At 34.2% G+C, this 69,228-nt stretch overlaps 2 protein-coding genes across 2 annotated transcripts; one reads left to right on the plus strand and one right to left on the minus strand.

Moving 5' to 3' along the window:
- Positions 1–2,502: 2,502 nt before the first annotated feature.
- LOC127093783 (uncharacterized mitochondrial protein AtMg00810-like) lies at positions 2,503–2,925 on the minus strand. Its single transcript, XM_051032685.1, has one exon. It carries the CDS (start codon positions 2,923–2,925, stop codon positions 2,503–2,505), a length of 423 nt encoding a protein of 140 aa, XP_050888642.1.
- A 19,855-nt stretch (positions 2,926–22,780) lies between these two features.
- On the plus strand, positions 22,781–28,029 carry LOC127091166 (uncharacterized). Its single transcript, XM_051029724.1, has 5 exons — positions 22,781–23,136; positions 23,226–23,379; positions 24,321–24,418; positions 24,806–24,871; positions 27,731–28,029. Exons 1-5 carry the CDS (start codon positions 22,957–22,959, stop codon positions 27,767–27,769), a joined length of 537 nt encoding a protein of 178 aa, XP_050885681.1. The 5' UTR covers positions 22,781–22,956; the 3' UTR covers positions 27,770–28,029.
- Positions 28,030–69,228: the final 41,199 nt, after the last annotated feature.

Here is a 69,228-nt window from a genome sequence, read left to right on the forward strand (position 1 = left end):
TCCTTTAAGTACAACTTTTTATAGTTTCATCCAAAGTCTTACAGGTGTCTTTCAGCTCAGTAAGGATGCGTGTTCTGTTAGTGGATCTTGAAGGAGTCTGTCCAGATGTCATGACAATGTCTGGGATATGTTTCCTAGTAAACAACCTATAATGCAATGAGAGAGGAGGGTCCCCTTTTTTATGTACTATCAAAATTGATCAATATACTGGGGTGTCGACTCAGGATAACCCTACAGATCAAAGAGGGAAAAGCTATTGGCATTTTCACAGCATAACATGCAACATGTTTCATAGTCTGATAAAAAACATAGGAACAAAAATCAAAATTTGACTTGGTCCCAACAATATAGACGAACTTACATAGACCATTAGCTATATTGGAGGTGTGATTGGTTGGCACCCAATTAGCAGCTCCAATTATGTGGAGAACAACATACTTGACACTCAAGGCACTAATATACAATTTTCCTTTCCTTGGCCATTCCTTTAATTGCTTAACATTGATCTTTCTGCAGGTGACATTGTCAAGACTTCAATTTCAGCTTGTTCTTCTTCATTTCTTCCCAAGAACATGTTGATTATTTTAGGAGAAAAATCCATACATCTTCCTCTAACATACACTTTTCTGAATTCCTTGCTCCTTTTGTTGTCACACTCCCTGGAGATGTTTATAATAAACTTTTTGACAAGCATTTCATAGCACTTGCCAAAGCCTGTTACAATTTTCATTAAACCAGCTTCTTGAATCAGACTTAGAACCTTTTTAAATTTAAACGCATCCTTCCTCAATTATCTTTCCAGTGCTAACCTTCTTTGATGAACATATTTCCATTTTTCAACATTTTAAACAAAGTGGAAAAAGATGTTGTCAAGTGGAACTTCAAGAATATTGGCTGGTATTTTCTTCCCAGAGGCTTGCTTTTTGGAAGTAGAGATGATGTCCTGAACATTGTGTTCGATATCATGATCAGATTCACTAGATTCAGAGGCAACTTATTCCCCTTTCAATGACTTCTTCTTAAACATATGAGTAACCACCTTGCTCTATCTTTTAGTGGGACCAACATTAGCTTTCTTCCTGACAGATTTGGAGGGAGTGTTGGAGGACCCAACAACTTGGCCTTCCCCGTTCTTCAACCTTTTAGCTATGCCAGGAGTCAGTCTTTGCCCAATAGGAACATCATCAGAGTCCAATTCCTCGATATTAACAATGTCAGTGGGTTGATCAATGAGGTTTTTATCTTTGTTACCCAGTTCATTAGTTATATCTTTTGACCTTTCTTGTCTTGAGATTTATCATGAGAGGGAGTAGGTGCACGCATATCAGGATTATCTTTGGGGTTCTCGATATTGATATCTGATTGGGCCAAGGATGTGGAGACACCCGACATAACATTTATCTTGGGGTCAATCCTCAAAACTTGAGAGATCAGCACACAAATATTCTTATCAACATCGTCTCTGTCAGCAACGATCACACTAGATTTACTCAAGGTAGTAACAGATCTAGGTTTGTTGCTGGTTCCAGAAGCTTCAACATTTTCCATAACATTTGTCGCAGCAGAATAATCTTCAGTCATATCAGCATTAGGTTCAATGTTGATGGGATCGAGATACAAACTAGTCATGGACATGGGTTTCTTCACACCAGTTAAGGTTCAGGATCATTCATATTTCTCGCAGTTATGAAGGGAGTGGAAAAGGTACGTACTTTAGTAGGCTTTCCTTTTATAGAATCTAAAGTTCTGACCTTTCTTATGGGATTTGCATGGATAGGAACGATCAAGAGGGGAACAACATCAGTGATGACATTATAGAGATCTATCTCAGTGCCAATATTTTTAGGGTTTGCTTTCTCTTTGGAGGATTTGCTTGGAGTCGAGACAAAAGGTTGTGAAATTTTGGACGATTTTGGTGGAGAGAGGATGGAGAGATGAAGATGTTTAAGAATGTGTTTGAGAGAGATAATGCAAAGGTTAGCGTGAAGGTGGCTAGGGTGCAGTGTTGGGAAAATAAGAAAATGTGTAATGATGGACTTTGAGTTTTTTGCACAGTTAAGTGGAGGGAAGAGAAAAAATGATTTCTTTTCTCTTCTTCAGTAATTGATATAATTCTTGAAGTATACAAATGCCCAATTCTACCCTTAGTTTTTCCAATTTATTTGCATCTAAAGCTTTTGTAAAAATGTTTGCCAGTTTCCTTTTAGTAGTTACATGCTCAAGAGTGACAATTTTGTCTTCCACCAGATCCATAATGAAGTGATGTCGGATATCAATGTGCTTAGTTATGCTGTGTTGAATAGGGTTCTTGGAGATGTTAATAGCACTTAGATTGTTATAATATAATGTCAGGACATCTTGTTGGACATTGTATTCTTCTAACATTTGTTTCATCCCAATCAATTGAGAGTAACTACTTCCTACAACAATATATTCAGCCTCAGTTGTGGATAAGGACACACTATTTTGCTTCTTATTGAACCAAGATATTAGATTATTTCCCTAAAATAAACACCCTCCAAAAGTTCTTTTTCTATCATCAACATTGTCTGCCCAACCAACATCACAATATCTTGTTAGTAAGGAATTTGCACTGTGAGAATACAACATTCCATATTCACTAGTTCCAATGACATACTTCAAAATCCTTTTCACTTGAGAAATGTGACTCATTTTGGGTTCAGATTGATATCTAGCATATAATCCTACAACAAATGTAATGTCAGGTCTGCTAGCTGTGAGATAAAACAGACTCCCAATCATACTCATGTACAAACTTTGATCCACATTTGTACCTTTTTCATCTTTGCTCAGTTTTAAATGAGTTGGTGCAAGTGTCCTTTTATGGCTAGTATTTTCCATGCCACACTTTTTCACTATGTTCTTAGTGTACTTGCTTTGGGAAATGAAGATAGTGTCATCCATCTGTCTAAATTGGAGCCCAAGAAAGTATGTTAATTGACCAGTAAGACTCATTTCAAACTCAGATTGCATCTACTTGATAAAATGTTGTACCATCTGGTTTGACATCCCTCCAAACACAATGTCATCAACATATATTTGAGCTATCATGAGTTTACCATGTTCTTCTTTAATAAACATAGTGTTGTTTGTTCCTCCTTTCCTATATCCATTGTTAACAAGGTACTCAATGAGCCTCTCATACCAAGCCCTAGGTGCTTGCTTTAATCCATATAGAGCTTTCCTTAATTTGTAAACATGATCTGGAAAGTTTGGATCTATGAACCCCTTAGGTTGTTCTACATAGACTTCTTCATTCAAGTATCCATTTTGGAATGCACTTTTTACATCCATTTGAAATAGTTTGAATTTAAGAAGGCAGACCACACCTAACAGAAGTCTGATTGACTCAAGGCGAACAACAAGGGCAAATGTATCATCAAAATTGACCCCTTCGATTTGAGTGTATCCTTGAGCAACTAGTCTGGCTTTGTTTTTGGTTATAATCCATTTTCATCATATTTGTTCTTGTAGATCCACTTAGTGTCAATAACATTAATTCATTTAGGTCTAGGAACTAAGTCCCATACTTCACTTATTATAGATTGACCTAATTCCTCTGGCATTGCATTGATCCAAAATTCATCGGTCAAAGCTTCTTTCACATTTTTTGGTTCAAACTTAGAAATAAAACATGCATTTGAGATCACATCTCTAGGTATAGTGGTGACACCTTCATTAAGGTTTCCAATTATGAGATCTGTTGGATGGTCTTTTTGTATTCTGATGGAGGGACCTGTAAGACCCCAATTTTGTCCCTAAGATCCCTCATGGCATCATATCACATCATATCATTTCCTCAAGGATCATTGAACACCTTGCTTCCCCTCCTTGTGGGTGGGTTGTCTTTTAAGAGTGGTTCTTAATCACCAAGCATGTTTAGCATTTGTATATCATTGCTTTTCATTTGTTTACTAACCAAAGTACAAAAATATTGTCATCTAACCTTGTTACTTGCAGATGAAGCAACATTAGGTCAAGCCAGTCAAAGGCATTCATTGAGCCATAGATGGTGGCCATTCTGAAGAATTTGGGCACCATGATCATTCATCAAGAGTTCATTTGAACCATGGTATCATTTGGAATCAAGATCTCAAGTGGTAGAGGCTTGAAATTCATCAAAGCATTGTTCAGTCAACCAAAACCCTAGTAAAGTCAATTGTGGTCAACTGTGCATAAAATCAGGGATTTGATGGTGGGAGATGGTTGGAAAGGTCTCATTCATGTCCATACAAGTCTCATATAACATTTCAAACATCAACATTGGAGGATTTGAGGTCAGATGAAAAGTTTCTAAAAATAGTAAGTGACCTGTAATTTCAAACTGCCAAAAATGGAAAGGTCTTCTCCTCAACTTTACATCATCAAGCAAGCTTCAAATGGAATTTTGTCCAACATGAAGATCTTGCTCTCACCTTTCCAAAATGTCCAAGAACATCCATTTCTCATGTGTGGTTGGCAAGTTATGATCAAATCATTGTCAATGGATTTTGAATTTCAACAAGGCATAACTTTTGCACCAAAAGGCCAATTCATGTGGTTCTTTTTGGAGCAATTTTCTCTTGATCTCTACTATCATGATCATGCATCACATTTCATTAAAACTCATCACAAAAAAAAGTGCATTTTTCACTGGAATTTAATTTGAATTTTGGTGGGAAAATGTGAATTTGAAAAATGGGCATTATTTTCATTCCAAACCAATTCCAATTGCATCAAAACAGAATTTGCAACTTGTTTCAAGCCAAATTCGCACTGTTCCATTGCATGGCATTACATGAGGGCATTTTGGCCAAATTGCATAAACATGCTCATTTCACTAATCCACTTACATTTTGGTTAATGATGATTATGGACATGATTAACAGGTGCTATATATTCCTAATCCTAACTGAATTCAACATTAACACTTCATTTGCACCAGATCTAGATCCAATTCCATTTTTGCTCTCAAACTTTCTCTCCATTTTTCTGCCGATTTTTTCACAAAACATTGCATGATTCTTCATTGATTCACCATTCACACACATTGTTGAAGATCTGTTGAAGCAAGATTGTGAGAAATTCCTGAAGAATCGTAGCTGTTGAACCTTGTGCATTTCCATGGAAATTGAGATTTCAAGAAGGATCAAGCATTGTTGAGCTGAGATCTTGCTTCCATCCATTCATCCAAGCAACATAGAGCTTCTGTTTCAGCATTTCCAAGCCAGAACTGCTCGATTCCAACTCTGTTTCTCTAGCAAGGTCAGAATTCGAATCTTATCATTCATGAAATTATGATATGCATCTTATAGATCTTGGAATGTAGGTCATGCTGAACTTTAGATCTAGTGATTTCATGCAAAATTGAGGAAGTTATCTTGATTTGAAATTTGAATGTTGAAACTTATTTTGATCGATGCTTTTGATGTGGTTAGAATTAAGAGAAATTAATGCTGGATTAGTGCTGTGTGTTAAATGATGATTCGATTGGTATAATTTTCATGAATTTCTGTGACAAAAAGTTCATGATGATGATGAACATGATGAACACGCGTTGAAGCTTTAGGGTTTCAATATCCATAACTTGTTTGATCTGCCTTGGCCGTGTTTTGCATGATTTTTGTGTTTGTCTCCCATGCACCAATAGTACCATGCCACGTATGTTAATGAAACGGAGCGTTTCATTAGTTAGCGCGCTCCATTTGAATATGCATATGGTTCGATTCCTGGCTATCACATTTTTCAACTTACCTTGCTGCATTTTCTCCATTCCACTTGTACATGTTCATATACTTGTTTCATGCATTTTTTAATTTTCCTCTTCATTCAAAAATTCATAAATAAAAAAATATTAATCCAATTCATATGAGACTTTTTGTGCCATGATCCTTGTAATGTCTACTTTTTTATGGATATTTTTCCAGAATTTGTGCTCGGTTAGATTTAAAAGTTGCCTAGGGTTTATGTTTATATGTCATTTCTTGCACATTGCTTGCCATTTCTTTTATGAAATCACGATGCTTGATCCTATGGAGCTGAAATTTTGCATGTGTAATCTAGACATCTTGACTGATCTTTTAGTATAGAGTTTGTGATTTTTGCATTTCTGGATGTTGAGATATGATGTGATCAATATAGGTGTGACAATGTGTGTCACACCATTTCTTGTCCAATTTGCTGATTTTGTTTACCATGCCTATTGAATGCCAAATAATCTGGATTTTTTCATGATGACACTTCTGGATGTCTAGTTTGAGCATGATTTTTTTATAGATTTTTTGATCCATTTCCAATTTGTTTGATATTTTTCTTTGCTGGTTAGTCATATTTGGACTTTAAATGAGTGTTGAACTCCCATGATTTGTGAAATTCTCATGCCTTATCATATGAGCCTGAAATTTTGTACATTGATTCTTAACATGTTTAAGTGTGTCTGGGCTTTGGTTTGAGTCATTTATCTTGTGTCATTTCTGTTTTATGATTGCCTTAAGTTGATGCACCATTTGTGGTCTTGTTTGAGCTTGTTTATGCTTACCTTGACTTGATGATTTTAATTGACATGCTTATGCTTATCCAAATGTCATGATTTTTGGTATGTTGCTCATTTGATGAATGCTGTTTAGACATGATTTTTCTTGGAATTTATTGAGCCCTGTTTGGTTTGATTTGAATTGGTTCATTCTGTTTACTTCATTGAGCTTTCAACTTGCATGATTGACGTGATTTGTTTATGAAATGAATTTGATGAATGATTTTGATATGAGACCAATTGGATAATGTTTTTAATTGATAAATCTTGATTCTTACCAAGTTTCATGTTCTGTTTTGGTCTATTTCTCCTCCTTTGACCCTAGGCTTTGGCCTAAGGGTTTACTTCTCATGTTTGAGTTTGTTTTCAGGTTAAGAAGCATATGGCTTTAAGGAGATTAATTCACATGGCTTAAGTTGGTTTGTGTGATTGTTATGGACTAACTTTGCTTTGTTTTGTAGGATGCTTTAGCTCACTTGGTTGAGTTTGTGCTTTGCACATTGCATTGTTTGATTGTATATTGTCTATTGATTGTTGGATTATCTGTTTGATTTCCTAACTTGTATACTGATTGAGTTGGATTGTTTTCAGGTACCTTAGTTGCTAAGTTCTTTGTGAACTTATTTGGGCTTTGCTAATATAGGTATAACATCTCTTCTTCATGTAGTCTGGAAGACCTGGCTTGTTACTTGGCCAGGCACCTGTCTGAAGTCCTCCTTAAGAGGCAATGTTTGTGATTGTTTATTTTTGTCCCAAGCAGGAAAAGTCCTTTTGATAAGGCAATTGGTAGACAAAAGAGATGTGTAGTCTATCTCCTACTATTTTGTGTGTCACTCACCTTGCTCACACCACATGTGTTGATGCATAGTGAGTAAAAGCCCAAGATCTATAGAGTCATTAACTTGTGGAGAGAGTTCCCACTTTCTGAACTCCCACACCTTCTGATATTCAATGCTCTCCCTGACCAGGGATAAGAGCAATGAGGCACACCCCTCATATCCTTTCATCTGCTTCACCTTAACTCTCAATGTTAAGGTTAAGAGCACCACTTACCTCATTCCAGTTGACTTTATAGTCTAACCCTTGCTTGAGCCTAATTGCTTGTATATAGTGGGTGCTAAATGACTTTGTTTGATTGATTGCTTGGTTCATTTGTACATGTTTGCTTGCATACCTTGGTGCATTTATCATCATTAATTGTTCATTATTGCATGATCATCATTTCATATCTTTGGGATTTGTTTGAGTTTGCCCATTGAGGAATCAGCTATAAGTCCATTCATTGGCCTTTGTTCCTATGATTTGGAAGGGATTGAGTGTAAGACCATTTCATTGGCCACTTATGTCCTCTTTGCTTAGTGCTTTTATCTTGTTTGTTTTATGTGAGGATTCAATTATAAGTCCATGTTGTTGGCATTTGTACTCCTATGATCATCCCTTGGAGATTAGAGTAAGCCCAGATAGATTGGCATCTGATATCCATGTTCTGTTTTGCTTTGTGAGATTGGTGTAAGTCCAGTTTATTGGCATCCAGTATCATTTCTTCGTTTGCTTCAGGAGATTAGTGTAAGTCCAGTTGATTGGCATCTGATATCCATGTTTTGCTTCTTTGCTTTAGGAGACTAGTATAAGTCCATTGAGTGGCATCTGGTATCCATCTTTGTTTTAGGAGATTGGTATAAGTCCAGTAATTGGCATCCGGTATCCGCTTTTGTTGACCTTGCTTGATGCTTTGTTTACCTGTTATGTGCATTGTTGCCTCATTCCAAAGGACACACTTGAATCATCTTCTATATGATTTCAAGAGGTGAACTTCTGAGAAGTTTTACACTCCTTCATCCACATTCTTTTGTTTCAAAATCCCTTTTCACTTGTTGACTTTTAAAACTTGTAAATACATGTTGTGCAAACATTTTCATGTCTTTTCAAATTAGAAACCTGGACCCCAAGTCCTTGACTTTTCAAACCTCATTTTCATAACACTTCTTTGAATTGAATCTTAATCATACTTTGACCATATTTTGTGAATACTCATAATCAATTAACTTCACCCATTCAATTGTTGTGGCTTTGTCCATTTTTGATATGTTTTCATACATTAGCCATAGGTTTCAATTATCATAGTGGTTGATGTAAATCTCATCACATCCTTAGTGAGTTGATTGTAAGTCTTCCATACTTATTATAGGGTTAACCCCTCACTAGTATGTTGAAGCCATCCTCGCATGGTGGATTGTTGGTATTGGTTGAGTTTTCTCCCGTTGAGAATGAAAAGCCTTAGCGCTCTTGTTTTAAAATGAACCCACACATGTTTTGGAAATCTTTTAGCCGAACTACGGTGTTTTGATCTTTACCTTTCATGGAAGGTACGTAGGCAACGGGTTCATCCGTTCAAACACAAAAATAATAAAATTGTACATTCTTTTCTCATCTTCCCATTCATGTTTGCACAATATGTCATAGACAAATAAACTTTTTCTTATACAACAAGTGTGAAAAGAGGTTCCCTAGGAGTACCTAGGATGTGATGGGTGCCTAACACCTTCCCATTGCGTAATTTACCCCTTACCCAGATTCTCTGATCTTTTCATTAGTTTTCTATGTGTAAAACTTCTTAGGCTTTTGTTCGCTTTTTAGCCAATCCTGTGGATAAATAAAAGTGCGGTGGCGACTCGATATCTTTGTATGCTTTGCTTATGGTTTAATCAATAAATCATAAAGTGATGAATATGTAAGACCCCAATTTTGGCCCTAAGATCCCTCATGGCCCATATCATATCATATCATGGCCTCAAGGATCATTGCATACCCTAGCTGCCCCCATAGTGGGTGGGATACCTTGTGAGTGTGTTTCTTGATCACCAAGCATGTATCGCATTTGTATATCATTGCTTTTCATATGTTCACTAACCAAAAGTACAAAAATATTGTCATCTAACCTTGTTTCTTGCAGCTGAAGCAATCATCAGTCAAACAGTCAAATCAGGCCTTGAGCAATAGATGGTGACCATTCTTGAAGAATTTGGACACCATGATCATTCATAAAGAGTTCATATAACTTGTGATATCATTTGGAATCAAGATCTCATGTGAAAGAGGCTTGAAATTCATCAGAACATGGCCCAGTCAACTAAAAGTCAACAGGAGTCAACTGTGGTCAACTGTGGATTTAATCAGTGATTTGATGATTGGAATTGATTGGAAAAGTCTCATTCATGTCTATATAAACCTCATTTGGCATTTCCAAGACCAAGGTTGAAGGAATTGAAGTCAGACAGAAAATTTCCCAAAATGGCAAGTGGACCTGTAATTTCAGCTGCCCAAAATGGAAAGTTTTTCCCCTCAATATAAAGTCAAGATACAAGCTTCAAATCAAAATTTGTCCAACATGAAAGTTGGAGATCTTGTTCTCACAATTCCAAAAAGTCCAAGAACTCAAAAATCCAATGTGTGGTTTGCAAGATATGGTCAGATGAATTTCAAAAAAGACCCGTAATCGGGAGGGCATAACTTCTACATGGATTATCCAAATTGCAAGTTCTTTATATGCACAAACTCCATTTAATGTGTACTTCAAGGGTGCATAATTGGATTTTTCGGAAAAGGCTCCATGCAAAATGCCATTTTTGAAGTGAATCAATTTAAAGAGAGGGGCAAAATCGTCCAAAATGAGAAATATTGTGAATTTGAAAATGAGGCCTATACAGCCAGCTCCCAAATGATATTTTTGACTTGTTTCAAGTATCAATTTTCTGCTGTCATGCTTCTAAATTCAAAAGAGCTTAAAATCCAATGCATCACATAAGCTATTTGGCACTAATCACCATTTTTGCTTAATCATCATTAAGGAATGGTTTAAGTGCTTGGTATATATATTTAATCCATAACAGAAATTAAGGGCTAATCATTTTTTCACAATCACAATCTGAAATCACAACAGAAAATAACAGAAAATTCTCCCAAAATCCTCTCATTTCTCAAAAAGTTTCACCACACTTTTTTTGCACCAATTCACCAATTGGATGAATCTTTGAGCTAATTCTTGGTGAATTCGTCGACTACACTTGCTGTTGAGTTCCTGTTTGCAGGTTTCGGATCCGGAAAACTCACAATCATAAGCTGTTGCAAGATCCTGAATATCCATAGCAGTCGCCGATTCTTGAGCATTGGCGCATCTTCGAGCTGGATTTTCTTCACCTTGCGTCTCCTACAACAATCATCTTCATCTGTTTCGCATCATCGAGCTCAAATCCGCGCGATTCCGCACTGCACTTCAAGAAAGGTCGGATTTCAAAACTCGCGTTTGCTTCGATTGAGTTAGGGATTTTGTAGAGTACAGCTTGTAGATTGCATAGCAGCTTGTAATTTGTGATTCCATTAAGAGATGATCGAGAAATCCGCGATTGAAGTTTTGATGCGTTTCCTTCTTGCTTTCGATTTGTACTGTGTGTTGATTGATAGACGAAATTGATTCCATATTCATATTCCTGAGGAAAAACCGGTTCGACCGGTGTGTAGCTTGTAAATTTCCATGGCCGTTTGTTCAAAACCTAGGTTTCCAGATGAAGAACTGATGAAGACGACGATGAACTTCAAGAGATTTCTGGAAATCTCCATGCTAGATCCGCTTCCGTCCTTGTTTCATTTCGTTTTCACGTTTCTACTTGCCAGGGCCAATCAACCACCGCCACGTCATTTAATGGCACGGCATCGTTTTGGTACAGGAGGCGCTAATCACATCTGTGCCATTTAGTCTATGATTTAATTAAATAAGTCATATTAAATCCAAATAATATTGAAATAATTATTTAAAAACTTCAAAAATTCATATAATCAACAATAATCATCCAAAAAATGCAAGACTTTTTTTGTTAATCATCATTTTTTCTCTACTATTTTATAGATACAAAATTAAAAATAGTGCTTGGAAAAAATATAATTGGACTTAGAGATATCTTTAATGTATGCTATTTCCATATGATGTGCCATTTTAATTATAGAAACCACATGCCATATCCAAATGACCTGAAAATTTAGATGTAGGTTCCTAACTCTTCCCTGGAATTTTTGACATAGGTTTCATAATTTTTGAGTCTATGGTTTATTATATGTGAATTATTGAATTTGGATGTGTAAATATGTGACATAGTTTGATAGGCTATATTCCCCTAATTGTTTACCATGCTTCCCTCTGGCCAATGGCCTTGAATTTTTGCATGTAGCTTGTTTGACACGTTAACATCCCCTGTGAATTTTTGTGGATTTTTACAATCCATTTTCGATTTGATTCATATTTTTCCTTGCTGCCTATCATTGTTGGGACTTCACTTGTGACACATTTTTTAGCATGTTGCCATATGCACATACTTTATCCAATGACCATGAAAATTGATGACATAGTTCCTAACACATTAATGTAGCATTTGGTTTTGGTCCTACTGATTTATAATGCACCATTACTGTTTACCATTAGATTGAAGTTGATGCATAATTGTAGGCTTCATTTGATGTAGTTTTTGCATGCCTTGTCATGTTTAATTAATTCCTATTGATCTACTAGTCCAAATGACTTGAAAATTAACATGTGGCTTGCTGAATGTCTTCTGGTTAGAACATAATTTTTGTGGATTTTTTTGGTGCCATTTTGGCATTTATTTGAATGTGATCTTGCTGGTTGCTTGTAAGAGACTCCACATTGCATCTTTTGCCTTCCATGTTGCATAAATAGAAATAGGAGCATAGTTTGAATATGGGACCAATTGGGATCCCTTTGTTATTGATATAGCTTGACTTTGATCATGATTAGCTTGCTGTTTTAACATTTTTCCATCTTTTTGACCCTAGGCTAGTCCTAGTGGTCATGTTACTTACCTTTGAAGTTGATTGTGCCTTTTCAGGTTAAGAAGTTAAGGATTAAGGAAATTGTTCCACATCTTGGATTGTCTTATTTGACATTTGTGGACTAACCTATTTGTTTTGTAGGATGTTTGAACTTGGTTCATGTGAGCCTTGTGCTATGCACATCATTATTTGTATAATTGTACTTTGTTAATTGATTCTTATGTTGTCATCTGTTTATGAATGGGATGCTGATTTTATTGGATTGTTTCCAGGTACCCTTTAGTCGCTCAGTTCTCTTAAGAACTTGCTTTGCTTTGCTTAAATAGCAACTTGCATTGAGGTATAGAACCTTCTTCTTCATGTAGTCTGGAGACCCGGTCTGTTATTTGACCGGGCAAATTGTCTGAAGTCCTCCTTAAGAGGCAATGCTTGTGTGTGTTTATATTTGTCCCAAGCAGGAAAAGTCCTCATTTGAGGCAATTGGTGGAAGGTAGGGATAAGCAATCTATCCCCCACTATTCAGTGAGTCTTCTCCTTGCTCCCATTACATGGTTGTAGCATCGAGATCCCAACCCAAGATCTATCGAGTCCAATTGGGGAAAGAGTTCCATCTTTCTGAACTCCCCCACATCCTTATATTTACATGCTCTCTCGTACATGAGATAGAAGCAATGAGGCACACCCCTCATATCCTTTCATCTGCTTCACCTGAGCCCCTCAATGGTCAGGTTAAGAGCGACACTTACCTCTTACAGTGGACTTTCATAGTCAAACCCTTTTGCTTGAGCCTCATTGAATGGTTATAGCGTGTGCTACTTGAATTTATGTGATTGATTACTTGATTCATCATACATGATTACTTGATTGCCATTGTGCCTTTTACCTTTGATTGCCATTAGTGCATGTTCATGTCATTTGTCCTTGTGACATTGTTTGCTTACCCGTTGAGGAACCAGTTATAAGTCCCTGTAAGTTGGCATCTGTTCCCATGACATGGAAGGGGTAGAGTGTGAGACCTCATTGGTCACTCATACCCATTGCCTCGAGCATTGTTGTTGTATGTGAGGATTCATTGTAAGTCCCTGTGATGTGGCATTTGTATTCCTAGGATCATACTGTGGAGGTTAACATAAGTCCAGATAGATTGGCAGTTGACTTCCCTGTTTTGTTTTTTTGTTTTGTTCTGATGGAGATTAGTGTAAGTCCATAGAGTGGCTTCTGATATCCTTACTTGTTTTAGGAGACAGGTATAAGACCATTGAGTGGCATCCAGTATCCGCTTTTATTTACTTTCATCTGTTACCATGTTCATATTGTTGCTCATTTGTAGCCTATTCCTAAGGACCCACTTGAATCATCTGCTATATGATTTCAAGAGGTGGACCCTCCTAAGAAGTTTTACATTCACTCTTCCATTCCATTCACCCCATTGTGTCCTACCTTTTCACACGTGTTTTAAAACTTTGAAATAAGTGTTGTGCAAACATTCTCACCTCTTTCCAAATTAGAAACTTGGACCTTAAGTCCATGATTTTCCAAACTTCATTTTTGTAAATACTCATTTTGAATTGACTTTAATCATACTTTGACCCCACTTTGTAAATAATTCCAAATCAATTAACTTCACTCATTCAAATGATTTTGTGGCTTTGTCCATGTTTGTTAAGTTTTCATACATTAGCTATAGGTTTGATTTACCCTAGTTGGTTGATATTAATCTCACCTATTTGTCCTTAGTAGATGAATTGTAAGTCTTCCTTGCCTATTATAGGGTTAACCCCTCTCTGGCAAGTGGAAGCTTTTCTCACATGGTGGACTAGTTGTTATACAAGGTTGAGTTTTCTCCCGTGGGTAACGTAAGACCTTTGAGCTTTTGTTTTAAAATTGAATCCACTAACTTTTGGAAATTTTTTAGCCGAACTACGGCGTTTTGATCCTTACCTTTGATGGAAGGTACGTAGGCAGCGGGTTCATCCGTTCAAACCCAATAATTAATTTGTATATTCTTTCCTCATCATCCCAATCATGTTTGCACAATACTTATGTCAATAACAAATAATTTTCAAACAACAAAGTGTGAAAAGGGCTCCCTAGGAGTACCTAGGACGCATTGGGTGCCTAACACCTTCCCATTGCGTAATTTACCCCTTACCCCGATCTCTGATCTTTTTCATTAGTTTTCTACGTGTAAAACTTCTTAGGTTTTTGTTCGCCTTTTAACCAGTCCTTAGGATAAATAAAAGTGCGGTGGCGACTCTATGTTCATTGTATACATTGCTTATGATTTAACCAATAGATCATATAGTAACGAATACACCGCTACAGAATACACCGCTACAGGACCTTTGTTGACTTGGGGGTTATCAGGTCCAACACTTCCTGATTCATTGTCTGATTCAATCACTTCCTCATTTTTAGTTGGGTTGATATGCTGAGATGACATCTCGACATCAACTTCAACACCTGTCTCCTTTTCTGAGATATTGTCATCCACCACCACATTGATGGATTCCATCATAGTTTTGGTTCTTGAATTAAAACTCTATAGGCTATGTTATTTGTAGAGTATCCCAGAAATATACCTTTATCATTCTTGGGATCCATCTTTCTTCTTTGTTCACGGTCAACTAGGATGTAACATTTGCTTCCAAATACGTGAAAGTATTTAACTATGGGCTTCCTTCCTTTCCATAATTCATAGAGAGTGGTTGAGGTACTGGTTCTTAGAGTGACTCTATTATGAATATAGCAGGCAATATTCATTGCTTCAGCCCAGAAATGATAAGGTAGATGCTTGGCAGAAACATGACTCTAACTGACTCTTGGAGAGTTCTGTTCTTGCGTTCCATAACCCCGTTTTATTGTCGGGTGATAGGAGAGGAAAACTCATGCCCAATACCTCCAGAGGAGCACAAATCATCAAATTTTTTGTTTTCAAATTCTTTCCCATGGTCACTTCAAATCCTGATGATTTCACTTTCTTTCTCTCTTTGAATGCTTTAACATAGATCTTTGAACACCTCAAATACATCAGATTTTTCTTTGATGAAGTTCACCCATGTGAACCTTGAAAAATCATCATCAACAACATAGGCGTACCTGTTCCCTCTAAGGTTCTCAACCTGCATAGGTCTCATTAGGTCCATATGAAGGAGTTCCAGAGCTTTCAAAGTCGTCTGATGTTGTAACTTTGGATGTGACATCTTGGTTTGCTTCCTAATTTGACACTCACCATATATTTTACCTTCTTCGATCTTGAGTTTTGGAATACCTCTAATGGCTTCTTTTGACATAACCTTTTTCATCCCCTTCAAATGCAGATGTCCAAGTTTTTGGTGTCATAGATTAACTTCGTCTTCTTTGGATATCCGACATGTAGGAGTGTGGTTTGCTTCTTTAAAGGATCACAAATAGCAGTTGTCCTTAGACTTGACTCCCTTTATTATCACTTCATTTTTCTCATTAGTGACAAGACACTCTGATTTTGTAAAGTTAACTTTAAGACCTTCATCACATAGTTTACTAATACTAATTAGGTTAGCAATCAAACCTTTTACCAACAGGACATTATCGAGACTTGGAAGTCCAGTACATGCTGGTCTTCCAACCCCTTTAATTTCACCTTTAGCCCCATCTCCAAACGTGAATTGGCCGATTGAGTATGGCTTGATGTTTTCAAGGAACTTCTTGACACCTGTCATGTGCCTAGAACACCCACTGTCAAAATACCAGTCTTCACGAGCTGAAACTCTAAGAGAGTGTGAGCTATAAATTTGGTGTTGACAGCCTTGAGTATCCACTCTTTCTTTTGATTGACCATGAGTTGTGTTAGGTACCTTGGGTAACCATACAATCTGAAATAGAAGGGCTTTATATGACCATATTTTCCACAGTAGTGACATCTATAGCGAGATGATCTTCCTTTAGTTTGAGAGTTCTGATGATTGGCATGATGTTGAGACAGAGGTTTTGACATTATGGGTTTAGACTCCCTCCCTGGAAGAACAAAGTTGGCCATAGATGATTTTCCTTGGCTATGAAGAGATTGATTTTTAAAGCCAATCTCTCTCAGATCTCCAGTTGCTTTTCCAATTTGCAGAACTTCATGTAACATGTTAGATCCCTTATTTAGCATTCTGACAGTTTTAGTCATGTTGTTAAGTTTGGAAGACAACAATATCACTTCATTTTGGAGATCAGAGATGGTGAATTGAAATCCTTCTTTTTCAGCCTGCAATTGAGATATAATTTTCTTATGTTTTTCTCCCAGTAGGCATACTTCTTCGCTTCTGATGCAGAGCTCTCTGTAGGAAGCATCCAATCCCTAACAAGATAGTTCTTCATCACATGAATCTTCATCAGATTCCCATCTTCCAGTTAGAGCAGTAACATGTTTATCAGATTCATCCTCAGGTTCACTTTCAGAATTGTCCTCATCCGACCAAGAAACAGACAACCCATTTTTTAGTTTCTTGAGATAGGTAGGACATTCAACTATAATGTGTCCAAAACCTTCACACCCATGACACTAGATTCCTTTACCTTGATTTGATCTCTCTATAGTTCTTGTTCTTCTCTGGAAGTCATTAGTTTTCTGATGTCAAGAGGGATGTTCTTGACATTGGGTCTTGACCTCCTATCAATTCTCTTAAGAATCTTGTTGAATTGTCTTCCTAGAAGCACTATAGCATTGGTCATTCCTACATCAGTATCTAAGTCACATTGGTTTTGTTCATCTTTAGTGTTGGATACAAATGATATGCTATTGGTTTTCTTTTCAGTTCTGTCACTAATACCAAACTCAAAAGTTTGGAGGGATCCCATAAGTTCATCTACTCTCATGGAGTTGATGTATTGAGCTTCCTCAATAGTTGTGACCTTCATGTCAAATTTTTTAGGTAGAGACCTTAGAATTTTTCTCACTAGTTTTTCTTCTGACATCCTTTCTCCTAAAGCACTAGATGAATTAACTATTGCAAGAATACTCATGTGAAAGTCATGGATATTTTCATCATCTTTCATCTTTAGATTCTCAAATCTGGTAGTGAGAAGCTGAAGTCTAGACATCTTTACTTTAGATATGCCTTCATGAGTAGTTTTGAGGATTCCCCAAGCTTATTTAGCTACAGTACAAGTATTAATGAGCCTGAATATATTTTTGTCCACCCCATTGAATATGGGATTAAGGGCTTTGAGGTTTCCAAGAGGCAATTCATTTTCTTCCTTGGATCAGTCCTCTTCAGGTTTCAGTTCTGTAGTGGCCTTTCCATCCTTGTCATTCACAACAGGATGTTCCCATCCTCTAATGACAACTTTCCATGTTCTGTTATCCGTGGATTTTAAGAAAGCCTAGCCATCCTTACCTTTTAGTAGTCATAGTTTGATCCATCTAAGATGAGGGGTCTGTTGATAAATCCTCTTTCCTTGTCCATGGAGCCAAAAAACATCTTCCCTGAATCTCACCCAAAAACAGAGTAGGATGCCTACTCTGATACCAATTGAAATTCTGGCAAGCAGATCCCTGATGTCGAACACGGTGTCACGACATCAGGGTCTGCACATTATCACACAATAAACAATAGTAGGAAAAATAAAATAGTATAATAGTAAATAACACAATCAATTGTTAACCTAGTTCGGTGCAACGTCACCTACATCTGGGGACTACCAAGCCAGGAAGGAAATCCACTATCACATAATTAGTTTGAAGTCTTGAACAACCTCAATGTTTACAAACTTCTCACCTAATCTCTACTTGTGGATGTTTCTATCTAGGGCATACCTAGATATGAGACCCCTCTCACTTCCCTCAACCATACGATAACACACAATAGAAAAAAAACACAATCCACTCTTACTTAAAAGCTCTTGGGGGATTGTTAATCACAACTCAAGACACCCAATCCAATTCAAGTATCAATGTGATACTCGAATGGCTCATACGAAGCACACACACGAAACTCTAATGATAACATAATACTGCACTACTTCGATCCCTTCCTAGGTTTAAAACTCCTTTATAAATAACAGTGAGACGCATGTGCTTCGTTATTTGATTTGCAACTGATCCAAGATCTCTTCTCAATCTTTTGAAGATACAATTCTTATTAAATCAAATGTTTTCTAAAATGTCTTGACATTGTTCCTTCGTGAACAAGTCAAGATACAATATTCTTCAATCACTGGAAAACACATAATAATATATAAGAACTAAATTTTTAGAGAATATGTAGATAAAACATAAAAGGAGACTAAATCTCACAACTAACTCAAGCTTGGCTACACTGAATGTTGAGGCAACATGTCAGGACATCTTGTTCAACATCTGTCAAATACTTGTTTTTCCAAAATGTAGTCAATCACCAAAAGACAAACCTAACAGGAATTATATGGAATGTTATGGTTATGTTACACAGTTCCAAATTATGACAACTACATTTCATTCATAAACTCATTACCCAAAAGTACATTTGTTCTGATATGTTCATAGGACACAAAAGTAATACTTCACTAATAACATCATATAACAAATATATTTCACTCATAAACTCATTATACAGAGGTGCATTTGTAAACCAAAGTCACCCAACATACATAATAGTGTTGACAAATACATTTCACATATGAAAGACGCATAAACTTATAGACAGATAAAATTTCAACCTAAAAATACTTTGTTACAAATATAATATTCAACACTAAGCTCAATATTCCAACCATAACGGACACTTTCAACCATCCTCTAGCGTGGATGATCTGATTCTTCAATTGGTAAATTTTATTCTTTTGCCTTTGAATCTTCAAATCCCTTTCACCAAAAATGTCGTCATCTAACAATTTGAAGAAATTACAATCCTTATTCATATGATTTATGTAATTTCTACACCCCCAAATTTCCCCCCAAAATTTACACAATTCATATCACACACAATACGAAGGAAACATTCGTCTTGGCAATAACACTCCTTCCTCTTGTTTCTACGAATAACCGACCCAGTTGTTCCAATGGAAGCACTGCTCGATAACTTTGACATTAGATAAGATTAAAACCTAGAAACCGAGACAAGATAAAATGAAAGTTCAACACAACCTTGATTTTAACGCAGACAAGAAAAACGATGAGATTGAGTAAGAAAGAATACACAACACAACTTGAATCAAATATGCACTAACACTTCCTAGAATCACGTTTGAATATCAAGAAAGAAATAATAAGCATGTTCGATACAAGTGAAATCCTTAAATAGTAGTTTTTTTTATCTTTTTGCTTAGTCATTACATAGTTGACACGCCAAGTTGGCAAATATTAACATTTTATCAACTAAACTAATGGAAGAGACCAATAATGCTAACATAACTAATATTAAGGGACCAAACTGTAACGTTTTTTATTAAGGGATTAAAGCGGAACTTAAAATTAACTTAAGGGATATGGTGACTAATTATCCCAATTATAATTAATTATTTTAATTTTTATATAGAAATATAAAAATCAAATTAAACTATTAATACGAAACAATTATCCATCATATAACTTTGTACATTATATATATATATATATATATATATATATATATATATATATATATATATATATATATATATATATATATATATATATATATATATATATATATATATATATATATATATATATATATATATATATATATATATATATATATATATATATATATATATATATATATAACCAAGTATTAAAGATTTAAAGATTTAACTTAAGGGACCTGTTGATTAAAGATTTAATTTCAAGACGATATCATCTGAATTTAAAAAAAAAAATCAAGTATTTCAATTTAATTTCTAAAATAACCATTATTTTATGTTATTTACCAAGATAACCATATTTCATGCACATATATAAAGCATGTGTCAGTTGGACTAGCGCATGCATTTTGTCATGGAGTATAGGCGACAATACCATTGATACATGCATGTAGTGAAATCAATGTAATTGGCGCATACTTGCTATATATCATGTGTATGCGCCATTGCATGTGGCAAGTGATATATATATATATATATATATATATATTTATATTTTATATTTTATACTTATAAATAAATAAAATAAATAGTTAAATAAAAAATAATTATTAATATTATGATATAAACTTAAAATATATAACAATTGACAAAAAATTAAAGATCTGTCCGATTGAAACGCTCCCTGTTCCACATCCCGATGCGTTAGTATGTCTTTGAGGTCTCCCACGATTTTCATGAGGTGTTTAGGGTCTTTGAGTGTTAACATGATGCAATGGTAGCTGGTGTGAAGGTCCGGTGGAATGTACATCGATATTTGATAAATTTGTTATCATTTCTCCCCAATAGCTGGAGGTGTTACCGCCAACGATGCCGCCGTAATTGAGTTCGGTGCCCATGTTTTCGTAGTTGGATCATTGTGGTATAAAGTCTAATAAATTAGAAGATTTAAAATAAACTTACTTTATTGTGTAAGGAAATGTGAATGACTTCTCGTTGACCGGGGCGAGTGACGATATTCTTGACCAACCCTATCCTTGTAGCAAATAGGCGCAAGAATAAAATGTACAAGTATTTTTTTTTTTGACATTTTTACACAACGAACTATATAGATGGGACAAAACAGTCGAACCCCAACTATATGTGTCTACTCTATTTATGTTTTGCAACGACAAATACATAATATTTACCCTATTACCGGCACTTTCAGGAAATAAAAATTACCAAAAAGAATCATAATACAACATCGATCTTTAATTATTTTTTCATACTCATAGATTCTTTGTTTAATGTTATACTTGAATAATACTATTTAAGATATTTTAAATTAATACCTTGACCCCTAGGTTAACCTGAAGTCTATCCCGTAATTGTGTCTTCACACAAAGGGGCATCCAACAATTCCTCACATATAGAGTTATCTTGGTTAACTCTACCATTTACGGCCTTACCATCGATAGATAGACCTAATAACATGTAGACGCCCTCAAGTGTGACGGTACACTCACCAAAAGAAAGGTGAAATGTGTGGGTCACATGTCTCCATCTTTCTAACAAAGCAAGAATAAATTTGTAGTCAACTGAGTATGAGACTATGTTGAGTAGATTACCAAAACCGCATCCTCAAGACATGGTTCTATCAAAGAATCGTGTGGTGCATATTCATGTACACGATATCGAAATCTCTTTGGGTCCTAACTTAAGATAATTAAGAAATAAGCAAGAATAAGTAGTAAACAATAGAGACATTTTGTTAGGAAATAAGTAAGAATGAGTAATAAATAATAGAGACATTCTTTGGCATAATGAAATAATACGAAGAAAGAAAAATGATCGCCCAAATAACACCCGTATTCGAACCGAAATGGATACGACGAACGCAATGGTTAGATTATGTAGTTCATATCGTCAACCCGATCATAATCGTACTAATTGTCACAGTGTCGGAACAAACACAATGAGATAATTTTAATTATAACTATTTTGCTTTATATTAAGAACAACATTCATTTCATATGATAAGCAGAACAAATACAATAATTAAACAACAACACAAGAAACTAAAACAAATAAAATAACATCACAAACAAATACAACACATAAACAACATAACTATGCGATTACAATCATCAAAACAATTTTGTGAGAAGTATACATCATCCTGTGAACGTCTCTGTCAGTTTTAATATTGACTCAGAAACGAACTCTCCATTTTGGTTGAACGTCGTATCAATCCATTGAATTCTTTTGATCCTTTCATCGTCTGCAATTTCTCCATCTAACCAACGGTTCAAGGTCCTGTTAAGATATTTGAACATATTTACATTCCAAAGTCGGATATTCATCGGAGGTTGCAATGCAGAAAAGATTAAATCGACATTTCTCTTGTGAATATAAGGGCACAAGTATGAATATGAAGACATTTTAAAGAAAATTGAAGAAGATTGAAGAAAAATGGAAGGAGAGGGTAATGAGTTGTGTGAAAAATTATGGAAAGATGATGCTGTGTATTTATAAATGGAGTGGTGAAGCAGTAGTCACATGCATTTGCGCACACATAGAGTGGACTATGCATGCGCCATTGCATGTGACGCCTACACATGCATCCATCATTCATCCGTCACTCCAACTGGCGCCTTGGCCATGGATGTGCAAGTACATGTGAGGCTAATGAATAAATTTTTTATTAAATGCGTTAATGTAACTGGCGCGTAGGTCAAATGTTTCTTGAAAAATAGTTATTTTGATAAATATTTTGAAAAAATAATTATTTTAGAATTTTATTTAAAAAAAAAATTCATATCATCTATTTATATATTTATAAATCAATATTTTTTTAAAATATATTAAAAAAATAAATAACTTTTCACTTTTTAGAATGGACGAAATTTTAAGAGGTGGTTTAAAAAAAAATAAAAAATAGACACGCAAAAGAATGAAACGACATTAGTATGGTAGTTTTGTGACCGTGGATCCCTCGATCTGAATAAACCCTCATTGGGATTCTCTTCACTTGCGGCAGCGACTCACACAGAAAGAGAGAAAAATCAAATCAGAGCTTTCTTCAATTCAATTCAATGGAGAAAGGAAAGGGTGCGACGGGATCATCTGGAAGAAGATGGGCCGTTGATTTCTCCGATAATTCCACTTCTCGCGATATTCTCGATCCTCCTGGTTTCTCACGCGCTTCCCTCGATCAAGACGATTCAACTCTTAGTCGCCAGAAGAAGGATGCTGAATCCAGTTGGAAGTCTCAGGTTCAAACATTTTCTTTCAATTGTATTGTTCTTGTTCAAAACCCTAAATTGATTCTGATTTTGTTGAATTGTTATGTATTTGGAAACAGAAAGCTTGGGAAGTTGCACAAGCCCCTTTTAAGAATTTGTTAATGATGGGGTTCATGATGTGGATGGCTGGTAACACTGTTCACCTGTTTAGTATTGGTATTACCTTCTCAGCTCTTTGGCAACCCATTAGTGCCTTACAAACTGTTGGAAAGAGTATGCTTTCTCTCTCTTTCTCTATCTCCTTTATAACTTGGTGTTTTTATAGATTCTGGGGTTGTTTATATCATGGATGGAATTGTCCTGTTGGGATAAACAACTAATTAAGCACTTATATCATAAGTATTGTGCTTATGTATAAGCTATTTCTAAAATAAGTTAATATTTTCATGAATGGTGTCTTTTCATAAGCTATCATGGAGAGCTTATGTATATACGGCGAAAACAACTTATGAACATGTACTTCAGTGTTTCCACAATCTCTTTCAAATAGTCTCATTATTGCTTCTGCTAGTAGTAAGCTCAAATGAGTCAATTTAGTATCAATTTAATATGCATTTGTTGAAAAGAATCATTGATCTTAGATAATCTCAGTTCCCTTCTCTTTTGGTTTGTCGTAACTCATAAGTGAATTGATCTGATGGAAGTGTATGGTATGTTTGGTACTGCGTCTCCATTATATTTGTCGTGTGCCTAGGTGCTTTCATTATGAAATTTGTGAAACTATCTTTTCTAGCCTTGGCTTAATTGTATGCCAGAGTGTTTTTCGATGTGGTTCCAATCAACCTTGTAATCATGTGTTTGGATGAACTTATTCAAAAACTAATTTTAATCAAACACTTTATTTTAAATTGCGGTCTGCAATGTTAAGGCTTTTTTAGGGCCTTCGCAATTGGAATTGCGGATGCGTCAATTGCATTTGTATGCAATTTCAAGAATTGTGACACAACTGTGATCACAGTTTAAAACCTTAACCAAAAGCTTCTAAGACATTGAGTGCTTTTGAAGAGAAAAAAGAAACAGTTGTCTCTCTGCCCAAAAAAAGCCTTGTCAAACATGCTATTAGTTTTTCGATTAACTTGTAGTCTTCATCTACATGTTTCAGCTTGTTCTGTGATCATTTATGTATGCTTATTATTAATTTTCTTGTTTTGCAGTGTTTGAACCTTACAAAGATGCCAAAGTGGAGCTTCTTGGGCCTAAGTTGTTATTCATTGCCCTTAATTTGGGAGGCATGGCACTAGGTGTTTGGAAGGTAATATGTGTATTCATATTGTGCCTTGACACAAAAATGAGTTAAATTGCTTGTAAACTCTTTTGGTTCTTTTTGCAAGTCTTTCTGAGTTAAATTGCTAGAACGAGTAAGTTAACTTTGAAAAAATTGGCAAACTCTTGATTTTAGCGGTGAATTTACAAACCTAGGTATACATGGTTTGCTTACCTCAAAATTTACAGTTTTGGTTCATTTTGTTGGATACTTGGATTTTGTTAAATTGCTTATGTTCTTCAATTACCAATATATTTTGGTTTAGGAAACCAATTTAATGTTGCCATAAGTTTATCTAGATTCTCAAGTTTGACAATCTTGGTGCCATTTACTTGTTATTTTCCCTCTTATTCATGTGCGTGTCCTCTTCTACAGCTCAATTCATTGGGACTGCTTCCAACTCACACATCAGATTGGGTGTCGTCCCTAGCACCTGCTCAGGTTTGAACTTTTTTTTCTATATATAATATACAAGTGCATGATAAACTTTTCTTTTTTAATAAATTGAAGATTATCTTGTGGGCTTCAAGGTATTATGACAAAACCGTGAAGCATTTTCTAGCTCCTCTTGATTAAATGAATTAATTCAACACTTTGTTGCTTTATTTTATTGAGCTGCGGCTACATGTTTTATAAGTCTGAATTCAATTTGATAAATAGTTATAATCTTATCACTCTCATCTTGTAAAGTTGATGGTGGAAGCTTAATAGGCACCTGTATTGACAAGAACTGGAAAGGGATTCATTATCTCTTATGCTTGATATATAAGGAGATGATTTAAGTTTACTGACTACTATCCCAATAATCTCCATTTTTGACGACTCCTAGTCCTAACTAATCACTGCTGCAAGAAATTGTTTTGACTATAACCCACTTATTGTCTTAGTATTCATTGATTTGTGTATTCATATCCCTAACCTTATTTTGTTGCTGAAGCCTATTCCTAGCAATACTTCTGCAAATGATCCAATCTTTGTCCTCAAGGTTAAGGTCTTGAAACTGGTCATAAATAGTAAATCTGTCCTCCAAAGTAGCGTTTTTTTACCATGCATTTCCTGCCATTACACGAAAATCCACAGCTATGGTAGCCAACTAATTAGGAAATAATAACAATATCCATGAAATTTAGGGTGGGTCTGAGCTTGTGTAGGTAACTAGAGTTGGGAAGCACTTCGTCCCACTTAGCAGAGAACCAAATAGGGATGATAATAACAGACAGCTAATTTTGAACACAAATGACTAGGCGTTGTTCCATGGCAGTGGGGCCTTATTTTCATATAGGCCCAATCTTGTTGAATACTAGAGGGTTTCATGTGAGCATTAGCCTAATGGGTCATATGGGACTGAGCTCTGTCAAGATGGAACTTGATCTTCCTTGAGGATTCATCTTTATCCATCAAATCTCGGGTCATTGCATCTTCTAATATTCCCCCTGGTATGAACTTTGGCAGTGATGGTGGGGGCATCCAATGCCACCTTAACAAGACAGCAGTTTGCTGCACTCTTGTAACTGGTTGTACTGGTATTTGCCCCAATGTAGAACCTCGTACCAGGCCCTCCTCTGTTCTTCAATGAAGTAACAGTCAAGTTCCCTCCAGGGTACATTTTATAACTTTTTGTCTGGCCATCCATTTAAGGATGATAGGTCATGCTCATATGCATCAAGCAACAGTGTCTTTCAACCTAAAACTGTTCTGCCAAAAACTCTTAAGTTAATTAACACTTAGAATTGAACTAGTCTATATTGAGCTTAACTCACTTACAAAATTGCTTCATTGTAAGCTCCGGGAGACTCACATGGAGTTGACTCATCGGGGTTAGAACTAGGGGTGTTCGTGGTGCGGTTTGGGCGGTTTTGGCGATAAAAATCATCCGAACCGCAAGAGAAAAAAGCATGCGGTTTGGTTTGGTTCGGTTGGCTTTTAGAAATAAAACCAAACCAAACCAATGCGGTTTGGGTTGGTTCGGTTTTTTATAATATTTTTATTGTGCCATACATACACCTATAGAGAACAACATAACTTTGTATTTAGTCATTCATACATGACTAAATAACATCAAAACTTATCATATTTAGACAAAAATGTTTCATTCAATATACAAAAAATTAGATTAGACAAAAGTGGAATAAAAAACATATATAAATAGTAGCATAAAATAATATCAAAGACATTATAATAAAACATAAAAAACATATGAGATGAGAGATTAGAGAAGATGAAAAAAAGAACATAAGAGATGCGAGATTGAGAAGAAAGGTGCGATAAAAATATAATTAAAAGAGAAAATAGTAACATAAAAGATGAAAAAGAAAGAACATAAGAGATGATTTATTAGAGTAGAATAGGCGAAACCTACATGGAAAAGAAGACGAGAAGAATGTGTGATACTACAATGAGAGATTTAAGAAGGTTGAAATTGAAACCCTAAGCGTGAGTAAGAGAAAATCGTTTGTAATTGTAAGGTTAAGGCATACTAGGTTTGATGTTGTTTGTAATTGTAAGGTTAAGGCATACTAGGTTTGATGTTGTTTGTAATTGTAAGGTTAAGGCATACTAGGTTTGATGTTTTGGTTGGATGTGGGATAAGTAAAATTTGGGTTGTAACATAATGCGGTTTGGCTTGGTTTAGTTCGGTTTGCAAAATACAAACCGCAAACCAAACCAAACCGTGCGGTTTTATTAAAAAATGATCCAAATGAATCCGAATCAAATGCGGTTAATTGCGGTTTCGGTTTGGTTTGGTTTGCGGTTCTCTATTGGGTTGGTTTGGTTTTGAACACCCCTAGTTAGAACATTTGAAAACACCTTTAATAATTTTGTAGCCTCCTTTATCTTAATGGAGTATATAAAACATTTCAAACGCAACATCCTCATCTCTAATGCACTTAGTTTATTTTCATGTTGGTTCTTTATAGCCCCACATTCTGTCCTGTACAACATTGTCGGTCTTGTATCTATCGAATAAAATTTTCCCTTCAGTTTGAGCGGTATTTTTCATATCGCATAGAACACTTGAGACTCTCCTCCATTTCAATCACCCACATAATTATTGCAATGCTATTACAAACTCGTGCTGTGATTCCGGTATATAAAATAAACTTGTGACCACTTTTTAATTTCAGAAATGATACTTGATTTTAAAATTATTTCTATAACTGGTTTTATCGACCTAAAAAAATCTATAACTTATTAGCATCTCTCTTTACTTCATCCTTTTGTGATTTTCATGAGCTGCAGCAATGCCTGTGTTTTCTCTGCTTTTTGTGCTCATGACCTTTACATTTTATGTATCTTCAGGAGGTGGAATACTCAGGTGGTGGTCTAAATTTTGGTTGATGCTCTAGTTCTTTCCTTTTTGGTGGCTTCACTTGAGGAAATTAAGGATTTGACGCAGTTAGAATGTTGTAACAGTCACCAATATTAAACTGGGTTTTTAGTAAGACTAAAAGTGCTCTGAATAACATTTCTATTTGTATTTAAATTATAGTATTTGCACATTATATATCTCTATCTCTTCTTCAAATCTGATGTAAAGGAAAATGGCATACTAGAATCTCCCTTTCAATGAAACATCTAAACTTTTGATTTCTTTTAAATGCATTTTTTGTAGACAAATAATAGCGATTAAATTGTTAGCATCCTTCTTTCAAATGCTTATATTGATTAACCTGTAACCCTCCAATTACAAAGTAGGTAGGCATTGCATCATATGGTTTAAACTAATGATTGACCAATTGTGAATCTTTGGTCATGGAATTGAGTTATGGCAACGACATTATTTACCATGAACAAGATTAGGTTTGTTGGTTGGTGGTAGATTCCATGACTATAATATGATGATTTGCAATTGCGATTGTCATGGTTTTTCAACAATCATATTTTGAATGTCTTGGAATCTGAAATTGTAAATTGATCCCGATTAATTCTCCAACCACATCACTAGTAATTACAATTTGTCTCCGTTAAGAGTCCCACATCGGATATTATATGACATACACATGTGTTTATAAGTGGGGATAATCTTCACTCTTTCAACCGGTTTTGTAGGGTTGGGTTAGATCCAATCACATTTCTTAACATGATATCAGAATCTTGTTTGAGATCTGGTAGGTCACCTACGTGTTTTAAGAGTCCTACATCTGATAATATTTGACATGAGTATGTGTTTATAAGTTGGAACGATTCTCACCTTATTAGTCGGTTTAGTAGGGTTGAGTTACATTCAATCACATTTCTTAATATGGTATCAGAGCCTAGTTTGAAGATCGGGTGAACCACCTACAATGGGGTTTTCGCTATCAGACCATCCATCATTTATTTTCATGCTCTAGATGTCTAGTCCTGGGTGTGAGAGAGTGTGTTAAGAATTCCACATAAGATAATATATGATATGAACATGTGTTTATAAGTGGTGGAAGTCCTCACTCTACCAACTGATTTTAATCGATTTTGTAGGGTTGAATTAGGTCAAGTGGTGGAAGTCCTCACTCTGCCAACTGATTTTAATCGATTTTGTAGGGTTGAGTTAGGTCAAATCATATTTCTTAACATGATATCAAGAGTCTCGTTTAAGATCCGGTGGACTACCTATTATGATTTCCGCTATTGGGTCATCCACCATTTATTTCCACACTCCAATTGTCTAGTCATGAGCGTGAGAGAGTTTGTTAAGAGTCTCACATCGGATAACATATGGCCTAAACATATGTTTATAAGTAAGGGTAATCCTCACTCTACCAATCCATTTTGTAGAGTTGAGTTATGCCCAACCACATTTCTTAACCATCTCTATGCAATTGTTTTGGATATCTTCTTAAATTTGAATTCTCATCTTAATATCCATACAAAGGAGGATATCCTTTTTAGAATGTTCTAAGTAATTAGTTACAAAACATCGTCATTTTGGAGGTGAAAGTTTTACGACTTATTCTTATATTTTTTAAAGATTTTTCTCTACTTTAAGGTGTTTGACCATTTCTATCGAATTTATTTTCTATACAATATGATTTACATGTCCAAATTATTTAAATTTATTTTCTATATTTATTTTATTTAATTATAGATGTATCTCAATATTCTTTAGTATTTTCATTTTTTATTTTATATCGTATAATCTTATTACATATTCAACACAATATTCTCAAATCTATATCATTACAACTCTATATTCTTAATGTATATTAAGAAAAACAAGTTATACATAATGATTATGTTTGACATTCACATATTTTCATAATGATTATCACTTGGATATTGGGATTAAACCCCTTTGCAGCTATATTTTCATCCAAAAATTAATAAAACTACTCCAACAGGATTTGATCACACAAATTTGACATTTAGGGATTCAACCCCTTGCAGCCACATTTTCATCCAAAAATCAATAAAACTAGTTCAGTATGATTTGATTACACAAACTTAACATTTAGGAATTCAACCCCTTGCAGTCACATTTTCATCCAAAAATTAATAAAAAGGTAATTTTTTCAAAGAAATACTTCAGCAAGACAAATCTGACATTTTATATACTAAGTGCTTACCACTAGACCAAACCATTCATTTGTCTTACTTTGCACAATTAATCCATGTAAATAAAATATGTTATTTAAAATAGTATACTATATCTATTTTTCATTAAAATAATGTTTTTGGGACCATGTTCAACGCGACTCCACCATTGTAGCTTATAAGTTTATATGACAATAAAAGATTTATTTGATTAATAATTTTTTTATCATGAGTTTTGTATTAGTCAAAAAATACAGGTGTACGTGTTTCCCATGCAATGACAGAGAGATTCAGAGAATTTAGTAGGTTTATAACAATTGTAGGTGATTAGGGCTTGCCTACGGCGGCGAGAGTTAATGTAGAATGATGTTTTACAGTGATTTTAGGAGTCCCGATCATGTGAGATGAGAGGCTCTGTAGATGAATGAAGTACTTACGTTTAAGCTTTTGAAAGGGTAAAATGTGTGAGTTAAGCGCTATGGCTTCAGGGTGTGTAATGATCTGTATGACTTAAAATCAATCTTTTCTCTCCTACGTAGGAGATATTTTTATAAAGGCCTCTAAAACCTAGGATTCTCTTGGGAAGGATCACCGTCCACTCAATTCATGGTGAACCGTTGAATCCTTATTTTCCAGGAAGTCGTGGGTTAGTTATTGATCCTAACTTCTCTCTACCCAAAAAACGTCTTATCCAACATTTTCTACTACCGACTGATAAGAAAGTCCTGGGGTGAGACGATACCTCCCTTGGGGTGACATTCCAACATCGCCTCTTATGAGGCTGTCTAAAGGCATTGTTTTAGGCAAGACCTTTTACAATTATAACACCATATAGTACCTCAAGCACAAAGCCTTCAACGAGAGATGAAGTGTTTTTAGTGCGCAACTTTGAGGGAAGTATCCTGAGAACCTGCATTTTCTCAAGTGAGACCCAAGTTATTTTGGGAAATCCGAGGTTTTTACCCAAAGTAATGTGTAACCTGGATGAGGAGATACTTAATACCCTTAGGTATAATAATAAGTTGACCTCTCGGGATGGACTTCCGTCGAGCCCTCTAGCAAGACTTGTGATTAAGTCTCTCAAGCTGAATATATATTGCGCCTCTCAGGCGTGATTCTCGAGTGTTGTCCTATCCGAGGAGGCACTAAGTATTTTAAGCGAGAGTTTAGTTATCTTAGATAATCTAAGTCCTTCAAGCAAAAATACATATAGCTCAACTCATGAGACTATAAGTCCATCAGGGGATGCGTTCGACCAACTTGGGAGGGACTTCCATCAAACCCTCGGGTAAGACTTGCGAACAAGTCTATCAAGATGGATATATGTCGCGTCTCCTAAGCGTGATTCTTATTTTGTCCCGCTCGAGGAGACACTAAGTCCCTAAATTGAGAGATTAGTTACCTGGAGAATCTAAGCCCCTAAGGAAAAATTGCATATTATCCGATTGATGAGACTATAAGTCCCCCAGGCGTGATGTTCAACCTACTTTGGCGAGACTTCCATCAAGCCCTCATGAAAGACTTGTGATAAATTCTCTCAAGTTGGATATCTATCGCACTTCTCAAGTGTGATTCTTGAGTTTTCTCCCGTCCGAATAGGCACTAAGTCTCTCAGGCGATATTTTATTTAGCCTACAGAATCTAAGTCCTTCAGGAAAAATTGCATATAACCCGACTAATGAAACTATAACTCCCTCAGGTGAGGCATTCAACCTAGTCAAATGAGACTTCCATCGAGCCCTTAAGTAAAACTTATGATCAAGTATCTAAGGCTGGATATCTGTTGCGCCCATCCGACGAGATTCTTGAGTTTTCTTCTGCCAGAGGAGACACTAAGTTCCTCAAACGAGAGTTTAGTTAGCCTTAAGAACATAACTCCCTCATGCGAAATTTCATATAGCCCGACTGATGAGACTATGAGTCCCTCAGGCGAGGCGTTCAACCTACTCGGGCGAGACATCCATCGAGTTCTCACGCATTACTTATGATCAAGTCACTCAAGCTGGATATTTTCCGCGCCTCTCGGGCATGATTATTTAGTTTTGTCTCGCTTGATAAGACACTAAGTCCCTTAGGCGAGAGTTTAGTTAGCACGAAGAATCTAATTACTCAGGCAAAATTTCATATAGCTCGACGAATGAGACTATAAGTCCCTCAGGCGAGACGTTAAACCTACTTGGGCGGGACATCCATTGAGCCCTCACGCAAGACTTATGACCAATTCACTCAAGCTGGATATCTGTCGCGTCTCTCAGGCGTGATTCTTAAGTTTTGACCTACCTGATAAGACAGTAAGTCCCTCAAGCGAGAATTTAGTTAGCTTAGAGAATCTAAGTCTCTCAAGAAAAATTGCATATAGCCTGACTGATGAGACTATAAGTTCCTAAGGAGAGGCTCTTAACTTATTTGGGCGTGACTTCCGCCGAACCCTTAGGAAAAACTTATGATTAAGCCACTCAAGCTGGATATTTCTCGCGCCTCTTAGGCGTGGTTCTTAAGTTTTGTCCCATCCGAGGAAATATTAATCCCCTCAGACGAGAGTTTAGTTATGCTGGATAATCTAAGTCTCTTAGGAAAAATTCCATATAGCCCGACTAATGAGACTATAAGTCCCTAAGGCGATGCCTTCAACCTATTTAAGAGGGACTTCAGTCGATCCCTCATGCAAGACTTATGATAAGTTCTCTCAAGCTGGATATCTGTCGCACCTCTCAGGAGGATTCATGTGTTTTGTCTCACCCGAGGAGGCACTAAGTTCCTCAGGTGAGATTTTAGTTAGCCTGAAGAACCTAAGTCCCCAGGCAAAATTGCATATATTCTGGTTGGTGAGACTATAAGTCCCTCAGACGAGGCATTCAACCTACTTGGGAGGGACTTTCATCGAGCCCTCATACAAGACTTTTGATCAAGTTTCTCAAGCTGTATTTTTGTTCCTTCTCTTAGGCATGATTTTGGAGTCTTTCCTGCCCGAGGAGGCACTAAGTCCCTCAGACAAGAATGCAGATAGCTTATTCGTATTACCTTATAAGAAGGAGATGATCTTCGCCATTAAGTTAAACATATAAAGTATTGCCTCAAGGGGAGGCAAGAATCTTCGTCATGAAGTCCAACATAGGAAATGTTGCTTCGAGGGGCGACAATGATCTTCACCATGAAGTCCAGCATGATAAATGTTTCCTTGATGGGATGCAAAGATCTTTACAATGAAGTCAAGCATACGAAGTATTTCCTAAAGATACATAAATGATATTTGTTAGGATGTCTAGCATAAGTAATTGCCTCAAGGGGCAGAAAAGATCTTCACCATGAAGTCCAACACATAAAACAGTCAGAAGAAAACATCCCTGTGGGAAATACATCGCTCAAGAATTGTTCATAGGTACATAAACATGATATTATTTAAGAGTTACAAATAATTTAACTGTAATAATATCTAAGATGAAGAGCATATTCCAAGTTCTGGGCAATAATGGTTCTTCTAGTTCGTGTAACTTGTATTCTCCATGAGGAAGTTTCTGAAATATGTAGTATAGTCCGTCCCAATTAGGTTGTAGTTTGCCTTACTGCGCGGGTATAATCAATTCTTTCAAGACTAGACCGCCTTCTTGCATTTATCTCTTATTGATTATGGAATTATATCTTCCAACGACCATGTGTTTGGATGCAAACTCCTGGATATGGGCGAACTTCCTTAACTTGTCGATCAGGTCAGCCACACACTTAAATCCTATCCCATTTGCTTCTTTATTGAATTGGGATCATCGCCAAGAAGGCTTGTCGATATCCACAGGTAACATGGTGTCCGCTCCGTAGACCATGGAAAATGGGGTTTCCTTGGTGTTGGAATGCGGAGTGGTATGGTATGACCATAATATCTCGGGTAGTAGTTCTTCCCAAAAGCTCTTGGCGTCGTCAAGCTTCTTCTTGAGTCCCTTCATAATTACTTTGTTGGCTGAATCAGATTGAACATTGGCTTGAGGGTGTACAACGAATAAAAATTTTGTTTCTACTCCTAAGTCTTTGCAGAAGTCGTGACCATAATACTGGCGAACTGCGTCCCATTTTCAGAGATAATGGCTCCAAAAAGTCTTTATTTGTACATAATCTTTTTCCAATAGAAACGGCGCATTCGCTTCACTATGATTTTGGCGACAAGCTCTGCTTCTATCCATTTGATGAAGTAATCAACTCTTATTACTAGGAATTTCAGTTGGCCAAGCGCCAAGGGGAACATGCCTAGATCGCCCAATCCTTATTGATAGAAAGGCCAGTGCGAAGTCATTGATTGAAGAAGTTCTACATGGGCGTGGTGAAGATCAACATGTCTCTGAAATTGATCACACCTCTTAATAAAGGCAATGCTATCTTTCATTAGGGTAGGTTAATAATACCCCACCCTTAACAGTTTGTGTGCGAGGCTTTCCCGCCAATGTGATTGCTGCATGCGCCCTTGTGTACCTCTGCAAGGACTAGGACAGTTTCATGCTTTCCCAAACATCATATCACGGGATAAGCCATCCCCATTTTTTATAGTTTCCAAGAGATCAAGGTGTACTTGGCAACCTGTTTCTGGATCCTTCTTGCTTCTCCCTCATCTAGTGGAAGTTCTCCAGACTGGAGATAACATAGTATGGGAGAAATCCAACTAGATTTTAGGATAACTTATAGGGAGTATACCTCATATACCTCAATGTTGAGGGATGAAAGGATATCCTGGACAATTATTCGGTTGAACCCCACTTTCTTCGAGGTGGCGTGCTTGGATAAAAGGTTTGCTCCGATGTTTTGCTCAAGAGGGACATGCTATATTTCAAAAGAGGATAAGCGAGAGTATATGTTTCGTACCTTTTTCATATATCTTATCAATTGAGGAACCTTGGCTTGGAACTACGTATAGGCTTGGTTGGCGACCAACTGAGAGTCACTTTTGGCCTTCAATCTATAAGCTATCGTATCTAAGGCGAGGATCATTCCAACAATGAGAGACATGTACTCCACCTGATTGTTGCCGACATTGAATTCAAACTTTAAGGCTTGCTTGATGAGTATGCCGTCGGGTTCTTCTAGGTCTATCCCGAAACTACTCCTTTTTATGTTGGAGGCATTATCTACAGATAACGCACATTATGGGGGTATCCCTTCCTCTACGGGCAAGCTGAATTCTGCCACAAAATAAACCAGAGCTTGTAACTAGATACCCCCATCGGGATATATTGGATGTCATATTATAAGAGTTCCACCGCCCAGGATACCATCCTCTCTGCTAAATTGGGCATTTTCAAGACTTGTCGAACATGATAATTGATTTTTACCAGGATCTTGTGACCCTGAAAGTATGTTCTCAATTTCCTCACTGCAACAACGAGTATCGCTAGTTTTTCAATCTCCTAATAGCGTGCTTCGGCGCCTCTAAACACATTACTTACGAAATATACTGGTTTCTTCGCCCTGTCTATTTCATGGACAAGGATTGAGCTCATCGTCTGATCTATGATCGAAATATAGAGAAATAACGATAACTCCTCTCTCGGGTGAGCCAATACATGTGGTGATATGAGGAAGTTCTTAACCTTGAATAAAGCCTCATCGCACTTGGGGGTTCACTCAAACCTCTCTTTCTTCTTTAAAGGGGGATAAGAGGAAATCTTTGTTTCCTGCGCAGGAAAGAAACGAGATAGGGCAACGAGGAAACCTGTGAGTTGTTGTACTTTATTTACGTAATTGGGGATCCTAATTGTGATGTCCACATGATATCTTGTAGGGATTTAGGCGCATATCATACTTTATGACTGACTGTAGAACATCTTCCAAATTCTCTACATGATTGCGCCCTTCAATAGTCTTAACTATCATCTCATTAATGTAAACCTCCATATTTAGGCGCTGGTAGGTGGCGCCAATGTTCTTAAGGCCGAAAGGTATGACATTATAATAGTAGTTGCCATGATTTGACATGAAGGCCGTATTGGGTGCATCTAGGGGACCCATCAGAATCTGGTTGTACCCCGAGCACGCATCCATGAAGCTCAACGTGCGGTAGCCCAATGATTTGTCGATAATGCGATCGATGTCTGGCAGTGGGTGCAAATCTTTAGGGCAGGCGGAGTTCATATCAGTAAATCCACATACATGTGCCACTTATTGTTGACTTTTCGTACCAGAATCACGTTGAGCAACCAGGTGGAGTATTTTGTTTCTGTAATGAATTCGACATTAAATAGTTTTCCCACCTTTTCATCAATGGAGACCCTTTTCTCCTCTCCTACTTTCGAATTCCTCAGTGCCATTGGGTTGGTGGAAGGGAGGATGGCGAGGTGATGGCTCACCACTTTGGTGTCTATTTTTGCCATGTCGTAGGGAGCCCAAGCAAATAGATTGACATTATTAATGAGTTAGTCGACTTGTTCTTGTTCCTATTATATGGACAACGAAGTACCTATCTTTATAACCTGGTGGGCGTGATGACCTATTTGAACCTCCTTTAAATCTTGAGTGGGAATGAGCCTTTCAGCTTCCGCGCCCAGTCTGGGGTCCCAACACTCAAAATTAGTATTTGAAGCTTCTGAATGAGGGATATCAACACGTGTGAGCTCTTCTCTAGTTGTCTCCAAGCTACTTATATAGCACTTTCGAGCCGCTTGTTAGTCTCCTCGAATTATACTGACTCGCCCATCATGGAGCGGATATTTTAAGGTTAGATACAATGTGGACTCGACTGCTCCTAGGGAGTTGATAGTTGGTCGCCCCAAAATGATGTTGTAAGGTGATAGGGCGTCGATAATGAGGTATCTGACGTCAATCGCCTTGGCATCCGCTCTATCATCGCATGTGGTTTCCAAGGTTATATGGCCCATTAGTTGTACATGTTCACCTGTTAACCTCGTCAAAGAGCCACTGAACATTTTTATGTCGTTCGGGATGAGTTGCAGTTTCTAGAAGGTGTCCTAAAACAGGACGTCCGCAGAGCTACCAGGGTCTATCAGAATGCACTTGATTTCCCAATTACCCTACTGCACAGTGATGATTAGATGATCATCATCATGAGGTTTGAGGCCGATGGCGTCCTCCTAAGAGAAGGTGATGTTAACATATGTTTCCCTTGAGAGCTTCTAAGGAAGCCATGTGACATTACATTTGTTGCAAACACCCGTCTTACGTATTTCCTCCGGAAGGATCTAGATTTACATCCACCGACGAAACCTCAGACTATGGTGTTTGTGTTGTAGGTTATGGTCCTGTCGACCATCTTCGTAGGGAAGATGAAGGGAGTTATAGTAGGATTGTGGTACATGTTAGTTTTACCGGAGCCTTTGTACTGGTAAAAAAGTACAAGTGTGCATGTTTTCCTGCAAGGGCAGGGAGACTCAAAGACCTTAATAGGTTTATAACAATTGTAGGTGGTTAGGGCTTACCCACGACGGCGAGAAGCCCTGTACAATGATGTTTTAAGATAGTTTTAGGAGTCATGATCACGTGAGGTGAGATGTTCTATTGATGAATGAAATGCTTAAGTATAAGTTTCTAAGGGGATGATAGGCGTGAGTTAAAGACTATGACTTCATGGGTGTAATGATCTGTATGGCTTAAAATATGTCTTTTCTCTCTAAATATGAGATATATTTATAGAGGCCTCTAGAGCCTAGGATTCTCTTAGAAAGGATCATTACCCACTCAGTCAATAGTGGACCGTTGAATCCATATTTTCCAGAAAGTTTTTGGTTAATTATTAATCCTGACTTCTCTTATCCCATATATCCCACTACCGGACGATAGGAAAGTCCTAGGGCGAGACGATATCTCCCTTTGGACGACATTCTAGCGTCACCTCTTATGGGGCGGTCTAAGGGCATCGCCTTAGGAGAAGCCCTTTACAATTATAACACAACAACCTTATAACTTATTTTACTAGCTTATGATTTATTTTTCGTCTTATCTTATAACTTATCATTTTTTTCCAACTTTTGCTCTTATTATTTTTACTAAAATTCACTTTTATCTTTTATAATTTATTTTATTTTAAAATAAAATAATTATATATTAAATATTTTTTAGATCATTTTAATTTATCACGTAATTGAACTGTTAATTTTATCAAATATTTTAATTAACTTATCAACTATAACTCATCAACTATCAATTACAAATCATCAATTATACGTCATAAATTATAAACTATCAACGGATTTATTTTTATCAAATAAAGGATGATATGTTATATAAAGAAATGAAATAAAGGTATACATAAAAAATGAAATAAAGGTACGTTTATAGTTAAAACAAATTGTATTATATTGGATGAAATAAATAACAAACTATGAAATGAAGATTCATTACAATCATAAAGGAAAAATGTGGAACTTGATTTACTCTCTTAGAAAAAATATACTTTTTAAAAATAAATCATAACAACTTTGTCTGATTTACATAAAATGGTAGAATACGATTATTAGTATTGGACAAAGAAAATATTTCTTTTGAAAGGATAATACACTTTAGGCCGACATACAAATCTAATGGATATTAAGTTGACATGATTTATATTTTTAATTATTAATTTTGTTTTTAACTATTTAACAACTAAATTGATTGGTTTCAGCATTTGTTATGAGGGACCACAGAGCAATATAAAATCTGATTTCCTGCACCTATAACTAGTGCATTAGAAATATTTGCGTCGTTGAATCAAAACTTAAATATGATTTTGAATATTTTTATTAAAATAAAAAATATTAAAACTTAAAATTTTGACCTTTAGTTTTAATCTGAAAAAGCATATACCGAATAAGTGAATCTGAAAAATTTGTTACTGAATGAAAGTAAAAGTGGTCCCAAAATCATCTCTCAAACTTTGTTGCAGATTCAGTTGATCTATCTCTCAATGCTTCAAAGTAATTGAACTTGATTGTACCATTTCTGCAACAAAAATCAATTTGACTAATGAACAAGATAAAAGTAAATCTTTACAGTAGCAGAAGTATTTAATGACACTGCAGAAGTTGTCTCCCCTACAGCATAGAACCACGTACATGTTCTACGTACAAGGATTGGAACACCAATATCAAAAAGCAAAATACCTTATCCTTTAAAACATGTTACCTTATCCTTTAAAGTTTAAAGTAAACTTGTTACTTAACCATTTATAGATTAATACTCCGGCAATTAGTTATTATAAATTATTATTAAACATTAATGATGGAAATCGAAAGACAAAGATAAGCTGACTTTGAAATTATAAGAATAAACTAGTGTCTTAAAGTTTGAACTTGAAAAGTTTTAAAGTTCTTTAAAATTTCACATGGAGAGTATACTTATTTAGTGGAGGGTGATCTCTTCGGATGTATGTAATTTTGTAAAAGGAAGAGAACATACCACCATAAATTATCACATATGTCCGTCGTTGTCTGTCTATCAAGCTCGGGCGTGAGGGAAATCCTATTTAGTAAATGATCTATATAATCAGGTCAATGATTGTGACATTACAAAGTAGGTTACAGAGGTTCTATGTCATGAACTACAAAAGATTGTTCATGAGATTATGGTATGTTCTCTTGGAGACAAGAAACAAAAATAAATAAAGTATTGGTTGTTTCAAACAACAAAAAGAAATTCTACATGGTTTGCAATGCATTGAAAGAGCACGTGACTGTGGGATATTAAAAAAAAATTTCACTCTCCTACTTGAATTTAAAAAAGTGTTTTATAATTAAGGCGAAATATTTCTAATATTTTATATAAACTGAGATACCTACAATTTGAACTTTTGTATAGAAAATAAGATTTTGAATCAACAAGAGTGTTTCTTAGTCTTGAACACTATTTTAGACATCAAACTTGCACTTAACCTTTACTTAGGGTATATTCTATTAGTATGTGTCTTAATGTCCATGCACGTTTATTCTGATTTAGTAAAAGTTCTAGGAATTCCACCTCAAAATTTCATAGGAATCAACCTAAGTTTCACAATCACACAACTAAGTCTATCAAGAGTACTCTTAGCTTGATACTTTATTCATACAAAAAATATATATATCTCATTAAGAGTTTCTATTATCCCACTCTCTTATCACTTCAAGATTCATGCTTCTTTTATTTAAAATAACATGATCATTTCACATTACTCACAACTTGTTATTACATATTAAACCTAATTCTAGGGATTTCTAGTATTTTATGTTGGATTACCATCAAGAGCAACTCACTTATCTATAGATATTAGTCTCATCTTATTGGATGTATTATGGATTTTTTCTCTAGCTAATCATTTTCTCAAAGGATCTGCTAAATTTTAATTAGTGTGTATATGATCCACTTTTACAGCTCCTTTCGAGATAAAATCTCTAAAATTTTGTGATTTCTTTTTATTTGAAGTCTCTTACAATTATAATAATGGTTCTAAGTTTTTTTTTAATATTGACAGTACTATCGTAGTGGATCAACATATCTTTCATAGATTTTTCCCACAAAGGGATGTCAACTAGCAAACATCATAACCAACTTGCTTCTTCCCTGGGTAGTTGATAACACTATCATTTCAGACTCCATCGTGGACTGAGCCAATATAGTTTGTTTCTTTGATTTTTAAGATCTAACCACTATTACAAAATATACATTTCGTAGCATCTTATTACCTTAACCATTTAATCAATCGAAGTAATAACTCTTATTTAGGTGCATTTATTTTATTTGTTTACCAAAACATTTTTCACCACGATCCATACTACAAATCGTGGCGATAAGTTAAGGATTACACGCTTCAAATTCCAGCACCAACAATTTTCCATTTTTTAGTAACAAAAAAAGACGTGTCCTCTTAATTTGTATATTTATATTAAAATTAAAATACTTTTTACCATGGTCAGTTCTACCCACCGTAGTGAAATGTGACGTTCGTTTTTCAATCTCAGTGAGATTAGTTTTCACAAACTCACAGAGAGTTTAGTTTTCGCAATAACACGCATTATAGTTTTCACAGACATTCACAATTTTAATAATCTTAGATACACTTTGTGTATAACATCTTCATTCATTTTTACTATACCTTGACAATTTTAGCATTAAATATCAATGTTAAGATTCAAACATATCATTTACTTGATAAAGTGAATCTTAACATTAATATTTAAACCAAGCATTTGAATATATTGTATTACCTTTTGAAGAATGAAATATAAAGGTTGAAGGTGGAATGTGTTAGGTTTAATAAAAAGGTGAATGCCACGCTTGTTTAGTTTTATTAATAAATCCCTAAATAATTTCACCACGATTGTGAAAGGAAACATGGTAATATGTATGATATATCACTATAATTGTTTTTGTCAACCATGGTGAAAAATGTTTCTCTACAATCAAAACATAACACATTTTAGTTTATTTCCTTCATAACACAAGTTTCCTAGAGAAAGAACAGAAGAAAGCGATAATAGAGACAAATCAAACTCTATCATTTTAGGTTTGAATCAAGGAGGGAAAAATGAAACTTCAAGAAGCATACACGAAAAATCATTTATTGGCCTCTTTCTCTTCTTCACGATTACGATACGTTATCTATTTCATCACCATTCATGCTGGGTTTTAGATTTTTGTTATTTGTTGAGATAGTTATAGGTTTTTATTGTTGTTTAATGTTATACGTTGTTGTGATTGAGATTGTTTTTATATTGTTGTTGTCGTTGTTTCATTCTTATTATGTTATTGTATTGAGATTGTTAACATGTTGTTGTTGTATTGTTGTGTTATGGTATATATTGTTTTTCCATATTGTTGAATAGTGATTTAGTAAGTTGTTGTATTGAGAATGTTGTTGTTGTTGTTGTATTATTGTATTGTTGTATTGTTAAATGATTTTACAAGTTTTTGATATAAATTCCAGAATGTATTATGAATCATAGTTGGATGAAAGCTGGTAGATTAGGTTCGGTGTATGAGAAAAGAGTTCTTGAATTCCTTGAATACACGAAACAAAATATTCCTGACAATAATGGATTCTTTTATTGTCCTTGTGTTATATGCGTGAATAAAAAAACTCAAAGAAATAAATATTCCACCACCTATGTTGTGATCTAATTTGTCAAAAATACACAATATGGATGTGGCATTGTGAAGTAGATAAAAAATAAATTGCGACGTCACAAAGACATGAAGTTGATGTAGATATGAATGATCGACTAGAAGATGAGATCCATGATATTGGAGAATATTCTTTTAGAAAATCTCATATTTATGATACTTTATGTAGTGGCAAGGATGCACCATTATATAAAGGATGCACAAGTTTTACACATTTGTCTATGGTGTTAAAATTGTTCAATCTGAAGGCAAAACGTGGGTGGACAGATAAAAGTTTCACAAAATTACTTGAGTTGCTGAAACAAATGCTACCAGAAGATAATTGGACCGTAGTTATGAGGTCAAGAAGATATTGTGTCCAATGAGTTTGAAGTATATCAAAATACATGTATGTTGTAATAATGATATATTATACAGGAAAGAGTATGAAAAATTGAATCAATGTCTGAAATATGGTGAGTCCCGCTACAAGGTGAAGGACAACACTGGTGATGAAGATGATGATGTTAGCAAGAAACCTCCTTTTTCCAAAGTGTTATGGTAACTGCCAATAATTTCAAGGTTCAAGAGATTGTTTGCTAATGAGGATGACACAAATAATATTAGATGTCATGCAAATGAAAGAAAATGTGATGGAAAAATTCGGTATGTAGCTAATTCTTTGCAATGGAAGAAAACTGATTCGTTGTTTCTAGATATTTGTCACGAGCTAAGAAACCTTAGGCTTGGACCTTGCATGAGTGAAATGAACTCCTTAGGTAATCTGAGTATTAATCATACTTCGTGGCTTGTTATTTTCATGATTTACAACCTATTTCCTTAGTTGTGTCTGGAACATAAATATATGTTGTTATCTATAATGATTTCGAGACCAAAACAACCTGGAAACGACATAGATGTTATCTAAGTCCATAAATTAAATATTTAACAGTTTTGTGGGAGGAAGGCATTGACGTTGATAATGCGTATTCCGGTGAAAATTTTAAGATGTGTGTCATGTTATATTTCACAATCAACAACTTTCCTGCATATGGTAATTTGGATGGATATAATGTCAAGGGACATAAAGCGTGTCCTATATGTGATTCTAATACGTGTTTCCACCAACTTCAGTTTGGAAAAAGACCATTTACTTTGGGCATCCGAAAATTTTAAATCCAATCATCCATATCGTAGACTGCGAAAGACTTTTAACAAGGAACAAAAGTTTGATATCGCTCTTAAGCGTTTAAATGGGGATGAAGTATATAAACGAAAAGAAAACATTAATGTTGTCTCTGAAAAGAATGAAAAAGGGCCCATCTCTGAAAAGAATGAAAAAGGGCCCATTGATAAAAATATTTGGAAAAAGAGGTTGGTGTTATTTGATCTTCCATATTGGTCTAGCCTCGATGTAAGACATTGTCTTGATGTGATGCATGTATAGAAAAATATGCGTGATAATTTGATTGGAACACTTCTAAACATTCAAGGCAAGACTAAAGATAGTAATAATTCCCATATATATATGGTGGTGATGGAAACAACAAGAGTTGGCTCCATAAGAATTAGCGATAGAGAACTTATTTGCCTCCGACATGTTACACTCTATCTAAAAAGGTAGAAAAGATTTTGCGAGTGTTTATTTGGTAGAATTTTTTTTGCAAGTGTTTGCATGGTATCAAAGTTCTATAAGGGTACTCATCAAACATCAAGAAACTTGTATTAATGAAAGATCTCAAGTTAATTGACTTAAAATCTCATGATTGGCACGTCTTGATGCAACATCTTCTACTAGTGGCTATCCGTGACATCTTACCAAAATTTTTAGGGGTAACTATAACCAAATTATGCTTATTCTTTAATTTTATATGTAATAAAGTACTTTATTTTAAAAAATAAATTAGTTGGAAGATGAGGCTGCAATAATCTTGTGTCAATTGGAGATGTATTTCTCTCCATCATTTTTTGACATTATGGTTAACTTAATTGTTCATCTACTCGAAAAAATAAGATTTTATGGTCCAATTTATTTAAGGTGTATATATCCAATAGAGAGATACATGAAGATATTTAAAGTATATACGAAGAATCATCACCGACCGAAAGCTTCGACCATTGAAAGGTACACCATAGAAGAAACTGTCGAGTTCTGTTCAAACTATTTGTAAGAAGCTGAATCTATAGGAATTCCAAAATCTCGTCATGATGATAGATATGAAGGTAGAGGTACTCAAGGTTTAAATGTTAACTTAATGGCTCAGGATATAGTTCTTCAAACACATTTGTATATATTGAACAATTTTGATGATGTTCAATCTTACATATCTCTGAGTCTCCTTCTTATGCAACACATGCTTCATATGAAGAAGTTGATATAGATGATGTGTATGATATTCATTATGATCATGAAAATGGCATATGAGAAAATTAAAAAGTAAATATTTTTTATTGTTTATTCATAATTTATTGTATGTTATAATTTCTAAGTGTTATATACTAACAAGTATCATTATTGGAAATTATAGGTGTTTAGAGACAAGACACCAAAAGAAGTCCCCAGTCACGTTGTGGATGTTGATTCCTTCAAAATAATGAATGTAATGCACTCTATTTTTGTATGTTGATTAGTTTGTTATTTTATGTAATGATGTGTACAATGTATGTTGTTTTAGTGTCATTTTGATTTTGATGTAATACATATTTTTGGTTCTTGATAGTTGCCAATTTATTTTTAATGTATTGTGTTGCTGTTTTTGGTTAGTTCTTTTATTAACAAATATAAAGGTTAGTTTTTTTATTAACAAAAATAAAGGTTAAAAAACGAGAATTCTATAAAATCAAAAAATATATATTAAGAAAAACAAATTATTTCACCACAGTTGGTTCTTTCAACCATGTTGATATGTAGCACGTTATCCAAATTTATAAACGCCAAAAATGGTGTTGCTGGCTATCGAACCAATGATCTTTCCACTTTTCACTATGGTTGTTTATTCCAACTATGATGATATATAACATGTTTTCCATTTTATTACTATGAACAATAACCCGTGGTGGTAAGTAGCTCACTTACTACCATACCCTTTGTTACCACAAACCATCAAATGCGGTTAAATGTCTATTCCAACCGTTGTAAAATATATATTTTATAGTAGTAATTTCTTTCAACTATACCGAATATATAACCATTAGTAGCTTTAGATTTATATGGTAAGGTGTTCTAATCTGCATCATTGTATCATTCAAGTACATTAAGAAATCTATGATAATGCAAATAGAGGTTTATGTTTCTTTTAAGATATCACATGAATCTCTCAATAGCTTGATACTGCTCATTAATCAGTCTATTAGTAAATCTGTACAACAATCTCACACATATGCAATGTCGAGTCTAATACAATGAATGACATACCTAAGATTTTCAATGATGCTTGCATACTCATTTTGTCTAACACTGTCACCAATGTTCTTAAAAAGTTTTATATTTGGATCATATGGTGTACATGCTGGTTTTCAGTCAACGTAAATATATTTCTTTAATATCTTCTCCACATAGTGAAATTGATCCAAAGATATTACCTTTTTGGATCTAGTGATCTTGATTCTAAGAATCACAATATATTTTTCGAGGTATTTCATATCAAATTTGTTGCACAATAATGGTTTTACAATATTCACATCCTGAATGTTTGATCCAAAAACAAGTAAGTCATCTACGTCGAGACAATGATAGTTCACATGTTGTTTTTAGATTTGTAATAAATTTATTTTCCACTTTCATTCATTTTAAACCCATTAGATAAAAATATATTATTATATTTTTCATACCATTGCTTCCGTGCTTGTTTTAGACCGTACCCAGACTTATCTAACTTACATAACTTTTTTTCTTTCTCGTGAATCACAAACCCTTTTGGTTGGTCCATGTAAATTTCCTCTTCTAAGTCACCGTTTAAAAATGAGACTTTAATATCCATTTGGTGTAATATTAAATAACATCAATTGAAATCAATACCTTAATGAATGTAATTCTAGTGATCGAATAAAAAGTATCAAAGAAATCTATATTTTCTCTTTGCTTAAAACCTTTGGCCAGAAGGTGAGTCTTGTATTTATCAAATTTACCATCAGGGTTTAGTTTATTTTAAAAAAACCATTTACAAAAAATTGATTTGAAAGCAGGAGACAAGTTTACTAAATTCCAAGTCTTATTAGTTTCTAGAGAATCCATCTTATTGTTAATAGTTTTTTGCCATAAATTTGCATCCAGAGATGATAAGAGGCTACTTGAAGATTTATTGATCTTCTTCTACTGTATAAGCCGCATAATCAGACCCATAATATTTATTAACTCTTACTCTTTTAATTATTTGAAATTATATTTTTCCTTCTTCATTGCTTATCACATGAATGTTATTCGATTTAGTGTCCCTACTATTTCTTGATTTGAAAGGCAGTTTATTCTCATAGAATTTATTATTGCTTTATTTTATGACCACTTTAGTATTTTGGTCATAAACTTAGTTATATGCATTATTGTTTAGTGCATACCCAATGAATACACATTTATAAGCTCTATCAATAAGTTTAACTTGCTTCAGATATGAAATCTTGACACAAGTCAGATAACCACATGTTCTAAAATAAGACGAGTTTGATTGTCTTTTCTTCAATATATCATAAGGATATATCTTATTTTTATATTTGAAAACTCTATTCAGGAGATAGAAAACAATCAATAAAATTTTCATCCACTAGTGAGATGTATGGCCAAAATTCATCATAATAGCAACAAATAATTCAATAAGAGTTATATTATTTCTTTCCATTTACCATTCATTTTAGAAGAATATAGTGAAATGATTTCATGCTTAAGCTAAATATTGAAATGAATAAAATGTTTCATTTTATTTATTCTTGGTGTGATTTTAATGTTTGACATGCTAAACTTTTCCATATTAATAAGCACATTATTTCTAATTTAAGTAATTTAGGCCAACTTATAAATTAAATGTCAATGACTTAGAAAAATATGAATATTATATTCAAGTTAAAATAACTAAGACTTCACATAAATTAGTAATAAGATAATCTGAACCTTTAGATCTAATAAGTTATGACATATGTAAACTTGATAGAAAGTTAATCAGAAATAGTAAACTTTATTTCAACACTTTTATTGATGATTGCTCTAATTAAACTATTGTATACCTAATGAAGAATAAAAGTGGATCATTTAATATGTTTATGACTTTTGTGAATTAATTGATGAATCCGCATTGAGCTTTTGTTTCCAAATGAACCGCATGGTTAGTTATCTTATAATTGATTGAGTTGGTCATCTTGGACATTAAAATAAATTATACTTGCATAGCTTCAAAATCCTTCACATTCTGATATCAATATAGTTCATTCACGAGTTCATTTTCCTAGATCCCAAGAGCAAGTATTTGAACATCTCTTGTGCAACGACAAACACTCCTTGCCTTGAAGCCTTACGCATCACACAAAAGTTTGCTTCGACTCCATCCTTAGGATAAATGTCCCTTTTGCTGATTTGAAAAAGTTACTATTTTGAGCTCTTTAATCGATTAAATTATGTCTTAATCAATTGAAATCTTAAATGCTGATTGATTCTATATTAAAACAGATCGAGAATAAATTTACCATAGATATTTTGTGCCTATTTAATATTTTAATCAACTAGATGACGCCAAATTTGAAAAATATTCTTAATAAAATAACTGTTAGGTTTATCGATTGAAAGGTGATTTTTTCAGCTTCCTTGCTCTGTTTGGGCCTAAAATGCTCTTGAGCTTCATAATTTCTTATGACACACCCTCTTTTAGGTTTCATACCCGTTTTCCTAAAAACTTCATTTTTCAAACACATAATCAATAGAAAATAAATGTAATGACTATGTATTAATTTAATACTTGTTAGAAGAATAATCCGAATTTTTCGAATTTATTCTCTACCAAGTGATTTACCTTAAAACATAAGTAACCTTGAAAGAAAATATATTCCAATTTTGCATTTGGAACCAGACTTATATCTCTTGCATCCCTCTGAATCACTTGATACAATAGGCAACCTTAAATTTCATTTCAAAAAATTCTTTGAACAATAGATCATATTTCTTTGAGAAGTACTCGTGTATATGCTTTCTACAACTTCTTTGGATATGAAAGTGATTTATTGATGCTCCAAAGTATTCCTGCAAAATAAACTAGGTTTTTATCTTAGGTATCAAAACCTTTTTGAGTTATTTTGTATTTGTGTATTTAAGATGTCCAGGGTCATGAGAGATGTATCCTTTAGACCCTATTAAATCATGAAATCCGCTAAAACAATAAGGTTTAAGATGACCAAGCTTATGAAAATGATTGCATTTATAAACAAGGCAATTTAGTTTCTCCTTCATATGCTATATAGTTATAAAATATTTATTATTATTATTATTATTATTATTATTATTATTATTATTATTATTATTATTATTATTATTATTATTATTATTATTATTGGGTTGATAACCTAAATCGACTTTGTTACACGAAGCTATTTGATTTGTTAAAATCATGTCAAGATTTTCTTTTTCTTTTGTAAATTTACTCAGAGTTTCATGCAAGATTTCAATTTTATTTTTCAACGTATTGCATGTTTTACATCTATTTTATTTTTCAGGTTTGTCTTCTAAGTGCATTCATTTCATCATTGATCTTATCATTATCACTTTCAAGAGCATTACCATGATTATGAAATTCTATAATATTTCTTTCAAGCTCATCATTTTTCTTACCAAGCTTAACACTTAATTAACCAATTTCTTGTAAGATATAGTAGTTACCTCATCGTCATATTCATAAGTAACTTTAAGGAAAAGGTTTACCTCTTCATGTGATTCCTTAGAATATACTTCATGTGAATCTTTAGGAGATATTTAGAATGATTCTTTAGATGATGAAGATTATTCATATGTTGCCACCGATATTTAATATGATGATTCAAATTCTTCATATGATGGTATACGATCTTCATATGATTTTTTTGAAGATTCTTTAAAAACTTTGAATAATTTTTAAAAGATTTTAAAAACCTTTAATACATCTTCTAATATATATTTATTCTTTAAAATTCTTTAAAAACCTTTTTGTTGCTATATCTCTACTTATTTATATCTTCTAATATATGTTTTTAAAAAAATCAAAGTTTTTAAAAATTATAATCTTCATATGATGTGTATCTCCCTTATTCTTCATATTCAAAATTCAATATTAATTTTTAAAAACTTTGATTTTTTAAAAAATATATATTAGAAGATATAAATAAGTAGAGAGATAACAATAGAAAGGTAGAAATAAGATGAAAAATAAAGGAGATACCCAACGGAAAAATAAAGAGAGAAAGGATAGAGAGATTGTACTAGGAATTTATACATATTTGGTCTAACCACTTGATCTAATCCTTTTCCCAAAAGTTTCCTCTTGAGTGTTTCACTAAAATAAAATATGAGCTCTTACATGATAATCCCATAAAACTTCAAAAACACTTAGAGCTTTTACTTAGGACTAACCCATAAACCTTTAACAACATACATAGGTTTTATACATGCTTAGTTCAAGAACCTTCATCAAATCTTTTTTTCTTCAGGTTTAGCTTTCAATCTTTAAATTATTTACAAATATATTACAAAAGAGAATCACACTCTTGAATAAAATATATTAAGCATAACACCAATACAACACAACTCTCACAATGACTTTTCATTCTTTCAACACTATGACTCAATTCAAGTGGATATTTTTTTTTAGAAAGAAAGAGAGTAGAAAAATATTCGAGGTTTCTATTCTATAAACTTGGTGTAAAATTATATGATGAGAAACCGTCTTTATATATAAAAAAATGGCTAAAAAAAAGAACAATCAATGGGCTAAATAAACGAGTTAATCGATTAAAAGATATTTTAATAGATTAAACCACCTATATCACAACAATCCTAATCCAGAAAAGGAAATCGTGAAACAAATATATGCTTTAATAAATTAATGTATTTTATAGTCAATTAGAAGCCATTTTTATTTTCTTTAATCAATTTTAACAACGTCTTAATCAATTAGGTAGTGAGTTAGCTTTTCCATTCATTATAAACACTTTTTAATTGATTCATACTTGCCTAAATTGGTTTAAAGAAATTTAATAAAATCATAAAAGGTTTAAAAAGATTTTGTGTGTGCGTGTGTGATTGTCTTAGTACCTCAAGACTTACTCTTGTCCCTTTTAAAATAAATTGACCACTCTAAAAAGCTAAGCGCATGATCATGTGAGATTTCACACTTTCATAATTTTAAGATTTCAATATCCTCTATTTGATTCAACGATTAATTGGAACTTCATTTGGATATTAAATCATAAGACTAATGAGGTTTGAGATAAATTCTTCTTGATAAGATGCCATCATCGGAATCTTACTAGACAAGTGCACTTAACCCCCCTTTAACAATTGTTACAAAGAAATCTTGAAGAGATCTATAAACACCCAAAAATCGTTTGAATTATGGAGTTATCACCTTCTTTACACTTGTCATCAGTTGTTATCATCAAAACAACTAACGATTATACCTCCACAACATATAGATCCACACGAAGAGCAATGACTATGGTATGGAAGATTATGACATGCAAGCTTAAGATTAATATAAAAGCTTAGAAATACCGAGCTTGTGAGAATATTGACTAATTTGAGGTATCAATTAACCGTTCTTTACGAGACATGTAAAAAAATATTTTGAAAACTTCTTTTCACTCTAAAACTATTCTTTCTTCCTCTAGATCCGCTGATCTCTTATACATTGATCTTTTGGGGTTAATGAAAAGGAAATCACTTAATTGTAAGAAATATAAACTAGTCATAGTTAATTACTACAATAGCTGGACATGGATACAAATCCAAAGACACAAGGATGATTCTCATAGTGTGTTTTCGGTGTTATGCAAACAAGTGCAAGTTGAAAAAGACTTGAAAATTTAAACCATTAGAAGTGATAATGACAATGAATTTTAAAACAATTTTTTTTGAAACCTTTTGTAAAAAAAAGATATTTCCCATGGTTTATACTTTCCCATAACTCCATAATAAATGGAGTTATAGAAAATAAAAACTAAGTTTTTTCAAAAGATTGCCAAAACTTTGATCAACAGAAAAAAATGTTGCAAAATACTTCTAGGAAGAAGTTGCAAATACAACATGTTATATTCAAAATAGGATCGATATTAGACTTATATCGAACGCAACTTTTTATCAATTGTGAAAAAATATAAAACCCAACATTTTATATTTACATAAATTTGGTTGTACTTTCTATGTTTTGAACACCAAAGAAAACCATAACAAGTTTGATTTCAAAACACAAATGTGTATCTTGAAAGGATATTTTGAATGATTTAGAGATTACAATGTGTATCACCGAAACATTAGCTCTTGAAGAACCAAATCATGTAAGGTTTTATGACAAAGTATTTCACTATGATACATCAAAGCTAATTGAACAACTTGTAGATATCCAGATATTATAAAAGCTAACATAAACATCGTTAAGAGAAAAAATAATTTATCATTAATATTTATGGCATAGAAGCCTCTAGCAAATAAGTATTAATGAACACAAGAGATTTTGGTCAAATAGACTTTGGAAAACCAGATGATGCTAAAGGCTCTGGCCTTAGTCATAAATGGAACTATAGGTATTCACATCCAGAAGAACTTATCTTGGATACAAAGGAAGAGCCAGTAAAGACTATATCATCTATCATAAATGATTTCACCTTCATGGGATTACTATCTCTTAATAAACCATATTCCATAGATCAGACTTCAAGTGATGATGACTGGATAGTTTGAATGTAAAACCAATTGAATTAATTTCAAATAAATTATGTGTGGGATCTTGTTCCCATTCCTAAAGGGAAAAAATAATTCGAACCATGTGGGTGTTCAGGAATAAGCTTAATGGAAATGGAGAAATTATGAGAAACAAAAGCTAAACTATTAGCTCAAGAATATAGTCAACATGAAGTATTTTATAAGACAATGCATAGGAAATTTGAAATGACCACGATGAGAGAATTCAAAATTTTCCATGGCATTCAAATAAGCCAATGTTTGATAGAGTATATATACATCAAATTAAGTATACAAAGGAACTATTTAAGTACTAATCTAAAAAATGCTTTTCTCATATAACATTTTATTTTTAATTTATTGGAATAGTCTCAGTGGGAGCCTATTGGCTTGATCCTCTATGATGTTTTATTATCTATAAAAATATATAAAATTGTTCATCGAAATACAATTTTCTGTCATCATTAAAAATGGGGAATTTTTTAACCAAGAATGGTTTGAAGAACATTGTTCTTTAATTTTTTTATTATAACACAATGTGAGATAGAAATTTTATTGTCTAATGCTTGTAATATGTGTAGAAAGTTTTCAAATAGATTCAAGATTATCTATCCAGTGGGGAGAGTAAAAAAGTTCTACAAATGATCCTCTGGTCTAGATGAATCTGGTAGATTCTATGTGACATATGATTATTAAGCATCTTGTACTACATCTATTGAAGCATCCTTTGGGTGCACTTCATTGAAGATCCTCTTTCATACTTGATGGAACACTTTATCAACACTATCATCTAGTCATGAGTACTCAAGTAATCATCAGGTTCCTCTGGTAAACTACAAACTTAAAGTCAACAATTTAATCTTCTAGAAGAAGGCCAATTTGGTCTCATCTATGACTTTGTTCCTATGGAAACCTTTAGTAAAGCTTATTATTGAAAATAATAACTTAATTGTTTTCCTTCTCAATGTTCTAACTTGAGAACACTAAACAATAATACACAAGGTACACAAATACACATTTTATATGATAAAAATTACAATGAAATGTGGGACAAGATCTGCTATAAGCACAAGAACACAAAGTAGCTTAGTGCAAATAGTACAAAGATCATAATAATTTCTTTATCAAAGGCTCAAGATCATCTAACAATCATAAAAATGAATCTATTTCAACTCTCAATTTCTCACTATTTTATTCATCAACAAATCACAAGGAATCACTATGAATAATATTGTGAATAAACTTTAAAGAATCAACTTAATAAGAAAAAAATAACCTTCAAGAAAAGAACATCTAGAGAATAAGATCTACTGAAAGTCAATAAAGAATAAAACATATGGTTTTATTGATACGCTTTCTGTTGCAATATTCAAAACACTTATATTTGTGTTTAGATCTTTTACATCCTCTCTTGAGTGATGTATGCAAACAACCAATAATTCATTTATCTAATTGTATTCCTCAAAGGTCTGAGTGTTAGCTAAATTCTTCGAGGAAGAAATGAGTTACAATTAAGATTAATTATTTGTATTTTATAAACCTAATATATGTGGCAGAAGTTGGACAAGGAAATATCTTAGTAATCTTGTAATTTGTTTGATTATAATGAAAACTTCTCATGGAATGGGGTATGACGTAGTTATGAGTTAAGGGGGCGAAGTAGGATAAATTATATGTATTTAATCTATATTATATTGTCTTCTTATCTTTCAACACTTGTGATTGATTTTATTTCTGTTGGAAACATCCATAAAATGTTTTTACCGATCAACATAGTTCAAATGACCATTTATTGTGTTTTCTCACCTTTCAGTGCCATGTGTGGTCAAGGATAAATCTTGTGGTGTTTTTCGACAACCTAAAAAGGTGCAATAGATCATTAATATTACCTTGTGTCTAATCCATCATGAACACCATTGCACTTATAGTAAAACTTGCACTATTTACCATTATCACCCCAATCCTTTTTGTGTAAAGTGATTAAGTAAGTTTCACGGCACGAAAAATACCACGGGCATCCGCACGTTCCAAATAAGAATAGAGTCCTCACTAAAGTTTATTTATTCGAAAAGGAAAGAGAAAATATCGATAAAACCCTTAAAGAAAAAGAAAATGGTCGTTGCAACCAAATTCGGGTTTGGGAGCCGATTATACGAGGGGAAGGTATTATCACTCTTCACATCTGTTATACTCAACGGAAACCATTTAGTCAGATTTGTGAATAGAATGTTAGCTTTCACTTATTTGTTTTCGCCTATTTAGTGAATGAATGTTTAGGTCGCATTCTAGTGGTTAAACATTTGCGTGTATGCTCGCGCGGAGGCAACATAAGAATTTGTTTGTATCGTGGTAGAATGGATAAAATATTGTCCGTTTGTGAAAGGTATTAGATCGCGTGGGGGCGAGAAAAGATAAGTTTGATTGGGTGAGTATGTTTTTGAGTGGATGAAGAATGCTTGAATGGTAAGTTAAGTATGCCCATCATCCAAATACTCGGGACTAGGGAGGATAATTACGTCCATCTAATCTTTTTCATCCAAGTTATTTATGAAATTTGTGAGGCGAATTAAGTCAGTTTTCTTTAACGAATGACAAGTATTCCCATGACAGGATAGGTACGACCATCACTTTTCTAAGTGCTTTCTTGGTTTAAATGTTTAGAAGTGATGCATGAATACATATTTATATGTATGTGTGTGTAGAAAGAAAGCCAAACAAATTTTTAGCCAAAAAGGCAAGTTTTGAAAATTGGAACAAAATGTATTGACTCCAAACTAGAATGAGTCAATACATAAGCTGAAGGAGTCGATACAAAGCATAAACCAACCGATACATTGAGGCCAGGGAGTATTTTTTTGAAAAATGCTTCAGAAGGAGTTGACTCCAAACACTTGGGAGTCGATTTATTAGATGAATGTATCGACCCATACTTTCAATGTATCAATACATTAAAGGCAAAAAGTTTGTTTCAAAAAGCCTTACATTTGGATTCGACTCCAATCATGAATAAATCGACTCATTCACAAGATGTACCGACTCATCTTGCCTATGTATCAATACATTAGAGGCAAAATTATGTCTTATGAAAACCAACTTGGTATGTATCAGTACATACCAAGAATGATTCGACCCATTGACTATTTTTTCATGAAAATCATATTTTTAGCATGTGATGGCCTATTGAATCTAATTTTACAAGTCCTATAATAATGATGTACATCTAGAGAAAGACTGTAAGATCCAATATACACAAAGAACTAAGCTACCTAGTTTTAACATCATTCAAATGGTATCTAAGTGTATATTACACTCATATGCTTTTCCTTTTGGATGATGAAGAAACATACCAAGTGAAGGTGTGAAAAACACAATAAAGGAGGGGGGGGGGTGAATTGGGTTTTACAAGCAAAACTTATATTTATGCTTCTATCTAGAAAGTACTGGAAGGCTCTTTCATATCTAATGATGCAATCATTACCAGATGCTTCTGAAATTATTTCCTCCCCTAGTTTTGTAATTTTGCTTTTCAAAGCAGAGTTGATACTTTCTAAAGAAAATTCTTTTTTATTTAGAGAGGAAACATATTTCTCAAGCTCTTTATGAGTTTCAAAAGAAATTACTTGGACTTGTTTAAGGTCCTTGTATTTACTCTAAAGACTCTGGTACTTTTCCAGTATTTTAGAGAGACATGATTCAATATAAGAATGAGATAGGTTAGAAAATACCTTTTCAGAATCGGAGTCTGATTCTGATTCTGATAATACCTTGTCTTCTGGTTCTTCAGAGCCCGTTGGATCATCTGTGGTTGCCATCAGTGCAACATTTCCTTTTTCTTCTTCAGAATCTTGTTCTTCTAATTCTGAGTCATCCCAGGTAGCCATCGGTCCCTTCTTGACTTTGGAGAAGTGCTTCTTGGGCTTTCTGTCCTTCTTCAGCTTAGGACAATCATTTTTATAGTGGTCTGACTCCTTGCACTCGAAGCAGATAACTTATTTTCCGGAACCTTGCTTCTTTTGTCCAGACGAAGAATCGAAGCAAGCAACAGTCTTTCTAACTCCCTTGAACTTCCCTTAACTATTTTGCCTGTATTTCCAGACTCTATTGACTCTCTTTGGGATTAGAGACAAATCATCATCATCATCATCATCATCTGAGTCTTTATCATATCCTTCTGATTCTTCCCTAGCTTGATAGGCTTTTGTCTTCCCAGGCTTGGATTTTAGAGCAACATACTTACCTCGCTTCTGAGGTTCATATTCTTCTAGCTCAATCTAATGACTTCTTAAAAAACTAACAAGTTCTTCAAGACTGATGCTGTTGAGATCCTTTGCCAGCTTCAAGGCAGTTACCAAATGTCTCCATTTTTTGGGAAGACTTATGATAATTTTCTTGACGTGATCAACTGTAGAATACCATTTGTCCAGAACTTTAAGTCTTGCGACAAGCATCTGAAACCCTGAGAGCATAGTCTCAACTTTTTCATCATCTTCCATTTTGAAAGTCTCATATTTCTGGATTAAGACCAATACCTTTGTCTCCTTTACTTGAGCGTTTCCCTCATAATTTATTCTCAGAGAGTCAAAGATGGATTTGGTAGAATCCTTGTTTGTTATCTTCTCATACTCCGTATAAGAGATAACATTAAGCAATATGGTTATGGCCTTATGATGATTTTTGAAGTCTTTCTTATGTTGATCAGACATTGCACTTCTTGCTAAAGTATTTCCTTCAGCATTTACTGGGTGAATGTATCCATCGACTACGAGATCCCAGAGATCAACATTGTAACCAAGAACGAGACTTTCTATTTTGTCTTTCTAGTAGTCAAATTTCTCACCATCAAAAATAGGTAATTTTGTACTGTAATGATCGCTATCATTATGATTAACAACGTTAGCAACAACCATTATTTCTCACATAATTGGATCTATATTGAACACTATGAGGTGTTGATAAAACTTTTATCACAATTAGAATTAGAGCTCTGATGCCAATCGAAGGTGTGAAAAACACAAGAAAAGGGGATTTGAATTGGGTTTTACAAGAATCCAATTAAACCTTGTTTGTCTTCTCAAGGATCAAATTAAACCTCAGTCTCCTTAAGGACTCACAAAGAATAACCTTCTTTGTCTTCTCAAGGATAACCTCCTTAAGGAATCAAACAAAGGGCTTGAATAATATTTTGTGTGTTAAAAGATGCTTCTATACAAGCAACTTTTACACAAATTAATAGCAAACACTTAAAGAAAAACTGTATACAAAAGAATTATAAATTTTCACAAAGAAAATAAAATTTCAAAATATTTGCGTAACCTGTGTTTTTCTTCAAGTCTCCAAATCTTGATTATATAGCATAAGCATAGGACCGTTGAAGGGCAAAATGGGGAAAGCCTATTTAAGCGGCTGCCCACTATTGAATGGGAAATGAATGATACTGTGCATTGTCCTTTCGCCTACAAAATCAGTGACATGTGTGATGTATATTATTGTCTTTGCCCATGAAATCAGGTAGTGGAAATATTGTTTGTTTTATACCATGTACTATTTGATCACGTTCCTATTTTGATCTTATCTTCAAATTCATTGATTTCTGATGAAAGTTGATGAAGAATGAAATGAAGAAATAGAGAGTTGGATTCAGAAACTTCAGAACCTTGGGTCATAAACTTGACAGCGTCAGTAGTCTGGCTTGAGATCTTCAGTATCTTCAGAAACTTCAGTCAGAACCTTGATAACTTCAATCATCTTGCTTGAGATCTTTAGAATCTTCAGCTTCATAACACAACTTCAAAAGCTTGCCATTCTTTATAAGTTTGGTGATCAGAGTCACGTCCAGAAGCACAAACTAAGAGAACATTGCAGCAACAACATAATGTCTCCTCAGAAGCTTCTGATGAGTGAAATATCTCAGAAACAGAAAGAACATTGCAGCAGTAATATTGACGTCTTTCAGAACTTCTAATAACTTGTGCAGAAGCGGATTTAGAACACATAGTTTAGAAACTAATGATGTTGCACATCATATATTCAGAATCAGAACTGGTTGTTAAAGCTACATAATAACAAACCATTAGGGTACCAAGATTATTCTCACACAAATACAATATTGTTATCATCAAAACTCAAGGTATAGATGCAGAACCAAATCTTGGTCTAACACCAAGCACTTTGTTTCTTTGGCAAAGCCCCCCCCTGAATATGTGCATAAAAAAACCATGTACTTCTCCCCCTTTGACAACATCAAAAAGAGATAAAGACGAAAAACGTGAGAAGTATCATGAAAATTACACATCAACATATAACTCACTTAGAGGCGTTGCAAAGATTAAATGAGTCAACTGTAACGTGCACTCATATAGAATTACGTCAAATTGAAAACGATGCTTAGGCATACATACACAACTAAGCATAACCAACAATAGATAATATGCATTACACATTTTCCATAGAAGGTTGCAACACAATAAACAAAAAGATATGAAAGCATAAATGCATTTTTCATGTAATAATAAGATAAATAATATGCTCAATCGCAAATATCATTTATATTTCTTCAACACAAGGAGTATTATGATGTGAGGTATAAATAGTGAAGAGATTAAACAAGATGTCACTATAAGCATATAAATTGAAAACTCACGTGCAATCAATTGAAATTTTTGGAAGTGAACTCGTATAAAATTCTTCATACATTAAGTATATCACATACTCTTGAGAATGATATTACCTCATAGGATGATACGGAGAATTCACTTCCCAAGAAAATAATTTTTTTACCAAAATTTAAACAAAAGATAAAGAGTGCATGCAATAACATAGTTTAGGCTAGACTAGAGATATCAAGTATGCCAAATTCCCGACGAATATTGAAAAACGGCTTAGTCGCAACGGGTTTTGTGAAAATATCAACAATTTGATTTCTACTATCAACATGCTCAAAAACGAAATTGCCCTTTTCAACACGATCTCATAGGAAATTATGACGTCTATCAATATGTTTAGTAAGAGAATGTAGCACATGATTTTTGGTTAGGTTGATCGCATTAGTGATATCACACATGATAGAAATATGTTAAAGTTTAACATCAAAGTCAAGTAGCTATTGTTTGAGCCAAGTATTTTGAGCACAAGAACTACCGGCTGCGATGTATCTCGCCTCGGCAGTTGACAAAACAACATATACTTGCTTCTTGCTATGCCAACTAACTAACGAGTTTGAAAATAAGTGTCAAGTTCCACTAGTACTTTTCCTATTTGATTTGTAACCAGAAAAATAGAAATCAGAGTAACGGACCAAACTACAATCACTCCCTTTGGAAAATAAAAGTCCATACTTAGATGTACCATGAAGGTATCTAAGAATGAGATTTACTGCTTTTAAATGTGATTCCTTGGGAGAGGATTGATACCGAGCACACATGCACATACTAAAACTTATATCAGTCCTAAATGTAGTAAGATATAGAAGAGATTCAGTCATAACTCTATACATTTTAACGTCAACATCCTTACCATTTTCATCTCTATCTAAGTTTCCATTTGTGGGCATTGGAGTGTCAATTGACTTAGAACCTGCCATTCTGAAGCGTTTAAGCAACTCGTGAAAATATTGTGTTTGACATATAAATGTCCTTTCCTTGAGCTACTTGATTTGAAGTTCGAGAAAGTAATTTAACTCACCCATTAGACTCATCTCAAATCCGCCCTGCATTAGCTTTGAAAACTCTTTGACCAATTTCATGTTAGTAGAACCAAATATAATATCATCAACATAGATTTGAAATAATTTGAAATGTTTATAGCATAGTAAGAAATAACATAAGACATGGCATACAAGTAGTACATGTAGTTTAAAATAAGCTTTTGCATAGAGAGAGAAGTGAAAAAATATTACCTCTTAGATAAAAACGGAGCAAGTAATCACTTACACTTCTTTTACTTTTATAGACAATGATGAAATCCCTTTGTTATCAATTTGATTTCGTCCAATTCATTTTCACAAATACACTTGGTACATATATATTGATGATCTCCCGAATGTAGGACAAAGTCCCTCACAATGATTTTAACTCAAATAACACGCCCTTAGGCCAATGATCATCAAAGAGGACAACAAAGTGATTTAAGAGAAGAATTGAAACACAAATTAAGAGATAACATAAAATACTTATCTAAAAGCGTATAATCATGCTTTTGGCCAAATTTCCAGGATATTGTAGAATACTTGTCTTCTCTTAACTTTATGATCATATTTACTCCTCCTCAAGTTCTACCATTTTTGGGTGATCAATCCATCTTTGGTGACATTGAGTATGTCTTCTAAAGATTCATCTGCATCATGAAAAATAAAAACATTTCTTGATGTTTCTCGAACATAATACATTACAAGTGATGTATTCAACCTTAATAATAATAATAATTATTCTCAAGCAATTAAAATATCAAAGATAGTAGTTAAATGAGGATTTACCTACACTACCTATTTCAAGATTTAGCACTTATATATGTTGACTTCATAGGTCACAACATCCTTCTTCTTTTCTAGAAAGTCAACGAATAAAGAGATGTTACCTTTTATATGTCTTGAGCTTTCCTTGTTAAGATCGCATACTCTCTTCAAAGAGTCAAGACATTTTCCCTACAAAGTCAATCGATAATGCTAGATCCCCAACTTTCATTGAGTCCTTGAGGGCAAGTGGAAATATTTTTGCATTTGAGAAACCATTGAAATACACCTTTAGGAACCAAAAATCTCCTAAATTTGCATTTAGCAATGGTATGACCTTTCTTACAACAATAGTGACAAGTCAAATGATGATGTGAATTACTTTCGCTATTAGAATCCCTTACCACATAATTGTACTTCTTCTACAACACATTTAAAGATCTTCTAAATTTTATATGATTAATAGCGAAGGTAACCTTTGGTTCTAATGCCTTGTCTAATTTGGAATTTAGATATTAACCTCTTTTTTCCAAATGTGACAAGTTTCACAACCAAACCAAGAGGATTTTTCTTCCTCATCATTAACTTTTGAAGCATCTAACCTGGATTTCTTAAGAGCTTCCATTTATTTTCCAGTTTCTAAAACTTTGGCTTCTAAGTGTGAAAATATTCTTTTGTTTGAAGCCAACCTTTTAAAAGCATCTACCGCTTCACCATTTAGATTTTCAAAAGCAATTTGTAATTCAGAATAAGGCATTCCATCAATAGGTTCATATTTAGAGTGACTTACATTCTTCTTCTTGTGCTTGGAATAACTTACATTCTTCTTCTTTGCTTGGTCATGAAGCAAATATTTGTCATTTCATCACTTTAACTTGAGCTACCTAACTTGGAGGATTCACTATCACTATCCCATGCGGTGTATGCTCTTCTATACTTGTTAGACTTCTTTTGTTGACCCTTTCCTTTATCCTTCATAAGAAATGGACAATTTGGCATGTAATGACTGGTTCTTCCATAATTATAGCACGGACCTTTAGATTTTTATTTCTTATTCTCATTTTCACTAGAGGTGTTTGAATGCCTTCAATAGTTGATGAGATTCTTATCTGAATGCTTTATTCCATTTTTATTAATGTGCTTATAGTACCTTCTAACAAAAATCCTCATTTCTTCATCATCCGAACATTCATCGTCACTAGTTCCACTATAAATTTGTTCTTTAGTTGAGGATTTAGAACTAGAAGCCACAAGAGCAATCAACTTCTTATCCACCTGTTTTTCTTTGTTCTTTTCTTTCTAAAATTTCTTCTCATGCTTATCTATGCAAACGAACTCTTGCTCATGTTTTTTAAGCTTACCAAACAAAGCACTAGTGTCTAAGGTTAATAGGTTGTTAGCTTCCTTGATGCGGTTACCTTAGGTTTCCATTCCCTATTAAGACATCTCAAAATTTTGTTAGTAGAAATATCATTTGAAACCGACTTACCAAGTGCATTCAATTGGTTTGCAAGATGAGTGAATCTCTTTTGCATATCACAATGGTTTCACCATGTTTCATTTGAAAGAGTTCAAAATCTTAATTTAAAGTATTGATTCCAGCTTGTTTGACTTTGTTTGTACCCTCATGGGCAACCTGTAATACACCCCACATAGATTTAGAGGTTTCACAATGAGAAATATGATAATATTCATCAACTCCTAAAGAGAAGATTAGAATATTCCTTGTTTTCCAATCACTAGACCACTTTTTCTCATCTTCCGCATCCCATTGTGCTTACGATTTAGGTACAACAATACCATCCTCATTGATCACAATAATTTCAAATGGACCATTTTGGGTGGCGTTCCATACTTTTTTTTATCAATAGAGTTGATATGGATATACATACAATCATTCCAATAACCATAGTTCTCGCCATTGAAAATCGACGCTTTATTATATGCCCTTTTTGGTTTGGAAGCCACAATCTAATAAGAGAATTTGAAGTACAAGATAAACCAGTATTCATGATATCACTTGTTAGACGAGGGAAAAGATATAGAAGGGGGATGGGGTGTTGAATAGATCGCTAAATAAATATTTCTTATTAAAATTCTGTTTTGAAAAATATTTTTCTATGGCAAGCGGAAGCTTATTTGGATCAACTCTCGTCTATCTGAGTTGTTATTGGTAGAATCAGATATGTGTATAAACCATAGTATAAAGTATACTAAAGATGAGAAAAGCAAACTAACAAGTTCAATACAATTTGTTTGAACATAAACCATACTTAGATAAACGATTTCCAATGAAATGTAAAAAAAACTTGACTAAGGAATTTTATCGAACACTTAGTGTGCAGTCAAAATATCAAACACTTGGTGTGCAATACACCAAGCTTAATTCTCTTTGTGGTAAATATGTAACAAACTAATTGCAATTGTTTATATTGCAATGGTTTCATAAAACAGTTTAAGACACTTCAACACAACCAAAAAATTTCGGCAATTCAAATTACACACTAAGTGTTATTAAAATGGAGAGAGAGAGAGAGAGAGAGAGAGAGAGAGAGAGAGAGAGAGAGAGAGAGAGAGAGAGAGAGAGAGAGAGAGAGAGAGAGAGAGAGAGAGAGAGAGAGAACACCAAGATTTGTTTAAGCAGTTCCCCAATTGTCACTATGGGTATGTTTACCCTTAATTCAAAACTAAATTGAGATATTGTAATTAACCTTTGCAATATCAGTTTACAAGATAAGTAGTTGAAATTCAAACTCCCAAACCCTATGTTTGATGTTGATCCTAGTTTCTTCTCTTCTCTTTATCCTAGCTAGATCAAGTCACACAAGACCTCCAATTTTATCCTCCGGTTACCACTACTCCTTTGACCGAACCTCCGTTCTTCAAAGCTTTCACTTGGCTGCATCCAAATTGCGAAATCTTGTCCTAAGTCTTTCAATTGATCCCCCGGTTACCGCTACTCCTTTTTAGAATCCCCATTTTTCAAAGCTTTCACTCGGATGAATCCAAGTTGAAAAGACTTGTGTAAAAAACCCCATATAAACCCTTGATATTGGAGGAAAAACCCTAAAGGTATTATCAATGAAACCTCAGAAGAAAAACTCAACCCAATTTGATTACACCAACCTAAATTAGACCTTATCAATCTAATCTTGACGACAAACAACAAAAATGATTATGTGTAGTTATTAGATGCATGCAAAGAAAGGTTTAATATGATGAGAAATTTCTAAATGTGTTTTTGGTTTCAATGTTTAGAAATGATGCATGAATGCATATTTATATGTATGTGTGTGTGTAAAAAGAAAACAAGCAAAACATATTTTTAGCCAAAAGATGCAAGTTTTGAAAATTGGAATAAAATGTATTGACTCCAAACTAGAATATATCAATACATAAGCTCAAGGAGTCGATACAAAGTATAAAGAAGTCGACACATTGAGGCCAAGGAGTATTTGTTTGAAAAATACTTCAAAAGGAGTCGACTCCAAACACGGGGGAATCAACTCATTAGCTGAATGTATCCACCATTCCCTTCAATGTATCGATACATTGAAGGCAAAGAAGTTTGTTTCAAAAAGCCTTATAGACGGAGTCGACTCTAATCATGAATTAGTTGACTCATTCACAAGATGTGTCGACTCATCTTGCCTATGTATCGACACATTAGAGGTAGAATCATCTCCTTTGAAAGCCAACTCAGTATGTATTGGTACATACCAAGAATGTATCGACCCATTGACTAAACTTTCATGAGAAATCATAATTTTAGTATGAGATGGCCTATTGAATCTAATTTTACATGTCCTATAATAATGATGCACATCTAGACAAAGGCTAGAAGGTACAATATACACAAAGAACTAAGCTACATAGTTATTACATCATTTAAAATATATCTAAGAGTATATTACACTCACATATCCAAAGGCACATAAGGGTGCCAAATGGCTTAGTGGAGTGAAAAGGGAGATGGAAGAAAAGCATGGAAATGGAACAAGTGGCTCATTTTCCTTTCTCAACTCTCTATCTTCTTTACCATTCTCTCTCCAGTCTCTCAACACAAACACATTTTCACCTTCAATTTTTTAAAAAACAAGATCAAACTCATGGAAGAAAGATGAGCACCAGATGAACTTGAAGAACATGTTCATATGTGTTTCCAGAAATTTCAGAAATGCACCCAAAACCTGAAATCAACAACACATACCCCCACCCAAAGTCAACTTTGAATACAAATTCGAGTTCAACAACATCGAACAAGCCATGAATCAAACAGATTGGGCATATCCCCAAACAAAAAAACCCCTTTTCTTTAATATTCAACGGTTACAACATTGATTACATCGATTGAAATAAAATACACAAATAGTATGCAAGGGAGAAAGTAAATAGGTATGAAAAAATGAAGAAAAAACATCTCGCTAGAATATGGAGTTTCCAGACTTCCAGAGAGGACTCCAGTGAATCAAAATCAACCTTCAGGTAAGCATTCTTCTTCTGTTTTTTGTCTTCACTTCCTTGTAAATATGTAATAAAGCATAATTTTATTTCAATTTTTATTTTGAAATCAATTTAAATTTGGTTATGATGGTATGTATGACATTAGATTTTAAAGAATGTATGCTGCTACTTTATTTTTGATCAATTTCAAAATAATGCTTTATTAATTTTGAATTTTCATTTCGTTTATGGCTTATGATGATGAATGATGATATAATGTTACATCTTTAGTTAATTTTTTTCTTTGCATTTGGTTTTTGATAAGTGATGGGATGATGATAAAAAACATGGCATAATGATGAATTAAAAGATGACGAGGTAATATGGACAAAGAATTCAATTGGAATGATGACGAGGTTAGTGCACATGTGAAAAAAATGAAATGGAATGTGGTTTGAATTCATCATAACTTTATTTTTTTCCAAATTAAAAGGATGATAATATGATGGTGATGAATGATAATGACATTCTAATTGAAATGATGATGGTAATTAACTAATTAATTTTTGGCATTTTCTCATGTAAAATTGAAATGAATGTGATGTAAAATAATGAATAAAACAAAAATTAAAATTTCTTCATTTATTTTCAATTGGACCTTAAATTCTAAATGATGATAAACAATTAAAATGCATGCAATGGGGGTATAAGCATATCGAAAAATAAGATCCTTCACGAAGTCGCAGAAAAAATGATTCGAACGTAGTTGCCACTGAACTTTATTTACTCCAATGAAGGAATAGGAAAATATCGATAAAACCTTTAAAAGAAGATGGTCGACACAATCATATTCAGATTTGAGAGTCGATTGTGTAAGGGGAAGGTATTAGTACCCCTTACATCCGTTGTGCTCAACGAGAATCTTTTAGTTAAATTTGTAATTGAATGTTAGCTAGTGTCATTGTTTTATTCGAGGGATAAAAAATGCAAAATGGAAAAGAAAAGGGGTTGCAAAAATGTTTTTATTAGGGTGCTTGATGAGATTACAGGTCTCACTCCTATGTATCCTCTGATGCAATGAGGAAGTCAAAGATTCGTAGTTAGGGGGCCACCGTTTGTTAGTTGGTATGATTTAATGAATGTCTGTTTAGATCGAGCTTTAAAGTTTAAAAGTTGCTCGTGCTCGCAATTGGATACTTAAAGCGTTTGTTTGAGTTCGCGTTAGAACAAACTAAACAATGTTCTTTCTAAAAACGTTTCCGATGGCACGGGGTGAGAAAAAGGTAGGCTTGATTTGTAAGTGTTTTCTTGGATGACGATTGCTCGAATATTCGAGTAAGGGAACTTGCATCCACACAACCGAGGAGAGGAATCGAAGGATCTAGACCATCTCCATTTTCAACCTTAATCGTAAAAGTATTTAGGTAATTGTTAATATATTTTGGATAAACAAATAAATACTCAAATGATCGAGTAAGGCAACTCGTATTCAAGTATACGGGAAAGGGAATATAAGGCTCTAGACCGCTTCCTTTTTCGTCCAAGTTATCATAAAAATGAATTCGCATAAGTTTTAGTTACAAAAGAAGGTTTAAGATGTTTTTTAATGGATGACAATTGCTCGGATGGTCAAGTAAGGGAACTCGTACCCAAACAATCGAGGATAAGAATTGAAGGCTTTAGACCATCTTCATTTTCATCTTTTATTAAAGGGTTTAGATATTGTTAACGTGTTTTGGATGAATTGACGAATACTCAGATGATTGAGTAAGGAAACTCGTATCCAAGTACTCGGGAAAGGAATAGAAGGCTCTAGACCACTTTCTTTTTTGTCCAAGTTATTACGAAAATGAGTTTATGTAAGTTTTACTTACGAAAGAAGGTTTGGGATGTTTTTTAATTGATGACAATTGCTCGAATAGTCGATTAAGGGAACTCGTATCCAAACAATCGAGGAGAGGAATGGAAGGCTCTAGACCATCTTCCTTTTCATCTTTTATGAAAGGGTTTAAATATTGTTAACATGTTATGGATGAACGATGAGTACTTGAATGGGCGAGTAATGCAACTCGTACCCTCATATTCGGGAAGAGAATAGAAGGCTCTAGACCATTTCCTTTTTCTTCTAAGTTATTGTAAAAATGGATTTGATTTGATTTGGTTTAGAAGTTTTTAAGAGATGATAATTGTTTGAATAATTGAGTAAGGGAACTCGTACCTAAATAACTGAAGAGACGAATCGAAGGCTCGAGACCATCCATTTTTTCATCTTTAATGAAATGGTGTTTAAGTATAGTTAAGTGGTTTAATTTGATTTGGATAAAATAAGTGATGTTGGTCGAGGTTTTAATTTGCGTTCAAAACAGGATAGGGTTTGGAAATATTTTGGGGAAAAAAGATCGCTTGGCGTTGGACCAAGGTTTTAGCATTTTGAAAAGTTTAATTAAAAAAATTAAATTCATTACTTATTCATTAGTTAGTTGATTAGTCAGTCAAACATATGAAAACGAATATAAATCAAGATGATAGCGAATATAATTTGAATGAGCAAGGTTAGAAATGTATGAATGAACATATGATATCCAGAATCACAATAATTAGACAAAAGGCATGGACTACTTAACTAACTTATATTTTGATTAAATATTTATATTTTTTAATCTCAATTATCATAATTAATTAACGAAGAAGTAAATCCCATTATTTAATTAACTTGATTAAAATTAACTAACATAAATAATAAAATTTAAAATATCAATGAGATAGTAACAATTAATCAAGGGCAAAAAGAAAAAAAATTATCTAAAAGCAAAAGGAAATAGAAATGGGGTCTATATAGAGTGGAAATGGGCGAAGGAAAGAACCAAACCCAAAAGAGAAATAGGCGCTGAGAGGAGCTTGGGGGTGTGCATAGGAAAGTTGCAACCAAGTAGTGGAAGTCAGGCCTTCCTTGGCCCAAATGAACTCATTCATACCAGAATGTAACAACCGAGGCTGAAGAAAGCGAATAGTGGTTAAATGTAACACCCGAGGGCGAGAGAGTGGTTGTCGGTGCACGAGACATGACAATGAGACACTCCTAGCAGTTTCTAGGGAAAAATCGAATTCACATCGGAATGAGAGGGATCCTGAGGTTGTGCAGATATGGGACTACATGGTTGAAGAAAGGCTTATAAGGACTAATTGGCACTAACTATACCAAGAAGAGGCATCTTCTTTTCGGTAGTCTAACAAATAAGAAGTCCATAATTAATCGTGCTTGACTTGGAGTAGTATTTGGATAAGTGACCTTCTGGGAAGTTTCCCGGAAAACGTGTGAGTGAGGAAAAAACATGTTGAAAAGACCCGTGTTGGGTTGTGGGGTCAGTCAATAATTCTGAAATATGTTTGGGGCATTCCAAATGGTATCAGACCAGAACTCTCGTAGTACGATGTGGTTCAGGGACGAACCAAGCAGAAACTGATGGATATGTAACCCCCGAGACCGAAGAGGGAGGATAGTGGTTACATGTAATACCAGAGGGTGAGGGAGTGGTTGTTGGTGCATGATGCATGGTAATGAGACAGTCCAAGCAACTTATAGGGAAAAATAGAATTTACATCAGAATGAGAGGGATTCTAAGGTTGTGCAAGTATGAGACTGCATGATTGAAGGAATGCTTATAAGGATTAATTGGTATTATCTATACCAACAAGATGCATCTTCTTTTCGGTAGCCTAACAAATAAGAACTCCATAGTTAAGTGAGCTTGACTTGGTGTAGTATTTGGATGGGTGACCTTCTGAGAAGTTTTTGGGAAAGCCTGTCTGTAAGGAAAAATATGCTGAAAAGACCCGTATTGGTTTGTGGGGTCAGTCGGTAATCCTGAAAGCAGTCTGAGGTGTTATAGGGGGTGCAATAGGTTATTTGTGGAAATTAACTCAACCGGGTTGGGCCTAAGGGAATGGCCCAAACCCTAAATGAAGTTGAAAAAAAAAAACTTAGGAACCTTACATGTGGTCCGCCTCCCACGGTCATCTCACTCTGCTCTCCACTCAATAGAAATCAAAATCTTGTTTTTCCATGAACACGATGAACACCATTCGGTGCTCATCACCCTCTCCATCCCAGATTCTAAGTAAATCCTATTAAGATGGAACCTTTTATCCTGAAACAGTCCAAATCATCTCCTTAACAAAACCCCTCAACCAAAATTCACATACAAATAAACAAATCTAAACAAAATTCATACGAACCCGAACTTGCAAATTAATTCCAGGTCACTGTGAAATTCAAAATACATCAATCAATTCGAAGCATACTTAACCCAACAAGCATGGAAGATCATTTAGGAAACAATTAAAGACCTCACTGGGGCCTACAAGCTCCAACGAAGCTCTGGTGGCTACGACTGTTACCTCGGGTAAAATCACAAAAACGTTTCTTTCGTTTGCTTTCTCTTCCGCTCC

Source organism: Lathyrus oleraceus, chromosome 6 (assembly GCF_024323335.1).
Source record: "Lathyrus oleraceus cultivar Zhongwan6 chromosome 6, CAAS_Psat_ZW6_1.0, whole genome shotgun sequence".
In the NCBI taxonomy this organism is placed as follows: Eukaryota; Viridiplantae; Streptophyta; class Magnoliopsida; order Fabales; family Fabaceae; genus Lathyrus; species Lathyrus oleraceus.

Bases quoted from the DNA above. Each gene is read 5' to 3' on its own strand.
- LOC127093783 (XM_051032685.1), bottom strand. From the start codon at position 2,925: ATGGATGACACTATCTTCATTTCCCAAAGCAAGTACACTAAGAACATA.
- LOC127091166 (XM_051029724.1), top strand. From the start codon at position 22,957: ATGGAGAAAGGAAAGGGTGCGACGGGATCATCTGGAAGAAGATGGGCC. The intron at 23,380-24,320 runs GTATGCTTTCTC...CTTGTTTTGCAG, and splicing joins CTTACAAACTGTTGGAAAGA to TGTTTGAACCTTACAAAGAT. The intron at 24,419-24,805 runs GTAATATGTGTA...CCTCTTCTACAG, and splicing joins TGGCACTAGGTGTTTGGAAG to CTCAATTCATTGGGACTGCT.